At 47.9% G+C, this 70,235-nt stretch overlaps 2 protein-coding genes across 5 annotated transcripts; one reads left to right on the top strand and one right to left on the bottom strand.

Moving 5' to 3' along the window:
* Positions 1-34,158: 34,158 nt before the first annotated feature.
* PPP2R2D (protein phosphatase 2 regulatory subunit Bdelta) lies at positions 34,159-60,046 on the top strand. 3 transcript variants are annotated; one of them, XM_042818050.1, is made up of 10 exons: positions 34,159-34,247; positions 34,415-34,501; positions 46,119-46,216; positions 48,897-49,062; positions 50,447-50,559; positions 53,004-53,181; positions 54,063-54,227; positions 55,652-55,821; positions 55,905-55,996; positions 57,899-60,046. In XM_042818050.1, exons 1-10 carry the CDS (start codon positions 34,241-34,243, stop codon positions 58,176-58,178), a joined length of 1,356 nt encoding a protein of 451 aa, XP_042673984.1. In that variant the 5' UTR covers positions 34,159-34,240; the 3' UTR covers positions 58,179-60,046. The 3 variants fall into 3 exon arrangements, with proteins under 3 accessions (XP_042673984.1, XP_042673986.1, XP_042673985.1); XM_042818052.1 differs by lacking the exons at positions 34,159-34,247; positions 46,119-46,216; positions 48,897-49,062; positions 50,447-50,559 and having other exon boundaries at positions 34,478-34,501; XM_042818051.1 differs by lacking the exons at positions 34,159-34,247; positions 34,415-34,501; positions 46,119-46,216; positions 50,447-50,559 and having other exon boundaries at positions 48,944-49,062.
* A 2,266-nt stretch (positions 60,047-62,312) lies between these two features.
* Positions 62,313-67,756, bottom strand: BNIP3 (BCL2 interacting protein 3). Of its 2 annotated transcripts, none has more exons than XM_042818905.1 (6): positions 67,680-67,756; positions 66,605-66,788; positions 65,513-65,597; positions 64,264-64,370; positions 63,981-64,130; positions 62,313-63,248 (listed from the first exon to the last, which is right to left on the bottom strand). In XM_042818905.1, the coding sequence occupies exons 1-6, from the start codon at positions 67,714-67,716 to the stop codon at positions 63,197-63,199; spliced, it is 615 nt and encodes a 204-aa protein (XP_042674839.1). In that variant the 5' UTR covers positions 67,717-67,756; the 3' UTR covers positions 62,313-63,196. The 2 variants fall into 2 exon arrangements, with proteins under 2 accessions (XP_042674839.1, XP_042674840.1); XM_042818906.1 differs by lacking the exon at positions 62,313-63,248 and adding an exon at positions 63,255-63,309.
* Positions 67,757-70,235: the final 2,479 nt, after the last annotated feature.

Below are 70,235 nucleotides of genomic sequence, written 5' to 3'. Positions count from 1 at the left end.
CTACAGCAAAATGGAAGGGGAAGCCTCCAGGATGATACCAAAGCTCAGGGTAACACATCTCACATGCACTTACATTAAACAGAACGCTTTAAAAGAAAAACAAGTTACTTCTCAACAGGCTGGACATAAGGAAGGGGAACATTCTGCCAGGAAGGCAGAACATCTCTGCACTAAAACCTACTAGCGAAGCCATCACAAGAGAAGCTGCAGCATTGAGATGAGCAGCGTAATAAAATGCGACTTCAGCTTATGACATGTTCAATCGCTATTTGAGTTGATTAAGATACCTTCACTTGAATTTCATACTGTTTTCTATATTACCCTTTTCTTCAGAAATCTATTGAGACAGGCAAACCACACATTTACCAAGGTATTAAGTAAATAGCATTAGATCAACAACACCCAGGATCCCAAAATGCAGGTCATTTCCATGTATATTGATTTTATTTCCATTTGCTGCAATAAAAGTTTTGTCTCCAAGCAAGCAAATAAAGAAAAGCTATTTTATCAAACCGTTTTGGGTTTAGTTTTTGAAACAACGTCGCTCTGCAGTCACCACACAAAGCAAACTTGCCCTAAGTGCTTTCCAAAAGACGTGCCTCTAAGAGCTGAGCAAGCTTCATTATGTACAAAGTAAGGCCTGAGAGGATGCTGCCCAGGGGACAGCAGGAAAGGAGGGAAGCCATAGAAGCAGCAAAGCAACATCAATGAGGTACTGCTCTTAGTGCTCAGCCACATGCAGAACATCCTCTGAGTTACACCAAAGCTTTGTAGGCACCCTGCAGCGATGCAAAGGCACTTCTCTGCACTCTGGGCTGCCAGCACAGACAGGGATCTCTGCTTTCTCCCAGTACCTGTGCCTTAGGCAGGGATGCCAGGAAGGCTCTGCCCACCACTCCCTCCCAGAAGCTCCAGGATGGAGCGAGCTCACAGTCCTTCCCTTCCCCATGCAGTGCCATCCCCTTTGCACGCTGTTTCCTCATTAATACACATCCCAAACTCTAATTTGCCCATTAGCACCTACAGTTCAACGGGTATCCATTAGTAATTCCAATTGGAATGATCTTGGATGAAAACTACTTAAAAGTGCTCCTTGTGGAAGCATTTGAATTAATTGTTCTCCCTTTGCCAGCAAAATAAAGAACTGCTCCCTTTTCCAATCCATAGTAATCATTTTTGTTTCAGCTACGCTAAGCTAAAATTTAATTGCTATACAGCCTAAGCCAGTCCACAGAATCTACGTTATTCAATATTTCCCAGAAACTCTACATAATTACACCCATCTGTTTTCTTTATCTCAGTTTTATAAACTGATAGCTCACACTTACATCATTATAATACGGACAGCAACCAAAGGAGGCTACGCAGCCGCTGCCTCAGAGCACCATCAGATGGTCTGCTGTTTAATCAACACGAAGATGTGCAGTGAGGCTGCTGGCCAAATCACAGCCCCTCAGCACAGCACAGCTCCCTGACGTGCTCTTGAAGATCGTGCATTACCACCAACAGCTTGAATCCACTCAGAAGTTTCCCTTGCACAGACCAAACGAACACAAGGGAAGGAAAGAAAATTCCGCAGAGGTGCCTGGGGCTGTTTGGTGCTCAGGCACAGCCTCACCTTCCCTTGACCTCCTTGTGGTATGAATAAGATGTTGCCTCAGAAACGGACAAGGAGGAATGGTTTTAATCTGAGACAGGGAAGTTTAGGTTGGATGTGAGGAGGAAGTTTTTCAGCCAGATGGTGGTGAGGCACTGGCACAGGTTGCCCAAGGAGGCTGTGGATGCCCCATCCCTGCAGGCATTCAAGGCCAGGCTGGATGTGGCTCTGGGCAGCCTGGGCTGCTGGTTGGCGACCTGCACACAGCAGGGGGTTGGAACTGGATGAGCACTGTGCTCCTTTGCAAACCAGGCCATTCTGTGGTTCTATGAAATGGCCACAGTTTTGTCGACTTCTGGATCCTCGGTGTTAATACAGTCAGAGAGTGAAGAACATTCTTGATGCAGAATAGCTGAGCTGCTACCATTGGCTCGAACCAAGACATGCTCAGCAATGCTGGTCAGGCTCTGAGGCCAGCTGGACACCTGTGCCACAAAAGGATTGAATGGGAATACTTTCTTTCTATTTGATTTGCCATCTGAAAAGCCACACAGACGTGTTCTTTTATGTTATCCATAGGCACATCTCCCAGCACAGGATCACACTGCACCAAGCTGCGATTCCACTGCTCCCATTTCAACCTCTGTCTCCAAAAACCACTGAAACAGAGAGAAACAGACTTCAAGGCAAAAACACCTAAAAGGTAGATGGGAGATAACATGACACTGCTGTGCTTTGGAATAACCAAGGCCTTGCTGCATACAGAGAGTGCCAGAATCTTTCAGATAGTCTGACTCAGAAGGTCGATCATTTATCTGCCCAAGACAAAAAGGAATCAATTTGTAGATAAACGGCCTGAAACTCAAAACCCCTTCTTTGAAGGAGGCTCCAGAAGCTGAGCACCAAATCTTCAGCTGTTTCAGCACAGCTTCACATCAACCAGCCCTGAGAAACGGGCCACCAGTGCTCATTCCTGTGTGCAAAACTTCACATTTTAATTACCTTCTGCTTCAGCTAACACCGTTGCTTAAGAGCAGTGTTGCTGCTCTCGCTTCAGTCTTCTCATCAGCCCTGAAACTGAGCAATTCTTGCACCCAGCTCTATGTCAGCATATGCTTCCAGTCTGAGCAGAGGAGCAATGCCTTCCAGCCCCCGCACCAGCACAGCCACTGGGCACACCAGTGATGGGATGGAATGGGGGGTGGTTGCCTTTTCTTCCTTAACAACAGTTAGTACTGCTGACAGAGTGCAGCAGAACCTGCCAAGCCCTTCCTCTTCCTCCCAGCAGAAGACATATTAAGAGATTACTGCAGGAAGAATTATTCTGTTGACTTCACTGAGCCTTAACAGAAACAAGCAGAGTGGGTTAGAAGTCGCTGGAAGATTCAGCATGGGTCACAAAGCAAACATCCAGCAAGATTTCCCATTAACCAAGACACATTACGTGCAAAGGCCCAGCAGCAAGCAGAGCAGACCGTGCTGTGCCCCAAGCCATGATTTGCAGCCACTGCCTGGTAATCACATCACAATGAACAACCTGCTCATTGGGAAGTCAGGGCAGACAAAATCATATACAGGGCCCTTATCTGTATTCTGAGTATCAACAAGTTACCAAAAATAAAGTATTTATTCAGCCAAAAACTATCCTTCTATCTCTAAAAGCCACGTTTAGAAAGAAAGCCAATTATAACATGAAGCCTAGCTGCGTGTTCCTGCTTTGCACAGCACAAAACTTCTACCAGCCCAACACACAGCTATGGATGATACACATTGACCACCAGCACCAGGCATCCTGCTGTCCCCGGTGCTCAGGTGGTGCTGTGGTTGAGCACCATGGGCTGAGCAGCCCCAGGATGGAGCCAAGCACTGAACCCACAGCCCCTCAAGCACTGTTGGCAGAGGACAAGCAGAGTTAGCTGAGGTAAACGTGCTGCCAAGCTCACAACAAGGGAAACGACTGCAGGTTTGGTGCAGAACCTCAGGGTGCTCTTAGACACTTATGTCCTACTGAGAGACATATGAAATGCTAACAGTAACAAGGAAAAGCCTTTATTGAAATAGATTTTGTTGTGTTGGAAATCTGCTGCCCATACATCCATATTCTTAACTGCATTAAGCATTTTGGAAGTTACCAGCCCAGCAACAAACAAGCAGAGCAGCTCAAACAGTTCTTAACCCTCAGCAGCAATGCTTAATCAGTAGTAAAAAGTCTCAGATTGGGTGACGAGGATGAAGGGCTGTGACCAAGGCTTACCTGCTCCTGCATGCTGAGCACTGACAAAGCAAACAGCTTCAGCTCCATCTTGTTCAAGACTTCATACAGAATAAAACCTGCAGTACTCTGCCAAACACACCCCTCTGAACCTCACCATACCAACCCCAATCTGTGAGCCACCTGCCCACGGCCCTCCCTCACCCCTACTCTGCACCCACACCTCCATCTCTCAGCCCACCTGTTTGCAATGAGGTCTCCTTGCAGCACTGCTCCATCTCTCCATGCTCAGCCTGCTCTAAGGCACTGCAGCTGGGGCAGGTTCTGGGGCCTGAGGAATGCACCAGTTTTACCAGGTCTGGCTTTGTGGTGGGCATGGTAGCTGCAGTGCAAACGAGGAGTGTATCAAGGAATTATTGACTTGTTATTAGTTTATAGGCCATAAAAATCATACATCCAAAGTGACAGATTGACAACAATCATTTAATTAAAAAAAAAATAATAATAAAGAAGAAAGAAATGTATCTTCAGGATGAGGGGAGTGGCTTTCTGGCTGCCCATGGCACAGCACTGGGCTCTGCATCACCTGCTGGACCCCCAGCCAAAAAGTGGGGAATGCAGCAGCAGAGGTTCTCTGTGAGCTGTAGGAAAAGTCCAGCACGGCTCACAGCCCCAAAGCCATGGGGCACTGGGTGGGGAGGGGGCAGTGAGTGGGGGGGAGGCAGCGTTTTCTGACGTGGACACCAACATCGGAGCGCAGCTCCCCCAGGAAAGATCAGCACAAGGATAAAGGAGGTCTTTGCATTTGTTGGAAATGTATCTTTATCCATAAAGTCTTCCATTAGTGATACTGTGTCTGTGGTAGGGAATAAAACACCAAATTAAGTCCCAAATAACTGAGTGCAGTCTGCCACTAATCCGCAGGGCCACTTCCACAAAGTGACCCCATGTAACGAATTCTTATTTTAATACAATGAAATTAATCTCCCAATAACATCAGATCACTGCATCGCACGTGTCGCAGACCCGCCGGGTGCTGTTGTGCCTTTGATGCATTTACTACTGTCAGTTTGCTTCTAATCCATACAGAATGGACTCGTAGGTTGGCTGATTGGTGAACCGGAGGAGGCAAGGATGGAGGAAATTCAATCAGAAAACCTATTTTGTCCCTTTTACAGAAACTTAGAAAAAAACTCGCACAGGAACAGAAGATTAACTGAATGGAGGTCCCTTACCTCACGTGTATCCAGTGACATGAAGGGCTCAGCGGGATCTCAGAGGCTGTCACACACGTATGGCTCTCAAGCTGTGTGCTCTGTCAGCAAATAGATGACAGCACGTAATGAGGGCTCTTTGGGGACAAACGGCGGATTGCAGCCCAACGCTGCTGCAGCCTTTTTTGCAACCAGGGCTGTGCTGTGCTAACCACAGAGTTTTACTTCGTTTCAGATGAAGAAGCTTTGCATGAGCTGTGCTTTACAAATTCCCTCCATCACGACCGCTGACTGTTGGAGCATGTCCAATTATTGCAGTGAGTTCAGCAGTTTCGGAGGTAGTTTAGATGTACGTGTGCTGATCCTTTTGCCTTGCTTACTTTACTAAGAGCTGTAGAATCATAGAATCGAGATGGAAGGGCCCACCAGGGGGCACCGAGTCCAGCCCCTGTCCCACACAGCAACACCCAACCCCGGACCCTATGGCTGAGCACGGCACGGCACAGCACTCACTGAGCTCTGGCAGCTCAGGGCCATGCCCACTGCCCACTCCTAACCCCACAGTCTTGTTCAAGGGCTCGATCTGAAGTTACCATGGTGTCTCTTTCATCAACTCGGAGATTGGCCAGGGCAGTTTTTAGAGCCTCTGCAGGAGTGTGAGCACTTCCAATGGAGATGGCTGCACTCTGCACTCCTGCACTGAGTGCTGGCGTTGGCACTCACAGCTGCACTGATCCGATTGCACTGCCTGCAATGGTGATGTGACATCACCTCCTTTCTATACCAATTAACCTTTCACAGCAGCTGTTATGGGGAGTGAGCCTGTAACAGAGCTGCATTAACAGATTCTGCTCTGCTGAGCTTCCAAATCAAACCACGGGCACACACTTGTGCATGGGCATCTCTTCCACCAGCTTTCTTCTTCCTTACTCACAGCTCTATGGGAAAGTGCAAGAAATGGATGCTGAGCATCAGCTGAGGAAATCCGTGCATCACAAAAAGTGGAAGAAAGCACTAGGTGGAGTGGACAGAGAGTTTTGCTCAGTCTGCTCTTCCACCAGGGCTGCACAAAGCAGAAACACACAGCACAGCACTCAGCAAAGTGGTGAGGGTGGCAATGCTGCTCAGCTCAGACCTTCAGGAACTGCAAAGTGCTTCTCCTGCAGTTTTGGGGGGTTTCCTTACACATTTCATCTTCCCATCAGCCAGCCAAATCTGTATAAGAGATGCTCAGCACAGCTGCTGCCTTTCTCCAGGTGCTGCAGAACTCTGGGGCATACCTCAAACCTGTTCCCTGTAAGACATTTAGCAGAATAATTCCCTTTGTATTGTTTTACTGTTATTTTCATCATTATCATCATCATCATTTCACCATCATTCTCAGGTATGGCTCAAGCACCGAGGGGAGATGGTTGTTCCTGGGGCAGCCATTCCAGAAAGGCATAAAGCACCAATTTACCTCATGTGCTTTCAAGAATGGAAGCCAAATAAAACAAGCAGTTAAAGCTGAGAGGATGTCTGCAAAACTGAAGTCTTAAGAATGTAACATTTGCAACTGTTATTGGTGTGTTATTGTCACGACCAAAAAATACTCCTTATACCAATCTCCCAAGACTGTACTTCAGAGGATACCCCACTAGCAGCAGTGCTGCCTGCTTTCTGGGCTCTTCTGTATGTTTTCTTTTGCTACCATTCACAAGAAATTATCCTCTGCTTGCTGTAAGCTTTGTTTGCTCCTTCCTGTTGTGTTCATTTACTCCTCTGTTTGGGAGGAGGATGAAGGCCCTTCCTGGGTAGTGAGTGAGAGACTGGTCTGCAGAGGTAGGAGAAGGAAAATAGATGTGAGTGGTTGTAGGGAAAAGCAGAGCAGTCAGCCCTGTGTGCTCTGAGCATTTGATCTGCTGTGCCTGCGTCCCCGTCTGTGCAGCAGGAATGGCAGCCTGGTGAGGTTGTCCCATATCTCCATTAGTTAAGACTGACATGACTTAAGGATCTTTTCATCTCAGATCAGGTTTAATTACTAACCATATAGCAAAAATGAGGAGAAACTTGTCAGATATCAGTAGGACAAGGGATAAAAGGGACTTCCACCCCCAAAACCCCATACCCACACTGGGGTTGATCTGTGTTTCCCAGCCCAGGCACAGCAGGCAGTGACACAGAGCTGCAGCCTCATGGGCAACATGTGCCAGTGCCCAAGTGCCTTAAATATGGCAGAAAACATGTGTTAATAACTTCAGAATCCTCCTTCTCAGGAATGTCAGTCTATCTGAGTTTGCCCTGCCCTGAGTGGACGTGGGCAGCGGCGCAGCGCTTTGCTCTGTGCCATTTGCTTCTACATAATCAAAGGCTTCTCGTGTCTCTTCTTGGAATTCTGGCCTCCAGACTGAGCAACGCCACCGCTTCAGCTTTTCCTCATTAGCATGTACCAGCATTTTCTTGGGAGCTGTCTGGAATAATCCTACTCTTCTGCATCGCTGCCCGCGTTATTAAGGAGAGTGTGAACAGGAGAGTTATTCTCCGAGCACTGCACAAAGTCCTGCAGGGTTAAGCCTTCCCCAGGGCCAACAGCCCTGTGGGATGCAGAGTAAATACTGGGAGGATTAGGCTCAAAATGTTTCTCAACTTTGAAAACTAACATTAGTCCAAATCAGACACCGCCACGCTTGGCTTGGCTCAGTCTCCGGGTTTAAACAAATGCTTTCACATAGGAAATGATTTCTAGGAATTAATTTTTGTCCAAATGTTCACTGCTGATGAGTTTAACATCTGAATAAACAGAGTCGGTCCCTCTCGGGTTGTGCTGTTATTGTTGGTGTACCTGAGAGAGGGGAGCTCACGAAGCATTGGGGCTGAATCTGCACAAGGGCTGCGTGCACACCGGGGAGATCCCAGAGCAGGGACGTGTGGATGTGCCTTCACAAAGGCCCTACGTCTGTGACATCTCTACACTTACCGTGTTTCCCTTTGGTTTTTCAAAGACACGAGCATTAAATCCATAACAGCCTCGGGACACGCAGTGCTGAACAGTGAGAAAGCAGCAACTGCGCTTGGATGTCAGATCACAGATTAATATGGCTGTGTTCCTTAGCTGGAAATTGCCCTTCTGACAAATCTTCTATGGCCATTTCTCCCTGCTGCGCTGTCTTTCTCTGCAGATATAAGAGTCTCCCCTCATTATTTTTGGAACTCTTATAATATATTGGGCTGGAGAGAGCACGAGGAAGACCTGACTGGAATGAATGCCTGTTCTCCTGGGAGCAGCAGAGAGAAGGCTTTGTCACACAAGATACTGGAGAATAAAGACAATATTCAATTCTGATCTAATGCATCTTGCTAGAAGGGTGCTCAGTCTATCTCCTTCCACAGAGCCATCCTTAGTTTTCTTTCAAAATTAGTTGTAGAATGCCAAAGAAGTGAACATTTGGCCATCTTTAAAAGTAAATGACGTTAGGATAATCACTGGCACCGTGCGTGCATTCACACAATTATTATATTGTGTAGAAAAATGTCTAACCAGCCAAACTTGTGTAAACCAGAGGAAAAAACCTGAGTGAAGAGGGAAAGGTCACTGCATGGTGGCATGAAGGACTTTCTTCCAGACTGCAGATCCAGCAGGAGGCCCAAGGCACAAAAATTCCATTGATGTCCTTACACGTAAATGGCGGAGGAAACTCCTCTGTTGTTGTAAAAAAACTACATATTTTCAACACTTTGATAGCATTTCTGTTCATAATGTGTGTTTTCTGGATTTCCAGTCAAGCCATTTGATTTTATTCATCAGTTCCCAGGCTGACACTGGGAATTTTCTTCCAAAGGAATTGTCTGAGAGATGCAACCGTCTCTCTTTGCAGCGACGCTCGAGTTGATGCTACCATCAGAGCCACGTGTGACAGCATGCATCCCAGCTCTGCCTTGGCAGCAGTGCCCTGCAGCCCTGTGCTACACAACCCAGGAGATGTTCCCTCCTGTTGCACCGTAAGGACTCATTTTCCTCCTCCCTGAACACAATGAGGACCAATAGTTCCTGTTCTACTCTGACAAATGTCGCTAATAGGATTGCAGTTTGTCATAAGAAAGTGACTCATCTGAAGCTGCCGACTGAAAACATACAGAAGACAGAAATCCCACCTCCTTAAAAGCACATCCCCTGCCCAGCAGCTCAGCACCAGCACTCTGCAGGAGAGTGTGGGTAGAGGAGAACGGAAACCTTAAAATTCCCTTTTCAGTCCTATTATCCAGACTTGGGTTTCCAACTTGAAGCACAAGTTTTTCCCTTTGAAGCCTTGCACCTCATTCGTTCTTATTACTGTATTACTAATTTCTCTGTGGCTGAACAGTTTTATTGCCCACCCCGCTGCTGAAGCGTGCTGAAGTCTGACATGGGATCTGATGCTTGAGTGAACACCATTCACATCTCACTCTACAGAAGGGACTGTTCCTTATCAAGCAATGCCTTCCTTCTTTGCTTTGTTTACTTTCAGGGGAAAAAAAAAAGGTGGGGGGGGGGCAAAAAAACCCCAAACTTGCCAGATAAGTGCAAACCTATTAAAAACTGCCAAAACAGCGCTGGTGTGTGTGTGCATCAGCCCAAATCTCCAGGCAGCTGATGGAGTGCCAGGCCAGCCCAGCACTGGGCACACCATGCAGACCTTCAGCCTCACAGCCCCACTGCTCCAAGCTGCTTTGCAGCCACCTGGGCTCCCATTTTGATGCAACCACAGCTGAAAGACCATCTGGGTAGCAAGATGCTGGCGAGGAGAGCTGCAGTCAGCTACTGTGACAGCAAATTTGCAGCACTCCTCCAACAGACCACCAAGTGCTGCCTACTGTTAGGATCACTTGCTGTGAGGCTCCCCAGCCCTGTGCTGATGGGGGGGTCGACTGATTTGGGGTCAGGTGCCAGATTACAAGGTGAATCACAGAACCATAGAACAGCCTGGGTTGCAAAGGAGCACAGAGCTCATCCAGCTCCAACCCCCTGCTGTGTGCAGGTCACCAACCAGCAGCCCAGGCTGCCCAGAGCCACCTCCAGCCTGGCCTTGAATGCCTGCAGGGATGGGGCATCCGCAGCCTCCTTGGGCAACCTGTGCCAGTGCCTCACCACCCTCTGGGGGAAAATCAGCTTTATAACCAAGGGACAGTTTGGGCTCTTAGAGAAACGCTCTGCCTCCACCAGCAGAGGGGCAGGCGGGAGTGGGGCAGTGCCCTGGGGTGCTCAGTGCTGGGCACATCTCCCTCATGGAAGCAGCTGGGATGTGTGCTTCTTAAGTTGTACTTCTAATGCTGGAAGTTTGGTATTTTGGAAGGAAAGAAGAAAAACCACAAAGGGCTGGAAACAGAGGAAACGTTCCCATTTTAATTAACCAAAAATAGGGCAGTCGCACTCCCACTGCCGCTCTTTTTTAGGTCTTTTATCAGCAAGAGGTTCTCAGCTATTTTTACCATCAGGATGTAAAAGCAGCTCCGGAGGTGCAAACTGGATGGGCAGGGAGGCATCATTTATGCACAGAAAAGATAAAAGTTTGTGCTCAAACCAAGGCAGAAAATGTGCTGTGCTCCTCTTGCAATCGCCTTCTTGCTTTTCCTCCTCCATGTGATAGAGGTCTCTGTGTCTTCTCTAATCAGCAGAGGATGGGGAAGGAGCAGGATGGAGCTGTCATCTGCATGGCACTGCTGAGCAGGGGCTGCAGAGGAGAGCTCTGTGCAGGGAGAGCAGTCACGGCGAGGTGCAGCCTGCATTTGGGAGAAACTCTTTTTTGCTTGGATGGGAAAAAAAGATCGGGCAAGAGAGGCCAAACCAGAAGTGCTGGGACTTTTCTGCCTGTTAAGTTGATGGAAAAGGGGCCAAGCTGGCCTGGGCTGACAGCAGACTCTGAAAGCTCTCAGGACGATGATGGATGAACACTACAGTGGGGCTGTGCCACCTCTTACCAGCTCACCAGCACCTCACAGCCCAGAGTTTGCCCAGATCTGCACTGAGGCAGGGCTGTCCACGCTCCACGTTCCTTGCACACTGTTCAGCATCACTATAGGCTCCCAGTTCCAGCTGCACACAGCTCCCATTCTTTCTTTGCCGCTCAGCAATGCCCAGCAGTCTGAGATGCAGAAACACTGCTGGGATCCTGCACAGACACAGCTGTGGGACCACAGCATGCACAGCTCTGTTCTGGTGCTGGCCCAGAGAAACTGCTGGTGCTATGGAACTGGCAGCAGGAGGTGGTGAACCTTCCTCACGGAGGTGGGAGGGAGCAGCTGAGCACCACAGTGCCACAGTGCTGCCTTCTCCATCAGAAATGCTCCCATGTCTTCCCTGCTTGGAGAAGACTCCAGGGAGACCTCATTGTGGCCTTCCAGTATTTGGAGGAAGTGTATGAACAGGAGGGGGAACGGCTGTTTGTGAGGGTGGATGGTGATGGGACAAGGGGGAATGGTTTTAAACTGAGACAGGGGAGGTTGAGGTTGGATATGAGGAGGAAGCTTTTAAGCCAGGTGGTGGTGAGGCACTGGCACAGGCTGCCCAAGGAGGCTGTGGATGCCCCATCCCTGCAGGCATTCAAGGCCAGGCTGGATGTGGCTCTGGGCAGCCTGGGCTGCTGGTTAGAAAAAAACACCCCAGCCCCTCAGAAAACACCAGCACTGCTGCCATGGCTTCCCTTCACCTCGCCTGCCAAGCCTCACACCCAATGCTAAAACACCAAACACAAAACGCTCGCAGATGAAATTGATTTGGGGGGTTATAAATTACACGAAGCGTGGTTTTTAATTGGATGTGCAAGAGAACATCCACAATAACAACCGAAATAAATAGTTTTTAAAAATAACTTTCCTATAAAGCCAATTTCTTTGGAGCCAACACTCTGAACGCAATAACACAGAAGTTGTGCTTATTTCTTGATTTCTCTGTACCACCTCTGCTTGAAGAAAGAGTGGAAAAGAGAGAAAAGAGGACAAAAGAGTGGGGGAAAAAAGGGAGAACAAGGAAGCCAGCAAGGAAAGGAGAGGATTTAAGGCTTCACCCGGAGCTGACGGCCATCCAGGCTGCCCATACAAAGCACCAAGGATGGAAGCAGTGCCTAGAAGTTGGTTTCTCCATTCCACACACTCCCCTACTTCTCTTAGTTTTTCATGACACTTCCAATCAGTTTTACCTTGCATGCATTTATGCCTTTCTCTCCTTTTTAAGAGTTAAGAGAGCTCCACACAACACTGCGTGACAAGAGGCTATCCCAGAAGCTCGAGGTACGTTGGGCCCCTGGGCTGCGAGTGTTACCACTTTAAAATCAAAGAACTGCTCATGATAGAAGAGAAAGATCTACCTGGACATAACATATCCATCACACACCACAGTCAGACTCTGCTCAAATAATACAGACTGGTTGGCAGAGGAGATGTTTTCTTCTAAACCCAAACAAACAGGAGAAGCCTTGGGAGGACCAGATCTGCCACTTCTGAAGTCAGAAGGAAACTCTGGGTGACATCAGCAGAGTTGGATCAAACTCGGCGTGTGCATCTTTCTGTTTTCATGAGTCGTGTAGGCTCCATCTGCTTCCCATCCCTGTGGGGAAATGCCATCTTTCTGTTTGCATTATTCAGTTTGCTCTCTCTGTTGTAGTTTGCACTCAACTCTACAGCTTTACAAAGCACAGTGTTTTCTGGAGCAGCTCTCAGCTCTCGCAGAGTTTTACTTCCCGGGCCACGGCTGGCAGAAAATGCTTTTAATTGGAAGGGAAGCATCAGAGCCACCGCTGCTCTCTTTGCTCCTCTGGAGAACAGCCAGCCTCCCATGGCTTTACAGCACAGCGTTGAGCTCTTGACATTTTCATTTCATGCATGCCCAAGTCCTTAATGGACATCACTGTCAGGTCAAGCTGAAGCCGTGAGTCCCCTACACACAGTGCCACCGTCCCTCCAACACCAACAGAGACCCTCAGCTGATGGTTTCAGTGCTGTTGGCTTCAGAGCTCGTTGCATCTTTCTGTTCTAACCTGCACCCATGGGCTTTGCCACAGGTGCACACACGTAGAGATGGTGGCCAAGTAAAAAGCTGAGACCAAAAACAGAGATAGAGCATCACAGCCTGCTGACTCTGCCTGTGTCATCAGAGCTTCTCTGAAAATAATCCCCCTTTGGTTATGTGGTTCTCCACCTTCCCCTGGACAGAGTGCAGCCCGCTGAAGCCCACAGAGGTGCCAACGAGCAGCAATGAGGGCATCAGCCAATACACAACCTATTGCTGCCCACTGTGTGTGACAGCATTCAAACTGAGGCACGGAGAGAAGGGGATGCATTACTCCAGAGGAGAGGGAAGACATCAGGAGCAGATCGTTTCCATCCATGTCTGCACTGCCTTTACATCCCCCATCCCACCATGCCTACGTGGCCGTGTGGTCAGCAGGGAGGGCAGCTCACGGGGATTCTGGCCCCAGCCTCGTGCCAGGTGTTTCATCTCTTCCTTCCTTTGCCATTAATATATACTGAAAGAGGTTTATTTCTGTTTGGTTATTGATGCCTTTTTAGTAGCATAAAGCTTGTTGAGAAGTCACATTAGTGTACTTTAGCTCTAACAAATGCAATTCATAAAGATTTTTCTTCTCAAAATACTGAAAGATCTGTGTTAAGAAGGAAACTGACTTCCCAAGCAAACGAAATAATACATGCTGGTACAAATATACAGCAAAGAATGCCTCAGCAGACCTCCCATAAGGCAGTGACCCCCAGCAGCACCCGGCCCACAGCCAGCACGTGGCCAACGCTGGTATTTGTGCACCCAAAGGACATGAAATCAGGCTTGAAGAGACAAACATCACCAGAAGGCACTTACATCCTTTCTCTTGTTCAGTAGAAGCCATCATCTGAAGAGAAAAGAGAAAATACAGGAAAAAATTGCTTTGCAAAAACTTTTAAACAGCGTTCTGCAAGACTTACATATGCTGAGGCCGTGAAGCTGAACAGAAACACAACTGTGAATAGATTTGTCTTCGACTCACTAAACATGTACACAATTGAGTAAGAAATTGCAGTGCTTGCTGATACGAGAGCTGGAAACCCAGTTTACATACAAATACACCTCGGATGCTGCTGTACTACACTGATGGAACTCCAAGCAGCCCTGTGAACAGGCAAGCACAGGACCTGGGGCCTGCTGTGCCAGCTGCCCAAAGCCAGGCACTGCACCATCATGGAGCAGCACGATGCTAAATCCTGATCGTTATTAATTAGAATAAAGGTGCTGTGGGCTGAGTGCCATGGGAGGAATAGATGGGTGGCACTCCTGCTCCCAAAACATCATCAGCTTATGTCTTCTTCTGACTTCTATCTTACACCTCGCAGGTTACTTACTGTGGTATTTATGCATAGTTTTTACTGAAAGAGTGCACAAATATCATAGAATCAGAGTCATTAAGGCTGGAAAAGCCCAGCCCAGCCCCATGCCCACCGACACGTCCCACAGTGCCAGATCTACCATCTCATCTCTCAAAAGGAAAAGGCAAAAAAAAACCAACATACGGCTATGACTCTCCAACCCATCAATACGCCTCAATGGGGAATATCAAACCTACGGCCGTGGGACACCCAGCCCTGGGCAGAGGGTGGGAGTAGGTGGTCCATAGGGCCCCTTCCAGCCCAACCTTTCCACGGTCAGTTTTGTGATGAGCTGTGACATCGACGGGGTTTCTCTGTTTATCAGATGTGTTCCTGCATGATGGAGCAGCTCCTGGAAAGCACCGGTGTTTGTATTGCAGTTTATCAGGACAGAGCAGCTTAATGTTCTGGTAGAAGACACAAGTGAGCATCTCTTCAGCGACGAAGGAAAATAAGCTTAGAGCAAAGGCAAATAGAAAATATTGATCTATCTCCAGGTACTGCAACTGAAAGCGCTTTGTGAAATGTATCATCCCCAATCCCTGCTGATCAATGCCCTTTGTCTCTTACCAGCTAATTCTGTGTAGTGGAAGGTTTAACCTTGAGCTTGCACCAACAAAACCATATTTGAGCATCAGAGAGATGTGCATGCTGCAGCAGCAGCAGGATGCTCTCGGCTCCCACTTACTCCCCTTGTCTACCAGTGCCCCTGAGCAAGGTATCAGCTCCACATCACACCAGCACTCAAAATGCATCCTGTTTGTTACAGCATTCTGATCTGAGGGGGGATTTTTCAGGCCGCTTTGTGCCTCCTCTCTTTCACTAACAACAGACCTGTGCCTTAGTATGATCTTTCGTGCTCCCAGCCCGCCAGCAGCACATCCATCATTCCTCATAATTGTATCTAACAAATATTGATTTTGTCTCGGAAAAAAGTAAGCAGAAACATTCATGTGCTTCTTCAGAAGGCACGAACACAGCGTGAGCACACAGAGAGCAGAGCGAGGAGCACAGCACAGCACAGAGAGCCAGGAGACAGCAGCACCAGCGCGCTCTGCTCCACTCTCACGGCTGGAAATGGACGTGGGGACGTCCTCTCTAGGCTGTGTGTGAGCAGATGTAGCACAGAATTGCCTTTTCCAGCACAGCTCAGTGCTGTGAAGCCCATCCGCAGCCTCAGGCAGTGCAGCTCTGGGGCATCACCCCGTTTGTTCACACTGCAGACAAAACTTAAACGAAATGAGAGTGGTTTCTGGAAATGTTCTGCAGTGTTGGAAGTGGATCAGAGCACAGCTTTCCAAAGGTATTGCAATGCGGGCAGGGGAAGAAATCATAGAACCACAGAATCATTCAGGCTGGAAAGGACCCTTTGCATCATCACACCCAACCTAACCCACACCCACCACTAACCCACGTCCCTAAGCACCACAGCCACACAGCTCCCAGACACCCCCAGGGATGGGGGCTCCTCCGCTCCCTATGAAGCCTCCTCCAGTGCCCACCCACTCTCTTGATGAAATTCTTCTGACATCCACCCCAAAGCTCCCCTGGTGCAGCCCGAGGCCATTCCCTCGTGTCCCCAGCGCCCCCAGTCAACCATCAGGCCTTAGGAAGCCTCCTCATAAGACAAGATCCAGGAACCTCTTCATGCTCATATCCAGAAATTGAAGGTTTCTGGCAAAACAAGAAAGCTCAACATACTGGAAAAGAGAAAAGTCAGTCTGCAAGTAAGGAAAGAAAATACAAATATTTGGAAAATGGCAGATTTCTGAATGGAGAGTAGCAGCCTTTGATTTCTTATTCCATTTCCATCAGTAAGTGAAGCTTAGAAGCACGAGGTATCGCACAGCTGTGGCCTCTTGAACAAAAGAAATCCCACATTTATCCAACTCTCTTAGATGTGATATATGGGAAGAAACACCAGAATGACCATTTGGAAAGCCAGTTCCCAGCTCCAATCCTTGAAAGACTTCGGGAAGGCGCAGCCCAGCCAAGTGCATTGAGCACTGCTCACACTGCAGGCACGTCCTGTCACACCTCAGCACCTCCTGTTGTGTTGCTGATGCTGTATGGGACTGCCCTGTTTTGCTCCGTTTTGCACACCCATCACTGCTGGCTTGCAGCGTGCTCTGCAGCTGCCAGGACAGCCTCCATCACAGTGAGGGCAAAGAAGGTTCAGATATGCCTTCCTGCAGGAGATGTTCCAGTCAGAATAAATGCTAAGTGCCCACAGAAGTGTCTGGCCAAAGCCTCACATCCCCACTGCGCCTTCACCAGGTAAAACTGAGCGCCAGCTGCATGCTGCCACTTCAGGAGAACACTGAGGATGAACGCAATAAGACGAGCTTTTCTCTAACAGCTGAGTTCAAAGGAGGAAATTCCCAACGTGAAACATTAATAAAGAAGCAACCACTGCTGCTGGAGAGACAAAAACGTCCTTCACAGACCTTATTGAGAACTGACGGTTATCTGATACAGCAGCTCCTGAGTTAGCGAAGGTCACTGAGAGAGAGCCAAGGAGGGAGACGGGAATCACATTTCTGAGCACATCCTTTCCCAGAAAGGCCACGGGCTGCAGCCTGAAGAGCACGAGTGGAAGTGAACAAGACAGCTGTCTGCACACATCCATTAGCCACAGAACCACAGAGCTGGGAGCTGACAGGAGGCTTTGAGCTGCGCTCACAGCAGCCGGACCTGGCACAGGTGAAGGCAGAGCCAGTGCCTCTTTTCTCTGTTTTCTTGCACATATACCAGCAAAATGCACGGGCAAGCTGATGAATGACAAACGGGACATGAAATACCCAAGCAAAAGAAAAATATGTGGTGCTCCCTGGTGGGACAGCCTGATGGCCACACATCACAGCACAGAGCTGGGCAGTGCCATGGGGCAGGGAGGGCCCGCCCCACCTCCTGCACCTCCCACCCCCATCAGCTTCACTGCTTTCCTCTCTCAAGCAGTGTGCAGCTGGAAATAACGAATACAAATACACTTTAAAACCTTTCCTGTGTGAATGAATCTACCGTAACAACAGACCAGATCAACCAAGCACCAAACCTCCACTTCCTCGGGGCATCTGTGGACGTTAATTTGACAGAGGGAATCCACTCTGAGTCCATGTGCCCAGCAGAGCAGTGCTCGGTGTGCTGCTCTGTGCAACAGAGGGGTGCATTTCACAGCCAATCACCCGGCAGTGCCAGGCTCTGCAGGAGCTGAGCTGAGCTGAGCCAGCTGCTTCACTGCAACGGCATCCGCTTCTGTCCAGGCTGAACAGCCCAACGTCCTCAACCTCTCCTTGAAGGAGAGAAGGCTGGAAACTAGATGAACCGTAAGAGGTTGGAAATAGATGGTCTTTAATGTCCCATCCAGCCCAAGTCGTTCCACGGGTGTATGATTCTGTGAGTCCATGAGACAGGAGGCTGAGAGGTGACCTCATTGCTCACTGCAGCTCCCTGTGGAGTGGAAGCAGAGGGAGGTGCCAGGCTCTGCTCCTGGGAGCTGATGGCAGGACCGTAGAGCCGATCACGGAACCATTCAGGCTGGAAAAACCCTCTGAGACCCCCAACCCCACCACCCACAGTCCCACAGCCCACATCCCTCAGTGCCACATCCCTGCAGCTCTGAATGCCTCCATGGACAGGGACTGCCCACCTTGGGCAGCTGTGCCAGCGCCGCTCTCCGGAGCAGAAATATTTCCTACAGACATCATGTTATCACAGAGCACGTCTGACTTCGTCACCACTGCCATCCTCACGAACACAAGTCGTGTTTCACAGGGGAAAGCACAGATACCAGCACTGAAATTTCACCCTGCCCAGTGGCAGAGCTGTGCCCACCATCGGCACAGCTGGAGGCACAACAGCCAGCACATCTGTTATTAACTTTCACAGGGTTCAATTTGCCATCGAGGAAAATCAAAGAAAAAGAGGACCGGACTCCCATCCTGCTCAGCTGCCTACCTGAAAGTTCACGTTCATTTAAACTTTCTGTGTATTATTGCTCTCTCCATAATGCAGGGCTTCTTACGCATTCGCTTCCTCATCATGAGCACTGCAGCAAGGAGCACCGGGTGCTTCGCACAGATCAGGAGATGTGTGTGTTAAGCAGTTAACACTACAGTGTTTGTCAGTGACCAGCAAAGTACATTTAACATTTACTACAGTAAATGGAAGAAATGCAGAACTCCAGATGCGCAGCCTGTGACGGCAATCACCACCCATCCTTCTTCCCTGCTCCCCACTCATAATTTGGCAGCTTTCTCTGCTGCTGCACTGGAATCTCTCCTCTGCAGAGCCAACACCACCACAGTCCTGCTGGAAGGGCTCTGCTAATTGATCTCATCTGTGCTGCCCAAGCAGCACCAGGCTCCTGAGCTGAGCAGTGCTCCTCCAGCTGCAGTGCCCTCCTCCTGCCCAAAGCTGAGCTGCCTTTAAATACAAACAAAGAAAAGAATACCAGAAAGAGAGCAAACAACTGAGGGAAAAGAAACACAAACACTTTCGGCGAGATTCCTTCCTGAAGTCTCACAGAAGACTGAAAATCACAGAACACTGATGACCTCCTCAGCTCTGCTTTCAGGGCATCGCAGTCTGGTGTTGTTGGAGTTCACACAGCCAGACACCAAAACCCAGAGCTGGAGGCTCATCCTCGCTCAGGTTGCTGGGGAAATCTAATTGAATCATAGCATCATATAGAATGGCCTGGGTTGCAAAGGAGCACAGTGCTCATCCAGCTCCAACCCCCTGCTGTGTGCAGGTCACCAACCAGCAGCCCAGGCTGCCCAGAGCCACATCCAGCCTGGCCTTGAATGCCTGCAGGGATGGGGCATCCACAGCCTTCTTGGGCAACCTGTGCCAGTGCCTCACCACCCTCTGCATGAAAAACTTCCTCCTCATATCCAACCTCAACCTCCTCTGTCTCAGTTTAAACCCATTCCCCCTTGTCCCATCACCATCCACCCTCCTGTTTATACTCCCTTCAAGTACTGGAAGGCCACACTGAGGTCTCTCTGAAGCCTTCTCTCCCTCAAGCTAATTGCTTGGGTTTATTTTCCCATCCCTCTCAGAGGCGTACTAATTAATGGTTAACTATGATGTGGCAAAAATGTGAGCACAGTCATGGGTTGCCACTGTGCCAGACACCGAAACGCCCTGATTTGCCCCATGGATGCTCCAATGCAGATTGCACTGGGGCAAGCCGTGCTGCTGTTCTCCTTCCGACACAGATCCCTGTGACAAAGCTCTCCCAGTAATGGCAGTAGGACACAAACACCTCTGCAGGATCTGCAGACAGGCTCCCAGCACTGCTTGCTGCTCGGCAGCCTTACCTGGCGCGGAGAAGCTGAAGAGGCAAAGCCAGGGTTAAGAGTTCCACCTGTCTGCGAATCCCAGGGATGACTCTCATCTGCCTCTGTGCTAAAAATGAAGCAGTAATAATAAAGTGGAGGCAATGTATCATTTTTCTATGTAGAACACAGGGGATGAAGTTTTCCCAGTCTGAGCCCATTTCCTCGGTGTTGGACCCCTGCTCCACCTCACCCAACGCCCTGCGCTCTCTCCTTCAATTCGCCTTTTGCATTTCCTCTCCCTCTCTGTCCCTGAGCCTTTCCAGTTCCTGCTGTAAATGCAGACCAAAGAATGGGCAGAGAGCAGCCGTGGCAGCAGAAAGCCGGGCTCTGATCTGCTCCTACAGATGGGAGCCGTTTCCAGTTCTAAAACGTTAAATGGGAAGAAAAAAAGAAAAAAAAAAAAAATGCTGCTGTAAAAATCTATATTAAAGCTTTTATCAAATTAATATTTCATTACGGATGCATGGGAGAGACTAATCAGCCCTCGGCTGCTCCGCTCTAAAAGCCAGAACCAGTTTGTAGAGGTTTAAAATTCCACTTTTTAATAAGAAATATCTTTGTAAATTGCTAATGAGAAAAATAATTTAAGGAAATGGCCGTTTTTCCTCGATTGGATCGCTGCTCTCATTGCTTTTTTACGGCCTCACGAACTACTGTTACAAACACTCTCCTCGGCAGGATGCTCAGCAGCGGAGCGCAGCCCTCGGGGCAGCCCGGAGCCGAGCAGCCCGACTCCGCACAGCCGCCCGGAGCCGCGCTTCCAAGTCTGGAGCAGAGGTGACGGATCGCCGAGTTCCCTTACGGGACGCGGAACGCACAGCCCCTCCTCAAAGGTTTTCCCGTTTGTGCCCGCGGAGCCGCAGCGCGGTGCTACGGAGGCGCCCCGGGCGGATCAGGGACCGCAGCCGCCGGAGCCCCGCGCTGTCCCGGCGCTTCCCGGAGCTGCTCGGCCCGCAGCCCCACCGCCCCCTTCCCGCTGCCAGCAACGGGGGCTGCGGGTCGCGGCTGCACGCGGTGCTTTCTGCAAAGCGGCGCCTCCGAGGGACAAACGGGAGAGATCCGCAACTGCCCTATCCGGGCTGCGTGCCTGGATCCGGGTTAACGAGACGCCGAGCTCCAGGCACGGGAAGGTCTTCCAACCGTGCTACAAACGGGGAGACCCGATCACAGCCTGAGAGGAGTCATGGTATAGAATGGTTTGAGTCGGAAGGGACCTGTAAGGGCCACCCGGTTTGAGTTGGAAGGGACATCCAAAGGCCACCCGGTGCCACCCCCTGCAGGGACACCCACAGCTCCATCAGTGCTCAGAGCCCATCCCTGCCCTGGGCTGTCTGCAGGGACCCCTCTGGGCAGCCCATGCAGTGCCATTCCAGCCAGGGGACACAGGGCGATTTCATTTTTCATTTCTTTTTAAACTGAAGAATATAGCCATGCGCTGAACAAGATGCACAGTGGGAACGTGGACACCTCTGAACACTGCTGTAAGAGGAGCTGGGTACATTTTTCTCAACTACGCAAAATCACAGAAGTAAAAAATTACTGCAAATATACCCTGCTAGAAAGTTACTCTGTTAAAAGACGCTGCCAGCAGGGAAGACTTGAGACAGCCCCTGTGTGTTCAGTTATTCTGCAGGGCAGTATGCTGAGGCCCATGTAGAAGTCATAGAATCCTAGAACGGCCTGGGTTGCACAGGAGCACAGTGCTCATCCAGCTCCAACCCCTGCTGTGTGCAGGTCACCAACCAGCAGCCCAGGCTGCCCAGAGCCACATCCAGCCTGGCCTTGAATGCATCTCAACAGAAAGGTGGCAAATGGAGCAGAAGGCACCTGGGCACAGCTGCTGGGCGCTGCAGTGGGGCCTGCTGCTTCCAGCTGCAATGTGAGTGCGTTATCCAGGTACAGTTCTGCACACAGCATGCAGAAGGCTCTGCAGCATCCTGGTGCTGACTGAACAAACACCTTTTATGAGCTGCTCACAGCCAATTGGTTCCCGAGGTCAATACGTGCAGCTGAGGGGTCAATCACAGTGCACAGCCGCTCTCATGTGAGCATTAGCCCAGTGCTAACCTCATCATTCAGCTTCACGGGGAGCAACAGGTGCTGCGTATCTCTGAGGATCAGGCACTTCCCATTCAATACTTAATTACCAGAGCAAGCGCCCATCAAGTCCAGCTCGCCTGGAAAAGTAATGCTGAATTGGTGCAGTGTAAGTAAGATTAAAGTGGGGTTGCTACGATTTTCCATGCGGGTGCAGCGCAGTGAGGCAGCAGGCGGTGCATTTCATCAGTGCAACAGTGCTCACATCCATAGGTGCAGATCTGTACGAGCACAGCAAGCAGCTCCGTTCATCGCAGCTGAAAATGCTCAGCTGATGGTGACGGCTGCGTTGAAAAGCAGCGTTTTGTGGCTGAGAATTCGCTCTGTCAAATCGCGTTGTTGCGCTCTTTGCTTCCGGTGTAGTTCCCGTGGAAATCAATAGGAGGCATTACTTTCGGAGAGACCCGTGTATTTGTACCAGCCGTGCCATCCACCTTCTCTACCGCGCCTTTTGGGCTCGTAGTTATCAATCCACCACTCGTTGTTCTGAATTACAGACAGTAATCACGCGTCCATCCCTGCAGAGGATAACGAGGGATGCTCAACCTTCCCCTCGTAACGCAACGTCCCCGCGCAGAACGCCTCCCCCGTCTGCATTCTGCCCACAAACTCCGTGCAAATGCTTGGAAAAGGATTCAGATGCACCTGCCTGTGTCGCGCACGTTTTTCGCTTTACAGAAAGATGAAGAACCCCGACCCGGAGGAGCGGCCCTCCTTAACGGCAAACCCCGCCGCGCCGCGCCGCGCTCGCTCAAATCAGCCCCGCGCGCTCCCGCGCCGCGCGCCGCCGAGCCCCGCTGGGGAGGTGCAATGGCGCCCCCCTGCGGCCGCCCGCCGCTCCGCGCTTCCCTTCGCTCCCAGCGAGCGCCGTTCGCTGCTTCGATTCTTAAGCGCAAGGTTGAAAATCAAAAAGCTGGAAACGACTTCCCCATTTTAAGCGTTTCCCGTTGGCTTCTACAAAGGAAATTCACTGAACGCCAAGGATTTGCGCGTTTCAGGATGTAAACGTTTTAGACCTCCAAGAACAAAAACACCGCAGAAGCAAAAGAAAACCAAAGCAAAGCTCCGTGCTGCAGCCCTGCGGCTCCAGCACCGCTCTGCAGGGCCGGACGGCGCTCCGACGAGCTGCAGGGCCGCCAGGAGGCCTTTCCTCAGCCCGCTCTGCTATGGAATGAACCGCAGAGCCTCGCCGCTCCTTGCACCTTTGCCCTTCCACATAACTGCATGCAAACAACAAAATCCACTGCTTCATGAGTTCCAAGCAAGTTCTTTATTTGAGAAGGCCATTTGTTTTCTTGGTCCTCGGTCCTGTGCTTTGGTGGGAGCTGCAGAAGAGTTCCTGCTCCAGATTTCAGTGACAGAGCCGATCGAGTTCCCTTGTCTCCACTTGATCCTGTGATGAGGCTGCAAATATCAGCATGCAGAAGTCAAAGCAAAGTGTAACCATGAGTGGCAGGGTGACAGCACAGAGCTCTGCCCTCTATCCCCCTCTGTAATGCCCTATATCCCCCAGGTGTTGGGGAACAGGGCAGACAGGAGCCATTTCCACATCCAGCTGTCCCACACAGCTGCTGCAGCTTTGCTGGGAAAACCCCATTCCATTCCTTCTCTCTGCCAAGTGAGGCAAAATCATTTCAGAAGCAAATTTTAGTCCCTAAAAACTTTCCACATCTCATGGATGGTGCAACTGTCCTCACCTGCAAGCAGAATGCCATGAAAACTGAAGCATTTAAGCACACAGTGCTACTGCTTCAGCAGTGAACATGATGCGCTTCTCTGTTACCCACAAACTACCTCCAAGTCCAGGAAATGCACTCAGACTCTCACCTACCTCTGCAAAATGGAACACCACCTCACACCCAAGCAGAGACACAGAGACGAAGCACGAACCACTCTGAATTGCAAAGCATTTATTTTGCTCTTTGGAACAACGTGAGATTCGCTGACGGTCAGCATCTCAGAGGAGGAGTAGGAAATGAGCAGCAGAGCAGGCAGAGCCTCGAGCCCAGCGGCACAGAAGGATCGCTCCCCAGGGTTGCATTTCCCTGCTGCAGTTCCACCCGTAGGACAGCAGAGGGCACCATTACACGCAGAAAGCAACACGAGGAGCGCCGCGTACCCTGAGTACAGAAGTTACATCGCAAACGGGTTTCTCCTACGAGCAAAAGAGCAAATTAAACGCAATAGTTCAGCGCCAGTGTCAGGTAAACCACGTCAAAGAAAAAAAGAAATTGCTATGCAGAAAAAGATGCTACTTTAACAACGTGGTATTTCAATATCTAATAATCCAAGGTCTAAATCTGACTGCAAAGTCTTACTCTTACAAAAATCCTTTTTAACGCTGTATGCGTCTGACGGATTACAGCGTATTTGTATTCTCCACTGCAGCCCACCAGCAAGCTGAAATGAAATCAAAATATAGCACTTATAGCCTCCATCAATATTTGAAACTCTACGGTCACAGCTGCGGATAAAACCCTGTGCTACCTTTCAGATCTCCACAGTGCTCAGCCAAATTTCCCTTATCAGTGTAAATATACAACCCATGAACCACGCAGTCATTCCAGCTGGCAATGTTCTCATCACTGGGTACTGAGAGATAACATTCTGGAACACACAGTTGGTAATTTATTTAGATTAAACAGTGTCAAATTGATACAAACGACCCAAACGGTGCTCAGTGAGGAATGCATTAGCATGACACCCTGATTGCCAGCAGCCAGCTTCATTTTCTGTCCGGCTGCACAGGTGTCAGGGTGCAGCATCCATCCACGTCGCTGCCAGGATACACAGCACTCCGAGCACACTTAGCACAGCCTGAATTCTGAACACAAGGACAAACATAAATCTCCATCAGCATCACTGGAAGGGCTAGGATAAAAGCTCGGTGTCCATGGCAGAACAGGTAAGGCACAAAGGCAAGGTCACCGCTCTGAACAAAAAACAAGGAGTCCACATCATCTCAGCTCTAAGAACAATGATGATGAGCAAACCTAAACCAACCAACCACCTCCTCCCCATCCCAGGCCCTGGGCTACACTCGGGCTGTTCCAGGCACTGGGATAATTCTGCACAGCCCCCTACAGATGGGATTTCTCAGCCCTCGGGTCCATCCATCCCAGCCCCAGGCAATCCCTCAGGCGGCTTCCAGCTGCTGGTGTGTGTGTTGTTCCGTGCTCTGCCCTCTCCACATCTCAGCAACATCTGCTGATGCTCAGCAGAACGGCCACAGAGTGGAGGGGAATGCAGAGTCGGCAGAAAGCGACCGCCTCCATGGAAGCTGCAATGCCATTTTCAGGCAGGGATCTTCTGAAGGGTTGAACTTGACCTCAGGTGTATTTCCCAACATCCTGTGACTCTGCGACAGAGAATCTTGCCCCGTTCCTCAGAAGCAACCAGCTTTTCACAGCCTCACTGGGAGGTGGCAGCTTCCTCAGCCCTACCAGTTTGCTCCTCTTGCAGGACCAAGAATTCTCCTTTCATTCCACAGGCAGGAGAGCACTGAAACCTGCCTCGTTGCCATGGCTCTTTCCACACACATCCACACAAGCACCTTCTTCCCCAGTTCAGAGCCTATTCTGAATGCAGCACGTGGCTCTGCGCTTCAAAGTAAATTTTGCTCCTCTGAATTCTAAGCAGCTCAAATTCCAGGAAAAAAAAAAAAAAAAGGCTTCCATAAAGAGAATTTCCAGTAACTCCAGAGCAAGCCCAGCTCTCCCTGCTGCTTCCCACATCTTCAGCACCTCCAAAGAGAAGAGACTGCTTTGATTAGAGGAGAAACGCCTCCTTCTTCAGCTCCTGTCAGATTGCCTGAAGCCTGGCTCTGGATGTGGGATAGGGACCCAGTATCTGGAAGGCAAATAACTGCAAGGTTTATATCAGATTGAGAACAGAGCAACCCTGAGCAAGGCTGGCCTGGCAGCCAGGACTCAGCGTGCTGCTCGGGGCAGTGCATCCCAATCTGAAATGGAAACAAGTTTCTCTGTGAGCTCAGAAAGAGACAGAGGAATTACTCGGGCTGTAACTGCTTCTTCTGGTGTGGGGAGGCTGAAGAGATGCTGCCATGAGGGCCCTGGGGTCATTCTTGGGACTGCGGCGCTCGAGAGGGATTTGGGGTTTCCCTGGAACTCTTCAACAGCGGGTATTTATTGTACACACAAGGTGACATCAGGCTTTGACATGCAGGATTTGTACAGCAAGGACAACAGCAGCTGCTGATGTGCTGGAAGCAGGAGGACCACTGACGAGCTTGGGCAACGCTGATTGGAATTGACATCAGCAGCAAGATGGTGATCATCTGAACAAACATGCAGCTGGGAGCACCACCACCAAGGAGAACAGCACAGCTAGAATACTCCATCTCCATCAGTAAACTTCAGGAAGTGGCAGTAAACTTTTTATTAGCTTGTGGTAAGAATACAGGGTAGTTAAATAATTGAAATAAGCATGATGCCTGTGTTGCTTTTCTCCAGCCCACTGTTTGCCATGGCTCCTTCCCAAGGTAAACCCATGCTTAGCAGCAGTGCTTCATTCAGCACTGGAGGATGGAAGGCAAAGGTTCTTCCTTTCAGTATCAGAATGAGAAGGAAGATTGAGCCGTGGGTAGAGCCCCAGCCCTGCCTAAAGGCTTGGAAATCAATTCCCTGCCAAGTTTTAGAGATCAAACGGTAACGATCATAAATAATCAATGGCGTTTCTTTGCTCTTCTTTGACAGAAATGTGTTTTACCATTCTGGAGGACCTCAAACGTGTGTAAATTTCATAACGTTTTGGTCAGTGAGGACTTTGAAGGAGCACACCAGCACACACAGGCATGGCCCCATCCTCCCCAGCACCAGTGGGAGCGCCATACAGCTCTGCAGGCCTGCAACCATCTCCTGCATTGCCAGCAGCACTGGGTGCTCACCCAGCTCCCAGCAGAGAGACTCACAGAGCTCTGATGAGGCCAGGCTGGATGTGGCTCTGGGCAGCCTGGGCTGCTGGTTGGTGACCCTGCACACAGCAGGGGTTGGAGCTGGATGAGCACTGTGCTCCTGTGCAACCCAGGCCGTGCTGTGATTCTGTGATGATACTTAAAATTGCAGCAGATAGAGCCTGTATGATGACATGCGTTCTGTCAGCACCATCCACTGCCATCTCAAGCACGCTTTCTGAGCCTTCCAACCAGCCGTGGCTCTAGCACCATCAGCCTCATTTATTTCAACACCGCATTTGTTCCACTGTGTCACCACGGCTTAAACATTCTTACGTTGGTTTCGGTACAGTTTTAATTCTTACTGTCAAACATCTTAAAAGGATGATTAGTCTGGAAGCCAACCAACCTCAACATCGCTCCACTGGACAAAGAGCAGGCAGCGTGCTTGTCTACCCATGAAAGGATTTCAACACTTCGTCTAGTCCCAACTCTTAAAAAAATAATGAAAAGGTCAAACATTTATGAGTTTCACTTCACACTTTCCCCTAATCAAAGGCTGGAGAGCAGGCAGACCACACCATGCTGCCACAGCACGCATGTCCTGCAGCAGACATCAATGGAAGTGGAAGGGCTCCTTCATCTTGTTTATAATTCAGACACCAACTTGCTCCATGCAGCCCTTTGGTCTTTTGCCCCTCCGGAAATCCTCCCCAGCAATCAGCAGAGGAAAAAGGAAAAAAAGCCATTGTCTTCATTCTGGTCTTCTTCACCTTAATATAGAAAAGCTGCAGCAAGAAAAAAATGCTGTTTCCTTCATTCATCATTATGTATCAGTCCTTGAAGTCCTGCTTTTGGTTGGATGTTGCTGTGCTCAAATAAAAAAGGCGTTCCTCTGACTGAAGTGTTTACGGGAGATTCAAACACTGTTTTCTTCAAACAAAAGTGTTTCTCCTCTCTTCACCTCCGCCCCATGAGGCAGCCACAGGAGCTTGATGCAGGAGGGAATATTTTGAGGTTGAATAAATCCTCTATCACACTGAACATGCCCTGCTGTTGGAAGGCAGGCAATGACTTCTCAGTCTCAAAGCGAAGGCTCGGAGTCGTGCAGCCACACCTGCCTGAAGCAGTGACTCACGGCTCACCTGTGACAGCTTTATAACTTTCCTTCTCCTCTGGAAAATGCACAAGTTGCAATTAAAACCTGGGTGAGGCCGGGCAAACCCAGAGATGTCTGAAGGTGTTCTGAAGCCTTAATAGCGTTTGCACAGAATGAAGCAGCTGCAGCTGGGTGGGAATGTGACGCTGACATTTAGCAAAGTGTCACAGAACTGAAGTCTCACTCTCACAGAGATGAGTGATTCACTTCTGTGTCTGACATCCGTCTTCTCAGAGCTGTGAAATCGAGATCCTTTCTATTTCAATCTGAGAGCAGAGATGAGGCAGGACAAAAGGGAATGGTTTTAAACTGAGACAGGGGAGGTTGAGGTTGGATATGAGGAGGAAGTTTTTCCCCCAGAGGGTGGTGAGGCACTGGAACAGGTTGCCCAAGGAGGCTGTGGATGCCCCATCCCTGCAGGCATTCAAGGCCAGGCTGGATGTGGCTCTGGGCAGCCTGGGCTGCTGGTTGGTGACCTGCACACAGCAGGGGGTTGGAGCTGGATGAGCACTGTGCTCCTTTGCAAGCCAGGCCATTCTGTGGTTCTATGATTCTATTCTATGAGCAATTCCACTCAAACCAAATGATAAGTTCACATCAAAATATCAGGAAGGTGCTCATCTCTGGACAGCTGGCATGTCACAGGTAAGTGGCACCCACTGCCCCCAAAACAAAGCCTTACCTGAGCAAGAGAGAGATCGCCGTGTGCTCCTCTAACCCACCAACAGAAAACAAAATTGGAGAATACAGCCAGTGACAACAGAGAGGTTTATTTGTTCCTCATTACATGAACAAAGTTGCAAATATTTGGCTTAAATGCAGAAATTGCATGTTGCAGAAATGCAACAAGACGCTCAGTTCCCCCCGCTGGGACAGGGCAGCACCTCTGCAATGCTGAGCGACTGGAAGTGCAGCCTGGGGGCAATGGGCAGCACAGAGCTTCTGTCAGAGGGAGCCACAGCCTCAAAGAGAACCGAGAGGAATCACATGTGCAGCAAGACTGGAGTTGATGCAAATAACCCACACACAACGCAGGTAACAAGGACAGCTGTGCATGGAGGGGGCACGTAGGAAAGGACTTCTGAGGACACCGAAGCCGGCTGCAGGTGGGGCCAACACACCCAGGGAACAACACTGAGGGCTTGTTGGCACTCTTCTACCTTGATTGAAGATAACTGAAACACGGAAACAGATTTACATCTTCACAGAACATACTATCTGAACTCAAAATTAAGGGTGGCTCTGATCCAAGCTGTCACAATCTAGATATATTCAAAAAGCCTGAGTCCACAGCCATTCCTTCTGTTCTCCAGGCATTTCACCCCTTATGTCCTTCATGCTTTAAAGTTATTTCTCTGAGCCAAGTGAGGCAGAAGAAAGAATGCAAACAGATGCAAAAACACAGAGTTGCTGCAAGAGATTTTTTATTTTTTTTTTTGCTACAAGTGCAAAGATTCACAGTTGAGGAAGTAACCTACCTCCAAGTAGAACTGCAAGCCAATATTACCATTGGCTAATTACCATTAGCCATTACCACCAACATTCCTTCCACCACTGGTACCACTGACAGAAGACAGGAAGGAGGATCCAGAGGAAGGACTTTATGTCTGAAGAACAAAGCTGAGCATCGTGGCTCCCATGAGTGCTGGCCGAAGGGCACCCAGCACCCAGCAGAGCGGTGACTGCGGCCAATGGGCAGCGTTTGCACACCTGCTGCCAGGGGCACCTGGAGAGAGTGGGGCACTGGGCTCTCAAACAACAGTGTGAACTCTTTAGATGCCATCAGAGACTTTGAGGAATGGTCCAAGTCCAGAAGGAAAAACATACAGCAAAGACAGATTAGGCCGTGGACGTGGACTGACATGACAAGACATGAAGGTAATGGCATGGTCAAAATTGCTGCCATTCTGCCAGGCAGACACACTGTGCTATGCCAAAGGCTATCCAAGAGGGGAAAAGGGCAGGCAAAACAAAGCTAAGGACATTTTCCCAATCTATACAGACTGGGCCATAAAGAACAAAATAGGAGATAATCTCCAAACTTGATATTGGCTACTGCCAACCACTGTTTTGTGGGACAGCAAGGTGATGCTCAAAGCGAGATGACATCCCTGCCTTGCTCCTGAGTAACATCCAAGTTATCCAACTTTTACAGCTGAAAGAGCTGTGTGCAGTAACAACTCTAACACTGCTTAGTTTCCCTACAAGCAAAGATTTAAAATATATTAAAAGCTGTGATCAGCTTGAGAAAGACCAACTAAAGAAAACAAGGAAGCTTGTTATACGTAGACTGTAAGGCAACTAAGATAATTAAATCCTTACAGATGGCATGGAGGCTATTGGCTCCATCCAGAGCATCTTCAGCCCACTGCCACCATCTCTTAAAGGGGCCTGGAGAGAGGCAGGAGTGCTGGTACAGGACACAGCAAAGACAAGGCAGTATCTTCAGACTGCTCATGCAAAATCCCAATTAAGACAATAAGAATTGACCAAATCCCTGAGGAATAAACACAAAATGCACTAAGGCAGGCCAAAAAGGAAAGGGAGTGAGGAAGCAGAGGCAGTGCAATTATAATTTATAGCACAGCAAATACTGCCATCCTTTCTTCCAGCACTAACAACCTGTTAGCATGGCTATGCTCACAGACCCAGCTCTCAGTGACGCCTGCGAGGAAGAATGCTTGGCATTGCTCACATTCACAGGCAGGAGCTGATCCATGCAGGGAGGGAAAATAAGACAACATCTCTTATGCAGAACAACTGTCAAATCTGCACTGATGTAATTTAGTGGGAAATTCTTGTTCCTCCTGGACCAGGCTGCAAAGCAACCAAGACACCCTCCATTAAGCAATGGTTCTGGCATTACTAAAGCAATGCTTTGTACAGAAGCGCTCACGCAGTGCTGAGAAGCTGCCTGAAGTTTTGGTTGAGCTCAAGTTCCTTTCTTACAGTGCCAGAGAGCAATCACTGGATCACAGCATGACAAACACAATAGCAGAGTTTCTTCTCTCAGGGCTGATTTAGCTATCAGAGAGTATCTTTTTTTTTTCTATTTGAGGAGAAAATCTCTGCTTTTAGCTGTGTGCAGTTCCCATCCCAGCTGCCCCTGCACCACAGGCACACACCACACGTGCCATTCTCCCCTTCTGTTCCTTCTTTACGTGAGGTTCAGTCGAGGTCAGGCTCACTGAGGGGGGGTGCGGGACCAGAAGCTGTGACCAACCAGGGCCTTTGCAGGTGTAAACAGAGAGCAAACCGTGTGCCATCACTCCTTCCGCTCCCTCATACAGAAGCTATCCATAACACAGAAAGGAAACACGCAGCAGCAGCCAAGCGAGAGCCAAGAGGAAAGGTCAGGCTGCTGCTTCCTGGAAGAGCTGCCCCTGGCATGGCAGGGTCCTGCAGGGCACACAGGTTGGTGGCAGCAAGGGGACACGATGCACTGCCCTCAGCACGGCCCTTAGGGAACAGAAGTTGAGCAAAGTCATAAGGGTGTAAGGAAGCATGAGGACTGAACTTCAGCATATGTTTCTGTGCCATATTGACAACCAGAGGGTAAGAAATGCAGGCAGTAAAGCTAAAAGGATCACTGTACGGTAACTTTGCAGCTTCTGAACCACAGGTTCCCTCTGGAGTTTGGAAGACAGACAAAAGTCTCATGGGGAAAATCTGTTGCTCTTCTCACCTACAATTAATCAGATGTTATTATGTCAATTAGCATATAACATACATCTATTACTGAAAACTGATTCCATGCCAATTAGTTGCATATCCCTCTACAATAAATGCCATTTCTGTGGCTCACACTGCATTTTTTTTAATACAAACACACTTTGAGCATAACTCGCACTGCGTACGTCAGGGGGCACGGAGCAGCTGCCTGGGCAGGGTGCTATTTTGGGAGAACATTTGGAAACATCGCCGTCAGGAGCTTTCCTTGCAAAGTGTGGCAAGAGCAAAGCGTCACTCTCTTCCCAGTGCAGCTCAAACACATGGCACTGAGCCTTTAAACTGGAAGCAGCTGCTGCAGACAGGCTGTGCCTTGATTCTGAGAAGCACACAGCAGGGTGAGAGTGCCTGCCCCGCAGCTTGTGCAGCACTGCTATCCTGTGGGACAGTGCGTAGCACTGGGACCGTCCTGGTGCCCAGCACAAGTGACAGGCACTAGAACTCTGCGCTCTGGAAAGGCTCCCAGCGTGACGCAGCCCCACCTCACTACAAAACACGTTTGGCTTTAACACTGAAAGCTTCCAAGTGAACAGAGAAATGGTTTGAGAAAAGCAGGAGGAAGTTCTTTCCTATGAGAGTGGTGAGGTGCTGGAACAGCTGCCCAGAGAGGCTGTGATGCCCCGTCCATCCCTGGAGGTGTTCGAGGCCAGGTTGGATGGGGCCCTGGGCAGCCTGGGCTGCTGTGAAATGTGGAGGTTGGTGGCCCTGCATGTGGCAGGGGGTTGGAGCTTCATGATCCTTGAGGTCCCTCCCAACCCAGGCCATTCTGTCATCCTGTGATAAGCCCATGCAAGTGTACAACAGCTTTAAGCAGGTTTATTGGCTGCAAAACAAACATCACAGCAAATAGATCACAGCTGTCTGGATCTCCTTCTGTCAACACACTCTTATGAATTTGAGCTCAAAACTTTAGAGAGGTTATAAACAGTAATTAGTTCCTTGATTTTAATTAAACAGCTCTTTGAATGTAATGGGGAACAAGCAGACATTGGAGCAGACATTGCTCCGATACCCAATCTGACCCTCCCTGGTGCAACGTGAGGCCATGACCTCTCATCCTACTGCTGTTACCTGGGGCAGAGGCTGACTCCTTGCTCATTAGGAAATGAACAGACACACACACCTGTTTCAGAAGGCTAACTGAATTATTAGCTATTGTGATTTCAATTTACCCAAATTACATACACCCATTGATTTATAGCGTATAAAGGCATCTAATTCATCCCAAAAGCACATCCATGCACAAAAAAGAAAGGAGAAAAAAAAAAAAAAGAGAGAGAAAAAAAACAGCCACACACCAATTTCTCTACTAGTCCCTAAAATGAAGTTGCAGCAGGTCAGCCTCTACCCCAGGTAATGGCAATAGAGTGAGATGGATGGCCTCATGGTGCACCGGGGGGGGTCAGCTGGGGGCTGCAGCACCAGCCATCGTCTTCCTCACAGAATCACAGAATCACCAAGGTTGGAAAAGACTGACAAGATCACCCAGCCCAGCCATCCACTCATCACCAATAGCTCTCACTAAACCACGTCCCTCAACACAAAATCCAAACGTTCCTTGAACACCCCCAGGGTCGGTGACTCCCCACCTCCCTCTGCAGCCCATTCCAGCACCTGGCCACTCTTTCAGAGAAGTGGTATTTCCTAACACCCAGCCTGAACCTCCCCAGTGCATTTGGAGGCCATTCCCTCTAGTTCTATCACTGTTACACGAGAGAAGAAGCCGACCCCCAGCTCACCACAACCTCCCTTCAGAAGTTATAGAGAGTAATGAGGTCTCCCCTGAGCCTCCTCTTCTCCACACTGAACAATCCCAGCTCCCTCAGCTGCTCCTCCTAAGGCCTGTGCTCCTGACCCCTCACCGGCTTTGTTGCCCTTCTTTGAACATGTTCTAGAGCTTCAACGTCTTTCTCGCGGTGAGGGGCCCAAAACTGAACACAGTACCCAAGATGCAGCCTCACCAGAGCTGAGCACAGGGTACAATCACTGCCCTGTTCCTGCTGGCAGCATTGTTCCTCACAGAAGCCAGGATGCCATTGGCCATCTTGGCCACACTGCTGGCTCATGTTCAGCCGAGCATCAATCAACACCCCCAGGTCCATTTCCTCTACGCAGTCCTCCAGCCACTCCGCACCAAGCCTGCAGTGTTGCCGGGGGTTGTTGTGGCCAAAGTGCAGGACCCGGCATTTGGCCTTGTTGAACCTCACCCCACTGGCTTCAGCCCAGACATCCAGCCTGTCCAGATCCCTCTGCAGGGCCTCGCTGCCCCCAGGCAGATCCACACTTCCAGCCTACTTGGTGTCATCCACAAACTTACTGAGATCGCGCTCAATGCCCTCATCTGGGTCAGCACTAAAGATACTGAAGGATATGGATATGGATGAGGATGAGGATATGGATAAGGATATGGATATCCTCCCCCTCCCCGCCCTCCGCTCCTCCTCCCGCCGCTCCTCCCCGAGGCCAGCCGGCTGCTGACGTCACCGGCTGAGGCCGACCGGCAATGGGCGCCATTTTGAAACCCCGAGCCCTCCCGCGGCGGCAGCTCGCTGTGGCGGTTCGTTCCCGCCCGCTCCCGGACGGCGCCTCCCCCGCCGCCACCGCGCGACATGGCAGGTGAGGCGGATCCCGGGCGGGCTCCGTGCCGCGGGCCGGGCCGGGCTCCGGGGGCGGCGGGGGGGGCAGCGCTCCGGCGCCGAGGGGGGCGGCGCGGGGCGAGGCCCGGTGCCGGTGCCGGGCGGGCCGCCGCTGTCTCCTCACGGCGCGCTCCGTTCCCTCCGCAGGGGTGGCAGGAGGCGGCGGTAACGGCAACGACTTCCAGTGGTGCTTCTCGCAGGTGAAGGGAGCCGTGGACGAGGACGTGGCGGAAGGTGAGGAAGCGGCGGGGCGGCCGGCGGAGCGCTCCGTGCTGCGGAACGGCGCGGCATGGCGGGGCGGGCGGGGCGGCGTCCGCTGTGCGTCGGGGAACGGGAGAACCGGGGCGGGCGGAACCGCAGGTGGGGCCGGGAGGAGCGGCGGGCCGTGCGGCTCTGCGCTCACAGCGGGATCGTCGAGCGGAGCTGCTGCTCCCTGCCGCCTGCGGCCGTGTCTCTGCCCGCCAGGCAGCCCCAGCACAGGTGGAAAGGAGAGGAAAAGAGAGGAGGAGAGGAAGAGAAGAGAGGAAAGGAGAGGAAAGGACCCGGCCTGGTGGCTCCCAGACCTGTGCAAAGCGTGGCTGGTGACGAGGAAGAAATAAAAAGCCTTCTGTGCTCAAGGAGCGTTGTGTGGAAATGACGTGAGGTGTTGCTGAGGTTCAGTGGGAAAGTGTTGGTTGTTGTTTCTTTGGTTTCCTTTTTTCCCCCCTAAATTTTCTCTGTTGGAACTGCTGTGGTTGGAGACGCTCCCTTTTCTGAAAAGGGTGTGTAAGGTGCGTGAAACATCATTCTGGGCTGTTATTATGACTGTTACTGCGTGCATTGAAATGTCTGTATTAAGTGGAAAGCTTGCAGTCCCAAAGTGTTGTCTTCTTTGGCTTCGGAGTCTTCCGAGTGCAGTAAATGTTTTCTCTTACTGTCTGCTACAGGGCAATAAAGCAGACAATGTTTTTGTTATCATGCCACTTGTTTGGGCATTCCATTCAAATAGCAGCTCTGGGAGGGATAGGCTTAAGCTGCTCAAGGAGCTCACGGTCAGCTCAGGCAGTTGTTTTTGTTGTACTAAGCCTACTTTCACCCTGTAGTATCACTCTAAAGTTCCCTGAGTTCTTTTCAAAATGTACTCTGAGTGGCTTTTACAAACTTCCCGAATGGGTCTCGATTTTCTTAGCATCAATCTGTGCAACTAAAAGTCACTTCTTCCTGTTGAGTGAAGCAGCTCTGAGCACCTTGCTTCCCAGCCTGCAACTGAGCAGCTCGAGTTTGTGCAGAGCTGGAGAGCTCTGGGTTTTGAAATACCAGGATGCCTTAAACCCAGTTAATTATTTAAATGCATAACAGGATTCTTCAAAGAGGAACTGAACGTTAGCGATGAGACATCTCACCAAGGCTGAGCTCTTCATAAGAAGAGAGAGCTCTGTTTTGAGTGACTGGAAATGCAGAGAGCAAGTAGGGATGCTAATGCTCATCTGTTTTTATCAGAATTGGTGTCGGTTCTGTTTTCCAGCTGGAATATGAGAACTACATAAAGATTTTGTGGCTTAAAGTCCATATTTTGTTTTGTGCTCTGGTTTAGTTTCGTGTTGGATTTTGTCCTGAAATTGGAATTAAGTGCAGCGTGCAGTTTATTCGTTAATAATTGCTTGAATTTGACTGAAGACAATTGAGTTTGAGAATTGAATTCAATTGCTGAATAGTTCATCACAGCTATAGGAATACCTATTAATTACTCATTTTTTTCTAGCGTCTTTTACCAAACTCACATCTGAATGCATTGGGTGTGCTCTGGCTGACCTGGGATAGCCTCACTGCAAGTACTGCACGTAACCACTGTGAGTTCTGTGGAAGTGTTTGTGATGGGGAAACTGAACTTCTTTTGTCATTCTGCCCCGTTTTGTGGAAAGTTATCTCTGTGAAGGAGATCTGAAGGTAACAGCATGAAGCAGCTGTCTGATGCAGTAAATGCAGGCTTCTTTGCAAGCTGTTCTTGCAAACAGCTCATTCAGTAGTAGAAATTCAGGTGCCTGATAGTCAAGCAACTTAACTAGAATCTTGCTTCGTTCTGAAGTGCAATTCTAGAATACATTTTATACTCAAGAGTTGTCTCAAATGTATTGCCTTAATGAAAGTACTGGGATGGCACTTTGCTGTGCTGTGCCATCTCCATTCACAAGATTTTTTTTCTAAGTCATTAGTGTAGAAAATCATTCTCCTATGCCTTCTGTGTATGGAAGCAGTTTCTTTAGTGAGTGATCTCTGAAATCTGTGCAGTGCTCTGCGTAAATGCAGTAGGAGAGCAGTGTTTGAAATGGTCAGATAGGGCACATGGAGAGATCAGGAAAACATACTGGGTTTGGAAATATGAATTTTCTAAAGTAGGATGGTTTGATTTGATTCTGGAAGGAGGGTTGGATCAAAAGCAGATTCTGAAGTGAGGGGTTGGTGCTGGGGGTGGCCACGCAGTCTTTCTGGGGAAGAGAAGTGAGAGTCTAAAGCTGCGTTTGTAATCTGGCTGTTAGTGTAACAACACGTGGCTGTAAAGCCATACTGACTGCCTGTGGGACTTTGTCATCTTGGGTTACCTCTTGTGGTAGAAATCAGCTTTCTTAATGTAGGCTTCAGGTATTTACTTTATGCTGGTCAAGGCCTAATTGGTTTTGGGATGTCAGGGTGTAATTTGTTCTGCATGCTCAGGAATATTGTGGGTGGATTTGGGGGCTTAGGTTGGTTTTTTGCTTTTTTTTGTTAAGCAAAATATGAAATGATTATTTAAACAATGCTCAGATATTCCCAAATTCCATTGGGACAGATGTGCAGCATATAAGTAGTGGCTGCTTCTGGATGTAATTAGCAGAGTATATATATATATGTATACACATATATTTATAGTGTCACTGTAAGTCTTCCTAATTGACCTGTGCTGGTGAGAGGCTGCAAGCACTTGAAGTGACTGTGACAGAATGGGAACCTGTGTGCTGTGGAGGCCTTGGGTTTCCTGTTATCGACACTGGGATTTCTTGGAGTTTTGCTTTCAGCTCCTGCCCCTCTTCATCCCCCCGGATCAGTCTGTATGGTTTTCTGGGTTGTGAGGAGCTCTCTCCTTCTATAAATGCCACTTTAGTTTGGGGCCAGTAAGATGTGTGTGTATTCCTGCTTTTTGGTGTAGGCAGCACTGAGGTGCAGCTGCTCACAGGGAGCAGTGCTCATGCTTCCTGTTGGAGCCTCATTAGCTGAAGTCTTCATCTGTTCAGTTCTACTGGAAATCTCATTGGAAGGAGCTGAGCATAGCACTGAGTTGTGCAGATAACTGCTGTACGCAGTGCCCTTTTGTAATGGTCTGTTATTAACCTGGGGATGAACCTTTACAGGGTATTTCACATGAGCAGAACTCCAGTTCTTCCGAAAAACAAAAGTTGTCGTTTGACCTAAGAATCACCATTGACTTCCAGTACAACAGAATAACGTATGCCAGGATTTTCTGCTCACTGAAAACTTTCATATCTGCATGTAAAGATCAAATTAAAACGCTGGTTTGAAATGACCCAGGTAGCAACTGACGTTGCTTTTTACCCTGCCTTCAGCACATGCTGTGCTTCTCCTGAGCCTCGTTGCAGAGCTCAGGCACAGCTCTCGAGTCCTGATGGGAGTGTTCTCACAACAGTCTTGGTCTTCAGTTGTCTTCGCAGATGATGCTTTTAAAATGTCCAGGAGTTTAACTGGCCTGCTGTTGATGTTTGTAAAGCTAACTCCAATGATTTTGCACTTTATTTTTTATATATTCCAGAAGAGCTTCATCTGATTGACATCTGAATAAAATTGTACAGAATAAATGACAGATTTGGTTATTATCTCTAAGGCCCATTTTCTGTAAGAACTGGAAAATCCAATAGGGAGTTGTCATTAAGCCATCTGTATTGTTTCCTTTAATCCTAAATAATTGCTTCTGCCGGAGGAGGTCACTTACTGCTGGAATGGGGCAGGAAGTTGGCGCTGTTTCAGCTGTTTGTGTGTTGTTAGGTTGTTTTTTTTTTCCTTGAAAAGATGTTTTGCCATGAGGTGCAGAGGCAGCTTCCCATGCCTGCTCTTCTGCTCTGCCCAGGGCATTAAGCACTTCTGCCTGGTTAGCACTGGCACGCAGTAGTGCTCTTGCCTTGATCCTCTCTGCTTTGCTGTGTGTCTGCTCCCAGAAGCACTGCACAGAGCACTGTGGACACCAAAGGTTTTGTCCTTTCCCCCTTGCTGCGTTGTGCAGGGTGCTCTGTATGCAGTTACCTGAAATCAGCTTTGGGAAGTGCTTTGGTGGTGGGTTGTTTGTTTATTTTCTCTGTCCACGCTCAACACTTTTGTTGCCAGTTCTGACCTGAGCCCTTACAATAGAGCAGTTTCTTCTGGAGAAGGCAGTCTGAGCGTGTCGGGTGGAACACTTCTGTCTCGTGTTCTTTCCTACAGCCCAGGAATCAAGAATTTATCTTCTCTCTTTATTCCACAATACGCTGTTCCTTAAAAATGTTGTTATCAGACAGTACTATTTAATAATAAGCACTCTTTTGAATTCCAGCTCTATCAGCCAACCATAAACACGAGGCATTAAGCCACCAGAAAGTCAGTTGCACTGTCTTGTTGTGTAAGTAATGAACGCGCTGAGGTGTTGTGTGAGAAGCGGCACGTCACAGAACTTCTGGAGGCTCCCACTTACCTGAATCATTCACTTCTCTCTCACAGGCTTTGCAGTGTGACTGCTTGTAGTGAGGGTGCCTAGATTTGCAAGTGACTAACGATATTGAAGAAATAAAAATAATGGAAAAAATAAGTTCCGTTCAATCTTCAGTCTTCATTAAAGTGATCTCGTCAAGTAATGTTTTGTGTGTGTGTGGAGAGAATCTGTCCTGCCAACTAAAGTGTTTAACGATGAATCTGACTCTTATCTTTACTGTGTTATCAAAATTTGTTTCATGCTGCAGGCATATACGTGTGTCTGCGTGAGCTTTCATTCCCTTGTAAGAAAAGGCACAGTAGGCCTTGGCAAGCACAAGGGTGAAGTTCACTTCCATCGTACTGAACTTCAGCTTTACTCCAGCTTGATCGTGCTGCTGCTTCACCCTTGCTTTGTGCTCTCTTGGAGGCGACCACACACACCGTAACCCAGCTCTGACCCGCAGTGTCCATTGGCAGCCAGGTTCACTGACAAGAAGCTACAGACTGCTTGCTGCCAAGCCACTGCAGCAGCCTGGGTGCCCTGCTCATGCTCTTGATCATCCGTTCAATGATGTAAATTAGTTCAGAAAGGAGACTGCCTGTGAACTAAGTGAAATTCTGCTTGCTATGTAAGGGCAATTCAAGCCATTTTGCAAGTTGCTAATTACCAAAAAAAAGTGGTTAAGCCTGGTGGGCACAGGAGGATGGCACAAAGTAAGCTGGAAGAAACTCGGTGTGAGCAAAATGGTGCCAGCCCTGTGGTGTTGTGCTGACCCCAGTGCATCTCACTTGTGTGCTCTCAAATCAATCGCAGAAGTGGAAGTTTGAACACAGAGCCTAAAAACAGCATCTTCTGAAACATGGGTTATTTTTAGTAGCTCCGTGTATTTCAAATGAGTGTCGATAGCTGCAAGGCTTGGCTTTCCTTCCCATGTAATTCAGAGAGAGAGATCTGATTTCTATCAAATCCTAAACTAAGGAACAACGCTGGGAAACATGTTATGAGAACTCAGGCATTACAATAACAGCTGTACCAGTCCTGGGCCATCCTAACTGCTCAGTGATAGCAGTCTTTTTCACTGACTTTTCTTACAGCCTTAGCATGGAGGATTTCTATGCAGCCAGAAGCAAATCAGTTAAAGGTACAGGCAGAAAGAGGTGATGCTGAGGGTAGAAGCCAGTGACCAGAAACCTGCAGCGGCCAAAGCTCTGCTGGCGCTTGGCTGCCTCAGCAGATGGAGGACAGGCTGGTTAGAGCCTTGCTGGCAGATCTGTGCTTTTCCTTTGGGATACCTGTAACCATCTGAAGGTGAAAAACTGGTTATCCTTACGCTTGTAAGGCACTGTGCACCTGTAACTTGTTAAGTTCGGATGGAATTTTGTTTTCTAACTATTTTTTCTAACAGTTTAACGAGCACTAGTGTCTACATTCACTCTTTTTTTTTCCCATTTAATTATTGTTCCCTCTGGTGCATCTCCGTGCGTTTTGTTTCCTGTGCTGATCTGCTTAATTCTTCGTGCAGCTGCTCTCAGCCTAGCCCTGGCTGGCTGTATCTTTCAGCAGTTATATCTCGGTGTGTTGTCGCTGCCTGTTGCAAAAGAAATTCCTGCTCTTTCTGCTCCTTTTACAGTTCAGCACATCACTGGGACATCCCACCTTCTGATTCCAAGTTGTTTAGAAGCACGTAGCCTGTACTTATCCCCTTCTGTGCTCTCCATTTCATTCCCATCAGCTGTGAGAGGCCATGTGATGTCTCCAGCAACTCCCTTCAGCTGTTGCACTGAAGGCTCTCTGGAATAATGGGCCCAGGGGCAGCAGCAGGTTTGTCACCTTGGTCTTGATTTCAAGCACAGAAGTGTTCTGCCTATGTTTCGTTTCCTCCTACAATCTCCTTTATGGTTCATGCCAGCTGTCTGGCTTTGGTCCAGGTCCAGTCACTTCCTCTCAGAGCCTGAGCCTTTTCAGTGTTGCAGTCCCTTACAACAGTTGATTCTTTGGATCTCAGAACAGATCGTGGACAAGGATTTGTAGTATAACATTTTTCAGGAGGAGGAGGACAGGATGCAGATCTGCTGCCATTTCTGTCACTCTCTTAGTTGAATTTGAAGCTGTGTTACTTAAATTTTCCCAAAAAATAATGATTAAGATCCCTTAGAAAGTGAATCAGCCTCCTTTTTAGGTGATGACTGAAAATAGAACTGTTTCACTTCCTTCTGAGGCCCTATCTGAAGTACTTTTCCAAGCCTTTGGTACAGGAGGGATGTGGAGCTGTTGGAGCAGGACCAGAGAAGGACCACGAAGATGATCAGAGGGCTGCAGCATCTCTCCTATGAAGAAAGGTTGAGGGAACTGGGATTGTTTAGCTTGGAGAAGAGAAGGCACTGGTGAGACCTCATTGTGGCCTTGACGGGAGCATATAAACAAGAGGGAGAGGGACTTTTTCCATGATCTGATAGTGGCAGGACACAGGTGGCTTTAACAGGTTGCCCAGAGAAGTTGTGGGTGCCCCATCCTGGAGGCAATCAGGCCAGGCTGGATGTGGCTCTGGGAGCCTGGTGCAGTGGCTGGCAGCCCTGCCATGGCCGGGGGTTGGAAGTGGGTGACTCTAAGGTCCTCTCCAGCCTACACCACACTATGATTCTGTGATTGTCCTTTAAGTGCCAGGAGCAGGATTTTGCCAAGAGTCTTTGAATAGCTTTTAAGAATGGGAGAAGTTGATGCTGCTTGTGCCTCACTAGTGTTAGTGCCAAGCAAGGTCTCCTGCTGTACAGCCGTCCATATACCACAGGCTGTAACCTATCTGTCTTGGTTTTCAGTTTTAGGAGCAGTAGAAGTTTTGTTTTTAACAGGAGCAGCACTGTGCAGCCAGCTTAGAGAAGTTCAGGGTGGCTAATTTTAGACATCCAGTTTAGATGTCTGAACAGCCCAGGCGTTGGTATCGGTGTCGGAAATGCACAGTGTGATTCCTTTGTAGGATTAAATTAGTTTGTGAGCCCAAGCTTGCTCTCCTCTCAGAAGTGTAACAAAAGCTGCCCTCTGACATCCCATCCACCTTCTCTCCCTGTGTAGCAGCCCAAGATTTGGAGGCCTAATTTTATAGAACTACGGCAGACTTAAGGCAGGGGGTTGTGATAGAGGTCAATTTTAAGCAGTGAAGGTAAAAGGCGTGGAGCATTTATACTGAAGTTTGGAACTTCTGTTAAGGCCTGTGATGCAGTCACCTGATCCACTGAGAATGGTTCCCACTGTGTTATTATAGACGGGTATTTTTAGCCTTCCAGCATGTTTGGAGGTCGTGCAGCGCCCATGGAAGTGCTCAGTGCTTTTAGATGTGAGGATTTGACAGAATCAGACTGCAGTTGCCAGCAGTTCTCACCCCACACTCCTTTTAACGTCCCGGCTTTGGAAACAACTGGGAGTTTCCTGCTCTGCAGACCGTAGCTAAGTTAGAACTTCTTCCCAGAAGTGAAAGCAAATGTTAGTTTTTCATGGTGTGAGGAAGTTTTGCTGGACAGATGTCCCGGTAAAGCTGCACATCTTGCTTTTCTTCGTGGCTCACAGGAGTACAGCTTTGCTCCTCCCCTTGTGTTTGTCAAGCATCTTTGCAGTAGATTTGTTCCGTACTGTTTCAGTGAGGATTTAAGGTTTCAGACTAATTTCCCAGTTTGCCATAATGTGGCATTCTGCACTGGCATTGTCCTTCTCTGAGCTGTCTGGTTTACCCTCTTCTCCTTGTCCTTTACCAAAAGCCACACTGTTCCAGTTTGTTTCATCGTGTTTCCACAGTGCTTAATGTAAAGGAACTCAAGGTTACATTGGGATAGGTAACACATCAAGCAAATAATTGCTGTCAGACTAATTTTGTTGACTTGTTATGCATGTTATAGTAAAAAAATAGTGCACAGTGTATTTTGAGCAAGCAGCTTAGAATGCCCCTTGATAGTATACATGGGAGAAGCTAATGGTAGTTTATTTCGTTTCCGAAACCATAAAGAAAAGTGTTTTGCACAAATTTGAAGTAATTGGATGTGTTAAGGAGTGCTTGGAACAGGATGCCCAAGGAGGCTGTGGATGCCCCATCCCTGCAGGCATTCAAGGCCAGGCTGGATGTGGCTCTGGGCAGCCTGGGCTGCTGGTGGGCGACCTGCACACAGCAGGGGGTTGGAGCTGGATGAGCACTGTGCTCCTTTGCAGCCCAGGCCGTTCTGTGATTTGTTTCTGCTAGGGTAGATGTCTGAAAGGGTAAAAGCAATCTGTGCTAGAATGGCTTTCAGGTGCTGTAGTAGTGCAGTGTTACTTTAGGGCTACTTTAGAGCGCTGAAAATGCCATGGCATTGCTGTTCTGCACTGCTGTCAGTCTTGGTGTAGAGTTTAGGACTGCGCTTGCAGCTGGTTCAGCACGTGCTGGCTTTGCCATCTTAGCGCAGAGCTCTTTGCTGTGTTGTGATAGTTGGTATTTGTAACTAGAAAGCCTCACAGCCAACCAGCCTGTAATAGCTTGTAATTTATACATTCAGACAATCAAACATCCATTGGGTGCAAAGCAAACATGTAATTGTGGAAATAATTAACATGGATCAGCATTAGTGGCCAATGGTAATATTAGCAACGTATGCGAAGAGGAGTCTTTTGTTTGTGGGTTTTTGTTGGTTTGGGGTTTGTTTGATTGTGAATTTTGAGTTGGTTGTTGGTTTTTTTGTTTTTTTGGGGTTTTTTTTTGACGTTGAATCAGCATCTTTGTGCCCATCATTTCCCCCCAGTTTTCGTGCAGGAAGAATAGGTTGACTTCAAAATATTTTCATAATTGCCATGTGCATCCATGATGCACGTCGTTATGGAAGGGCCTTGCTTAAGGTTGTTTTCTTCTCAAGAAAGAGAGAAGTTCCAAATGACCAGAGAGCTGAGCGTGGCCCAGCTGTGTGCAGCCTGCTGCGCTACGTGGTGCATCTGAAAAGGTGGCAAGCTTTGGGAAAGGAAAGTGGTGCATCAGGCTGTCAGCATGGCCTTGTTGGAGTGGTGACAAAGTGAATTAAAGAATTACAGTGACACAAGGTAACGTGTGCATTATGGTGACTAACTGGAGCCGGGGCTGGCGGGGAGGTGTGCAGTGCAGGGAGGGCAGGGCCAGCAGACTGGCAAGGCTCTGGGTGCCCATAGTGCGTCCTCTTCCCTTCAAGGGGAGGAACAGAGAGAGACTGTGTGTGTGTGAATTGACAGATTCTGTTTGATTGTTTGAATTCCAGGTGTTTCAGTCCCTGTTTTAGTGCTGAGAAGTGCATGTGAATTGTTACTGCTGTGCCCAGCGTGTGGGTATGGTATGGCAGAGTACATCTTTATGATGCACTTTACAGCAATAAGTCACTTTTGAGTTGAACGTATTGTGCTACTAAATAAGGTCTAAGCTGTGCATATGTGTGTATTGCACGTGTATTCACTGGTGCGTGTGCATATCTTGAGTGTTTATCAATAGGTGCTACTAGGAGCTTGCAATCGTGAGGCAGCTTCTGAGGTAAGGTCAGGCAGTGCTAATAAACCTTTAGCTGTATGCTGTTTTCTGAAATGATTTATTGCTCTAAATTCAGGGGACAGATTGTTTAAGGCTTCATTTCAGTGCAGTCTGGTAGGAAGGCAAATGGCCACGTACCAGGGATTGGCCATCGGTGCAGGGCCAGGTTAGCAAAGAGTCTGGCTGCTCTGCAGGCTCGTTAGTGACCGCCAGCTCACATCCAGGCCGCACACGGCAGGTGAGGATCCCGAGTGGAGAAGTTGTTATGGGGAGACTGCTCAGAAATAGCTTTATAATCAGTTTTATCAAGGGTAGCAAGATGAATTGAGGGAAACTGGGGGGTGAAGTATGGCTGTGTGGGGTTTGTTCTCTTGTTTTGGGGCCGAGGACATGGCACTAGCCACCATACAGGCTCTAACCAAAATCAAATCTTTATGTTTTAAAGGTGAATATAGGAAAGTAGGCATATCTGGAGCAAGGTAGTAGAGTGATTTTTTTGAAGGCTGGAATAAATCTGTAGAAAGATTATGTCTTGCTGTTTTCAAAGCAAGTAAACAAAGATCTCTGTGCACTAGAAAAACAACCTGTCTCTAGGATCTGTTAATTAAAGCAGAAATATGAATGATAAGCTGAGAAAACTGATCAGATTTCCTAGTCACCTTCCTCATAAGGGTGGGCATTATTCTAAGGAACTTAAAAGTTGGCACACCAGAATCAATGCAGGGATGTGGTTTCCATCAGTCTCCGAGTGCAACTCTGAACTGATTGGCGGCAGGTATTTCAAGTCTTACTGTTTTTTGTACCTGCATAATGCTACAGAGCTCTTACATGGCTGGTGAGCACCAGCACGGCTCCGGTGCTCCTGTACTGTCCTTACGGTGAGCAGCTTTTGTTGCTGTTCCTGTATGCCTAAAACCTGTGGCAGATGTCTGTAGGTCCATGAGAGGTCCTTTAATGGCAGTTATTCATTTACTGCCTCCTTCAGAGGTTGTGGCCTGAAGTGGTAAATACTGCTTGCTTTCTCAGGTTTGGTTCTAAGGGAGCTTAAGGCACTCTCACCTAGAGATCCTGCAGTCCTTTCTTTTGCTGTCTGTTCCTTCAGCTGCTGTCATCTTTGCCTCTTGTTTGTTGTATAAATGCTGATGTTGGTTCAGTAGGGTTAATTGGCAGAGGTTTTTTTTTTTGTTATATTTTTCCTTTGGCTCCTGAACAAAGTGCATCAGTGGTGAGCTCGGGGAAGGGCATGGCTTTGACCAGTGTAAGCTGCAGTGCTGCTCTGAACTGACGCTGCAGCTGGACCACTTTGGGCACAGGTCTCACTTTGGGAAGCTCTGTGCAGGCACAGCTCCCTTATGTGTGCCTGTGCTGACTGGAGATGGGTCGAATACAGCCTGGGTTCTTAAAAGCTGCCTCTCTTGTGATTGAAGGCTCTCAAGCTCAGAACATGGAGAAATGAGAGAATGTTTTAAACAGTAAATGAATGTTTAAGATTTTGATGGGGTTTGAAACAATTTCTGGATGCTAATGATGTAAATAAATTATTTGGGCTGTTGCGTTAATGCAAATTGTAATTTTGTTTTGTTTTCGAGTCTTGAAACATCTTGATTTGCTTTGCACATTACAGTGCTATTTTATTTCTGTTCTGTTTACAGCTGATATTATTTCAACAGTTGAATTTAATTACTCTGGTGATCTTCTTGCAACAGGAGACAAAGGTGGCAGAGTGGTTATATTTCAAAGGGAACAAGAGGTCAGTGACATGAAAAACAAAAGTGCTGTTACTACACTGCTCTTGTGTTGCACATCTCACTTCATCTGCTCATGCTGCAAGGGTTATGTGACTGGATGGGTTGCTCAGGAAACCCAATGTCAGCCATCTATCTGTCTGTCTACCCTGTGCTGAATTTGGGAGGTCAGCTTGGTGGTGGTTTCAGCCCCTCACTGCTTTGAAAAAAAAAAACCACCCCAGAAATACAGTGAATTCCTTATATGTAACTGTTATTCTCTGCTGTAAATGTTGAGTTGCCATTGGGCATTCTCCTGAGCCTTACATGTAGGTTGATCTAAGATGCATTCTGTTTCTTTTGAGATTAATATAAGAAAATGAGCTAGTAAGGAAAAAGTGCATGTTAAGCTGCAAGGACGTCAGGATGTGAGAGTTCAAATTTAAAGAATTAAGCATCTGGTGTCAGTGGGAAGATGTGGGCATTTCTGGTCCTGAGGTTGGAAGAGCCCTCCCTCCTGGCTGCACGTCTTCAGACAGCGGTGCAGCGCTGCTCGCTGGTGTGCTGATGCTGTGCTCTGACCATTCACCAGTGCAGGTATTTACCAGGCTATTCACATCCTGCAAAAAGGCTTGCACTGGAAATGTGTGCTGGATCCTGACAAATGAAGCCTTTGCTGCCAAACAGCTTTCATGCCCTGTCGTGTCTCATAGAAATCTTACATCGGCATTCCACCACCAAGCAGTGTGTTTATCCCCTGCTTGGGAGAGCTGATGAGAATTTGAGCCTTTTCCTGCTTCAGAAATGCTGGAATTGATTGTGGAGTTTTGATTCAGTTTGTGCACAAAGTGTACTGACCTCGAGGTGCTTCCACTTTTCATTGTATGATTTGAATAATGCTTAATTAATGAACGGTCCATATTTCATGTTTCATCCTGACTGTGATACTGTTCATAAAGCATTGTATCAAGGATAGTTCGTCAGTTTGACTGTAGGGTTTTGAGAGGTGGTGAAATGAAAATCCTATTGCTGAAAAAGCTGCTGAAATGTTACACTGCTACACCTGGATGGCTCATTGCTCATCTATCATTTAGTCTGCTGGATAGACTTAAGTAAGGCACAGAGACCAAGGTCAAGGAGTGGCCACCTGCTCAGGATCTCTATCTTTTTGACACTTGTTTGGAGGGGAACTGTTGTTGGTTTTGTGCTCAGTTGTTCTGTAAGTCAGAACCCAGCTGTCACATCGTTTCCTCTTAGCATTACACCAGGCACACTTCTCACACAGCAACGTTGGGGAGAACGTGGGCTGCAGGGAGGAGATGGCCATGACACTCCATTCGTTCTCTTGCCAGTAGAAGGCTGCACAATTCCTGGAGAGGAGGAGGGCAGATCTAAACCAAATAAGTATATAATGCTGCAAACTTAATGCAATTTCACAACTGTTTTTTTAAACCATGTAATTTTTTTGCCTGTGTAATAACAACTGAAGATAGTTGTGAGATTTCACATAGGCCTCATGTTGGGAATGCAGGCTGAAATGTTGGGCATTGTGCCCTGAACTCACAGGGCGTTACATCAGCTCCAAGAAACTGATGTTACTCACACACTTGGTTGATGTTACACATAGTGAGACCAGTGCCTTGTAGCAGACAGGACAGCCTGACTAAGACATGGGTGGTTGGGTAAGTAATGGAGATAACTAAAAGTAGAGAGGATCGTATCTAACATGCATGAAAGTTAAATGACAGGGAGAAAAATCGGGTCTCAGAATTAACTAACTTCATACTTGTTAGATGTTGAGGGGGAGGGAGAAAAAAAACAACTGAAAACCTTCTGAAAGTTGCACGGTGGAGCATGGAAATGGAAGGGAGCATCAGACCACGAAGGTTGCCTTGCAGACTTCTCCTGGGCAGTTGATTTCTTAGCTGCCTTTGGGAACAAGTGAGTTGCTTCCTCTAACGTGAGTGATTTCTCTTTGTGTTTTGGGAGTTTGTATTGTCAGAAGTTCGGGGCTCTGCAGCTCTTCAAGTGAAATCCAAACAGGAATCTCTATCTGATGCTGACTTATTTAAAGAGCCCCACAACAGCTTCTCAAATCTGATAGGATGTACCCACAGATACTCGTGACTTTGGTCTCTGTTCCTTGGTACTGCACCTACAAATGAGGATGGTGCAGAGTTGTCCCCTGGCTCTGTGAGGGGAAGAGATTTCTGAGCGCTTACAACTCTGTGCTGAGTTGTGATGTGCAGCAGGAGAAGCCTGAGGTGAAAATACTGACATTTCAGCCTGTGGATTTTTATAATGAAAAATGTTGTCAAAGCTTAATGATAAGCCTTGATGGCACTCCTGGATACAGTGCATCTTAAAATGAGCCACAGAGGAGCTGGATCTAACGCTTATGTGACAGAGTAACTTTGTGTAGTCATGTTTGTACAAAATCATACCTAATTACACCATGCACTGCATCCTCCAACATTTCTTTGCCAGTCTGAAAACCCTGCACCATGTCCATATTTGTTAATTAGGGGAACGAGTTTGGTGAGGTGCAGAAAATAAACGCCTGGCTTTTGTGGCTTAGGATGTAGGATGCAAGACCACTGTAACAAGGTTACTTTCTAATTGACAGTTTGTAGTGCTTACTCTGTATGTACAACTCCTGATGAACTGGGTAACATCAGCTTCAAGAAATATTATGTTTCCTTACAGAACAAAAGCCGTCCTCATTCTAGGGGAGAATATAATGTTTACAGTACCTTCCAGAGTCATGAACCTGAGTTTGACTACTTGAAAAGTCTAGAAATCGAGGAAAAAATTAATAAAATTAGGTGGTTACCACAACAGAATGCTGCTCATTTCCTGCTGTCTACGAATGGTAAGAACACTTTATTTTTGCAAAAAGTCCTTACTGCTGTCAGTTGAACACTGTCTCACCAATGATCCACTTGTGGGGTTTTTCTGGAGTGTTTTGGGGTGGTTCTCTTCTCCAGTTGTGTGCAGCACTGTTTTGCTTATAATACCCTGTCAATTAGTGATTTACAAACTGAGGTAACCTAGCAGCAACAGAGCAGACGTCATTGCACAGCTGTGTTCTGGGCTGTGCTGCCCATGCCATCAGTCTGCACACCCTGCTGCTCTGCTTTTTAGTATGGGTTCTCTATAATGGGGCTGCCAGTATGCAGAACCATAGCAAAAGTCTGAATTTGTCTTAACCTGATCATCCTAATTTTGAAATTCAATTTTTGATGATGCCAGATCAACTTTGAATAATAGAAATTGAAATTGAAACGCTGTGGTTTCAATACTCTTCTTGCCTCTCTGATTCCAAAACATCACGTGTGCTTTTGAGCAGCTGATGGCTTAAATGTCAGCAGTCACTGAGCAGCACGTTTGTACAATTTTCATTCCCTTTATTTTTTTCTTCCATTATTTGCTTAGTGCTTACACGTGTTACTGAGATGATCAGTGCCACGATCATTAGGATGTTTCATTCTGATGCATTTGTGGAGCAAGTTGTAAATCGAGTGCAGAGCTGGGCATGAAGAAACCACACCTGGCTTTTGTTGACACATGCACCTGTTCCTGAGGTTTTGGATCTCCTTTAGCCTCGTTCTTAAATGCTCTTACATAGTGCTGCCATACAAAACTTCAAAGCAGGAACGACTTCTGTCTACTGGACTGGGAAATTAAGTTAATCTGCTTTGATCTAAGTCTTGCTAGACTCAAAGCAGCCTTTCAACTGTGTCATCTGAAATGACTGTTTTCTTTCCTTAGCGTTTGTCTGCTTAAAATCACTTAGGTAGCCGTGCGGGGCTCACTGCGAGTTGTGGTGATCAGCATGTCCCTTGCAGAGGGGCATGGCTGGATGCTAAGCTGTCTGCTGGTTGGTCAGGCAGAGACCTGTGGGTTTTGTTAAACTGAATGTTACATTAGAGTTAAAATGAAACCTGCTGATCCTTTCCCTTCTTCTTACTGGTACTTTGGTGTATTTCCCATTCACGCCCCATAAGTGCATGCTTCTTTTTTTTTAATGCACTAATTCTGCTAACTAATGTAGCCAAAGGCAGAGCTCTTCACATCTGTGCTGAGAGCTCTGTATTTTGTGTTACGCTGTTTGAAGGACTCCAGTGGGGTCCTTTCTGTTGCAAGCAGTAGAAATGTAGAGAGCTGGGTAACATGCTCTGCTCAGCCCCAGTCTTGGGGATTTAATTTTGGAATTTGATTCGTTCTCAAGGATGTGAATTTTTGTTGATTTTTAGATAAAACTATTAAATTATGGAAAATAAGTGAAAGGGATAAAAGAGCCGAAGGTTATAATTTAAAAGATGAAGATGGAAGACTTAGGGATCCTTTCAAAATCACAGCACTACGGGTATGTTTCTGCTCTTTGACTTCAAATATCTTTTTGCATGTACTTCTTTGCCTTTATATTTCCAAGGTTGTCAACTGAAATGTGAAGATAGAAATGTTTTGGTCCATAACTACAATGTTTCCTTGCAGTAGGTTGATTCTTGTTTTGTTTTTCTTCCTGTTTTGGAAACTTACTGTACTTTACATAGACTTGAAATCAAAAATCCTCAAATTAAAATATCATCTTGGAGACGGCAATTATCCAACTCAGGGTAATTCAAGTGTAGAAAAAGAGATTTATTGGCAGTTCCCTGTGAAACTGGCAGGTGAGGCTCTTCTGTTTGGCTTAAGGCGTGTGCCACTGTGAATTTAGGAAGGGCGCCTTTGTGTTGATAACTTAATGTTTATATTGTGCTCATATTCATAATGGTTTTTTCTTTCAAGAGCAGGACTGATATATTTAAGCAGGGTGCTGGGTAGTGTGCAGGAGGTGTTTTAGCTAGAGGTCAGTTTGGGGCAGTTGGAAAGCCTCATGAATGCTTCTGCAGCCTTGGTGTTGTTCCAGTTTCATGGCGATGTGATGGCAAGGCTGGTGCTCCAGATGTGAGGCCATTTAAAGCAGGAGCTCCAGAAAAGCAGTTGTACCAGGGGCAGGGATTTTCGATCTCTTGTTGCTAGAAGTAGGAATTGAGCCAAGGCTCTCTACTGCCTCTCTTGACACCTTTAGGATCCATTTTGTGTTGTTTTTTTGTTTTTCTTTTCTTAAACTGACGAAGTGAATATGCAGGTATTCACCAGTGTAACTGGTTGTCATGCTGGGAAGGATTACCCACTCCTTTTGGGAAGTATCTTTTAGCCTGTTTGGGTCACTGTGATGGAGTGTTTCAACTAAGATGTCTAAAGCCAGGGAAACCAAGTATAAAATGCCTTGGCTGGAAGTAAGTAGAGGTGAAATTTGGGCTTCTCCAGCCCTGCATTTATGTAGGAGTAGACAACCTATGTAGGAGCACAGAAAGTCCAGAGCACAGCTGGGGCAGTTCTGTTGGCTGCATTGCTCAATGAGTACATTGGTGTCTGTTTTAAATGCACAGTGTATTTAGGACTCATCAGGCTGAATGAGGGAGAGCAAGAAAAAGCAAGAACCTCTCCTTTAAAAGTTATCTTCCTAGTTCTGTTGCCTTTTTGGGAGAGGAAGGCAGCAAACCAGACATTTGGCATCTCAAAAGAAAACGTGATGGAATGAACGATGTGAGAAGAGATGGTCTGAAGGAGGAAAGCCTCCCAGAGAGCTACAGCTCCGTGTTGGAATGACCAGCTTGGAGATCTGGAGCGTGCGTACCTTGGCCTCTTAGAGGGATTGTTTCCATACCTCATTACAGAAGCACCTCCGTGTGTTGCTAATGAGGTGCACCAGTAGGAGAGGCAGCACTTAGGAGCTGCATCCTGTGTGCAGATGCAGTCATTTCTAACGCAGGTCCTGCTGATTCACAGTAAAGCATTCTTGGTTTCACAACTGAAGGGCCAGGACACTCGTGGTCAGTTAGAATGATTGCCTAGTGAGCAGCAAGGAATTAATTTTGATAACGACCATTTATGATCTAAGCAGACTGAGATACAGATATAGTGAAAACAACTACAGCACTTTTGGTTTGATTGGTTTTTTGTTGAAGGAAGAGAAATTACCTGAACCAGTGCCGTAACTTCTTCCTTGGTTGAGTGATGTAAGGTAATGTTCCAGTACTCACAGTCCAGCAAAAGCACAGGGCAGCCCCAGGCAGCCTTAACCTGTTTGCATGCTGATCAGTGGCAGAGCAGGCTGCTGAAGGAGCCAGAGAGAAGCTCGATCCCCTTACCTGTGATAAACTTATGTTTTATATCAACTAGTTGTGGCAACAGAGCGTTTCTGATCCTGAAGTGGCACTGGCTGCTCAATGAACACCTTGGGCATTTCCTTTGTAAGCTTCTGTTCCCAAGCACCTGAGTAGTCCTTAAGATGCAGTGGTCACTTTTAAGCACTTGTTTCAGTGATGGCCTTCATTATAAACATGCACCACTGCCCTGATGGCTGAAGTACAGAGCTCCTGTTTGTGCCAGGTAACTTCTGTGGAAGGCAGAGGGACAGGTCTGCATTCATGGCCTGTTTTAGTACAATTCTTGTTCCACAGACTGAAAGGTGTTTAGAACTTAATTGATTTTTACAAAACAGGAAATCTAAGTTCTGCTCCTGGTGTTTGTCGTTAGTGTTCTGTTGCACATCTCACAGCCCACGGGGCTGCAACCCCAGGTCGTTAACTTCACAGTATGGGGTGGGTGTAGGAATTTACTGTAGGAATTGATATTCCTACTGGAGAACCAGGGGGAGGATGTCAGTAAATTAAAACAGGAATAGGTGGGGTGCAAGTAATTAACATATTTTGAATCAGAAATCAATGTTGTGCCCAAGTTGACTGTTCTTTTATGTTTCAGGTGCCAATACTGAAACCCATGGACCTAATGGTAGAAGCAAGTCCCAGAAGGATATTTGCAAATGCACATACTTACCATATAAACTCTATTTCAGTAAATAGTGATCATGAAACGTACCTTTCAGCAGATGACCTAAGAATTAACCTATGGCATTTAGAAATCACAGATAGAAGTTTTAGTATCCTTTTTTAAAATCTTCTGTGAACACTTGTGCACACGTAAGTTGCTGAAGAGAATTATCTGAATTTTACTAATTGTAGTAGAGTTTGAATCCAAGGATTAAAGTACAGGATTTAAAAACGTGGAGGTTTCATGTAGTGCAAGCAGCTTGCAGAATGGCCTCAGTCATCTTCAAGTGCAAGCATTCTTTCATTGGAAAACTGCCAGCAGGAATTCCATAGATGGTTTGAATTTTGGAAGCACCCTTTATTTATTGAGTTTAGCCTATACTTCAAATATGAGCAAAAAGACTTGAGAAGTAGATACTTCTTTCCAAAGCTTAGGGTCTCTAAACTGTCTAAAATAACATTTCTCTTGAAAACAGTTACTTTTCCATACCAAATGGTATTGCTAACTGTAGAAATAATTTCTGGATCTTTTAGCAGGCTGGACCAAAACTGCAATAGTACGTCCCCTATTGGCAAATCTGCAACAAAACTGATGTTACAGAGATGTTATGTATTAAAAAAATGATAGACAAGTTTTCTAATGCTTTGTTTGAGTAATTAAAGTACAGTGTTCAATGAGATGTGTTGAAAAGGAAGTTTGAGAGGAAGCTGAAACTTCCATCTGTGAGCTTCATTTAGTCTGTGTGAGTTCAAGTCGTCTTGGGTGCTGATGCTGGGGGGTGGAGGCTAGTTTCGTTGTTGGGCAGCCTCTTATTCCTCTTCCTTTTAAAAATTGTTATGTAAATAAAAAGCCACTCTGTAGGTTGCTGACAGTAGCTGCAGTGTATTTGCCCCAGTTGTCTCTGCTGCATCTTTAACATCTTTTAAGATGCTACGTATTAGAAATGATTCAGGTGTGAGACGTTGCATGCCTTTACCAAAACCTCCCCAGATATTGTAGATATTAAGCCTGCCAACATGGAGGAGCTGACTGAGGTGATCACGGCTGCAGAGTTCCACCCCCACCACTGCCACGTGTTTGTGTACAGCAGCAGCAAAGGCACCATTCGGCTCTGCGACATGCGCTCCTCAGCCCTCTGCGACAGGCATTCCAAATGTAAGCAGCTCTGCTCTTCCCTTCGGGGTTTCTTGCTCAGATAGAAGGTGTAGGTGGGCCCTTAGACGTAATCTAACCGAGTTCGGCCTGTCAGCAAAGACCACAGGAGGTAAGGAGTGGTAGTTTTGTAGAATGGAACGTTTTAATTGTCTTGTTCTAGGCCATCAGCAAGCTGAAGTGGAGCATGAGCCAATTGACCATCTGACTCTGCTCCCGTTTACCCATTTTGCATCATAAACTGATGGGAACGAGTGCGTTTGGCACCAGTGAGACCTGTCTTCTGTCCAGACTCAGTCTTGGTGCTTCTCAAAGGTATCTGCTTATTGAATGCCAGTTCAGGGCAGCTTATTCACCTTTGTAACTGGGCTGCTGCTGCTGATCCATTCACTTTGTGACCATTTGCAGCATATAGGGTAGAAGATATTAAAAATATGCACTGAGTTTGAAGGTGAGTTTCCAAGGATGACAGGTGAATGGTTTTTAGTTTGCTGACACATGTAAGCCTGGCAGGTGAGGAAGGCTTTTCTGTTGAGGTCAGAATGAGCAGTGTTGGTGCTTAGCTCCCAGCCCCTTGCTTCTGCTTCAGTACTGTAGCAGGGGGAGTTTATTAGCATTGGTTATTACCACTGTCTGTTAGCATTGCTTTTCATGGGGTGTCCTACCTTACTGATCCTTGCAGGTAAGCTTTCTGCAGTGAAGATAAGGATTTACTAGGGAAAGGAAATAGTTCTGCAGTATGCCATGTAGAATGCTATGCCAAATCATCTGTTTGCCTTAGTGCTGCATTAAAACATGCTAGCACTTTTTTTTTTTTTTTTTTTAACTGAACAATATCCTGTTAAAATGATCTATTCAAAAATGGAAAAAATAATGCTGGATAGCTTGTGTCCTGAATCATAGACTTCAATATTGACTTGAAGTTTAAGTCACATTTCTTTCGTTGCTTCCTGAAACCTGCTGCATTTTGAGTGTAGATACCATTATTTCCTCTCAGTAGTTGTACAATTCAGATTTAGATAAAAGCTTGTTGTATAACAGCCCAGAACACTTGGGTCATGCATGCAGGTCTGTTCTTCAGCAGGGCTTGTAGCTCAGTTGCAGTATTTTTACTGCACCACAGCTGTGTTTCAGTTGGTTTTGTGAGGTTTTTCTGTTGTTTTGCTTTTAACTTTTTTTCTGGATTCATCCCGGAGTCCTGGGAGTCTGGGCTGCTGATGCTGGGCTCCAGTTGGGAATGCTGGAGATGGTCATCAGGCAGGTGCCAGACATTGTAACGTTATTTCAAAGAGACCATTTAGAAAGTAACTTAACAGTAACATGTGATAAAAGAAGCTAGTTCCTTGGCTTGTTGTTGAAGTTCTGGGAAATGCTGGAAGCTGTAGAACTTGGTGTTGGTTTCATTTGTAATTGTCTTCTGTCTGCAGTTTTTGAAGAACCTGAAGATCCTAGCAGCAGATCATTTTTTTCAGAAATAATATCATCAATATCTGATGTAAAATTCAGCCACAGCGGGCGCTACATGATGACAAGGGACTACCTGTCTGTCAAAGTCTGGGATCTCAATATGGAGAACAGGCCTGTAGAGACATATCAAGTATGATGTTCAACTTTTCTTAAATATCACCTCTTGTTTTTCCTTCTTTAAATCTCTAACATCAACCTAAATATTTCAAAAAGGTTCATGAGTACCTTCGAAGCAAGCTTTGTTCCCTGTATGAAAATGACTGCATCTTTGACAAATTTGAGTGCTGCTGGAACGGTTCTGATGGGTGAGTTGTCCTGATTTGGGTTGCTTTTCTCTCAGCTTAGAAATGTAGTTTTGTCCTCAGACCAGTGAGTGGTGCTCAGCTGTAGGGATCAGTGAGTGACATTCAGGTCAGCCCTTGGTGGGGAAGGGTGACGGTGTGTCTTTTGCAGTGGGGTTGGTTTTTGGTTGCTTTTTCTGATTGCTTTTGGTGGTGGTTGTGGTGGTGGTTTTGTATTTCCCCCGAGGACTTCAATCTTTCATCCTCCAGTTGCAGGAATAAGTTTGTGTTTGTCAGTACAGTCAGAACTGGTCAGTTCAAGCCTTGCTTTATTTTCCAAGCATTTACAAGAACATCCACGCATTATTTTCCAAATTAAAACATCTTTCAGTATTTTCTGTAGGCTAAAGAAGATCAAACTGTTAGGTAATGATTTCCATTTGTTGCAGAGAGCAGGAATGCTTATCTTGCCTGCAAATTGTGGAAGCATTGTCATCAAATACCAGAGCACTTTCTTGTGCATGCTTCCTGTCACTGGCTACGTTCTCAAATGCTTTCAGTAGCCATGGGTAGGAGCATGGCAAATCTGGATGCTTTTTGTTGGCTCGCCTTTGGGATTCTTCTTTTTATTGCAAGATTGTGTGTTTCTGAAAGGCCTCTAATGGTGATTTGTCTGCTAAGAAACATTGGCAGCAGATGAGCTTTTTATGTTCCTACCAACCTGTGTCCTTCTCTGAAGTGCTTTCAAGCTGCTCAGTGAGAAGGTGTACCTGTTTAGGTTTGGTGATAACAGGAGCCGTGCTTGGAAGCAAGCTTGGGCCTAATACTGAAACATCCACCATGTAATTTCTGAGGGAGCAGTGGCCACAGAAGTCAAACTTGGTGCTCTGTGTGTATGGGCATCAGTGAAGGAAGTAAAACCAACCTACATTGCTATTGGAGTCCTGTAGAGAGTGCATGGAATGCTGCACACCACTTAGGAATTAATTTTCTAAGTAAATAGAACATTAGAACATTGAACATTGAATAGATTGAATAGAACATTGCTGTCAATATCCACTTGCAAGTGGCTTTGAGTTATTCAGGGGGAGAGAAAAATACATCAAATGGCCTACCAAAAAAATCCTGCATTTCCAATATTCAGTGGAAAATGCATAGAAGAAATGGTGTTTCTCACTGAACTAAAATGCCAAGAACCTAATGCTTGTTCCTGCATTTTTCAAGTAATTTCACCCAGTCTCTGCTTGCCTCCCATTGAAAAAGGAAAAACCCTCTTTGCATTCCTTCATGCAGTCTGATGTATTTTCTGTTAATAGCATCTCATCCTGCTCTTACTCGTTGATTTTGGAATACCATGAAGACAGTTGTGTTGATAAATAAGCGGACAGTGTTATGCTAAGGTGACTGAGATCTTAACATGAGGGACTGCAGGCAGCTTTTCCATGTGGGGTGGCAGCTTTTCCTATTTCAAGTGCTAGAGATTAGTGTTTAACATAGGAAAAAAAATGAGCTGCTTACCTTCAGTTTCAAGCGTGTTTCTTGAGACTACAAGCAAGCTGGTAATTGAAAGTTAGGTGTTTTTAAAAACGAATTCAATATTTTATGCAAAGAGTTCCTGAAGAGCTGCATCAGAGACGCACATGAGGGGTTAATGCTGTTGCTTCAGAATAACTTTTGGTAATTAATAGTGAACATGAGCGCAGTGCAGAGGAAGGCTCTTGTTTGTGACAGTCTGAAATTAAGTAGCTTGCAGTGCATGTGCTTCCTCTGTCGCCCCTGGTGCTGAAGGGTGGAGGGATGCAGTAGGAATAGGAAGAGCTGCTTTGCTTCCATTACGATGAACAAGGGCCAGGGCTGCCTTGGAGAGGAAGGCAGGGAGCGAACTCCCCTGCTGGGAGCCTGACGTTTCCTGTCTGTTCTCGGCAGCGCTATCATGACCGGGTCGTACAACAACTTCTTCAGGATGTTCGACCGCAGCACGCGGCGGGACGTCACCTTGGAGGCGTCCAGGGAGAGCAGCAAGCCTCGTGCCATCCTAAAGCCACGCAAAGTGTGCACGGGTGGTAAAAGGAAGAAAGATGAGATAAATGTTGACAGTCTGGACTTCAACAAGAAGATTCTTCATACAGCATGGCACCCCATGGAGAACATCATCGCTGTAGCTGCCACCAATAATTTGTATATATTCCAGGACAAAATTAACTAAAGGTGACTGACCTGAGGACAGAATTGTCTTCTTGCATAGTTAAGCTCAGTTGTTTATCTGTAAAAGAGAAGGCCTTGTTGTCCTACCAGTGAAGAACATTGATGCACTTACTTCCCTTTAGGTAAAGGAGAGGATCTGGCCTGGTTTTTGCTTTCACGGTGCGGTTCTGCCTTCGCCGAGGGTAGGGAGCGTCAGTTGCAGTTTTCTGAGGGAAACCCTCTGGAGGCAGAGCTGATGGACAGTGCTCAATCGGGCCAATACTCAAAACAAATGTATTTATTGAAGTCTGAGCCTTCCTTTCCAGTTTATAGACCAAAAATTTAACACCCAAGAAGAAAACAAAAAAGTCATAGAAACGTAATTTCTATCTTCTGCGCTCTTTCTCTGCTGTAATATTTGGGCCTTTCAAGACATATATTGTGCTTAATGCCTGTAAACATTCCTCCTCTGGCCTGTATCTAGGCTTAGGTGTTTTTACCTTGGAGCACTTAGGTAGGTCTTGAGTTGGGTTGCTAGACAGGTTTCCATGGGTATTTACTCACCAGTTGTATCTATTGCCACACCTTCTGGTGTAAACCACTTAATAAAATAACAAACTAAAACAAGTGTTTTTAAATCTGAAGGTATGTATTCAGTCTTTTTTATTTTCTTTTTTTATTGCATGTACTGAGATTGTCAGGTCTGCCCATCAGGATGGCTTTTTCACAACGTTTGTCCCAACACACTGATTTCTAGCAGACTAATACAAACTTTTTTGTGTAGTATTTCGAATTCTAGATTTCGAGTTTCCTTGGAAGTGTCATTTAGTTTAAGTTGCACTGGTTTTCTTGTAAAACAGCTTTTGTATACAGAGTAGGAGATGGAAGAGGTCAGCGTAAAGAAGTCCGCAGCCTTAATAGAAAGCGACCACCTTGCACAGAAGGGAAAACAAATTTTCTTCTTTGAAGATAAAAAAAATGAAATCTAAGTTTATCTGATGCCTCTCAATGTTAGGTAGAGACATACCTTATGTGCATTATGTTTTTTAACCTTTTTAGTACTTGTCATGAAGATACACTTTATTTTAAATGTTTGGCATAATATCTTGTATTCCACATTGCAGTCGAAACCAGCAATAAAAAGTTTCTTGATTATGCCAAGCAGCAACACAGCTTAATACATTTTAGTACGTTCTGACATCGGGCTGTCAGAAAATACTGAGGCTGCTAGCTGGTGTTACTATGTTATAACTGTTCTTGCTAGTTGTTTTGGTTTTTAAAGCCTTAGGTACTTTTTTTTGTTCCAAAGGGGCCTAAAATGCATCAACCTCTTCTTCACCCTGAGCTAACGTGGGTGAGACATTGCTCCCGAAGCTGGTCAGCACGTCTGGTAGTGCCAGGCGGCTGGGCGTCGCGCTCTGGGAAAGGTGCCTGCAAGTTCGATGTTCTCAGAGATCCCTTCAGCTTCCCAGAGCAAACACAAGAAGTGTGGTTTACACTCCACTTGTATTGGAATGAAGGTGTGTTATGATTACTAAATCAGATCCGCGTATGCAAACGTGAGAGTGTCTGTTCTTACCCTCAATTATTGTCCATAGAGTGCCACTCTTGTTCACGGTAAGCTAGTAAGTACGGCTAACTTTGAGGTTCTGCAAATAAAGTTTAAATTAAAACAGAAAAAAAAAGAAAAAAAAAAAAAGAAAAAACCTTCTACTGTATATTGGTTGTGACACTATTTGCAAATCTTGAACTATGGAACTGCTGGGTCATGAAAGGGTTCAATTTGACCTTGTTCCTGAAATGCGTAATAGAGCTAATACAATGGGATTGTACATACTTGTTCAATTATTTTGACCAAAAAGTTTAATAAATTTTAAATGTTTACCTGGATGTGCTCTGTGTATTTCAACAGCTTTTTCTTCCTTTTGTGAGCTGGTTGGCTGTGCTAACCAACTGAGCCCTGTGCTGTGTGGGACCTGCAGGCTGGGCCTGTGGCTGGCCGTCTGCGCACAGTGAATACTTTTCTGCTGTCTATTTCTGATCTGTTTTTTCAGCAGCTGTAAGTGGAATGTCAGTATAAAGAGGATATGATGAAGTCTTATTTCGTACCTCTGTCAGTTAAATGGCCTCTGATGATTCATCTGCTTAAAAACGAGGCTGCTGCCTTGGCGTTGTGTGCAGAGAGTTTGAGGCTGGTGTGTGAAAGGTCCCAGCACACACAGGCAGCTTCAAGCGATGTATGAATCCACAGCTTTGCAGATGTGTCCTGAAATGAAATAACTTCTGTCCTCGGTTGGTTCTGGGGGGAGAAACGGAACAAGAGAAATGGGCTGTGCGTGAATTGTGGGTCAGATTATTGAAGGCTGCTGTAAACAACTGCTCGTTTCGACACGGTGAATCCTTGGTGCTCTGTTACTTAGGGCCTGGGTGAAAAGGGCTTAACAAAAACAGCACTGGTAGCTGTGGGATGTGGCAGGAGCTGCGCTGGGAGCCCCTGCACAGAGCCCGGCCCAAAGCTGCGCCCTGAGCTCTGCGCGGCTGAGTGCTGCTGCCTTTGTGCACGCTGTGCTCTGTGACCCCTCCTGGGCACGGCTGCCACACAGAGCCTTTCTGCTTTGTGTCTTATGTGCCACAATGTTTCTTGAGTCTCCAGAGCTGAGGGTGGTCCTACCGGCTCCAGGGGCACTGTGGGCTGGAAGGTGTGCCCTGCTTCAGCAGCAGGAGGTAAGGAGTTGTATTCAGCTCCAGGAGCAAGAAGAGGTAAGGACAGATGTTGATTTCCTTTTCAATAGGGTAAGCTTATTGCTTATCAGGAACGGGGATATCTTTCAGTTCCTGTCCCTACCTCTAAAGCCTTAAGGGCTGCGTGTGTCTCACCACAGAAGGTTGCCATGTCCTGTCGTTCCAGGAAGCTCTGTTGGTAGGCTCAGGAGTCAGAGAAGTGGTTTCTGCCCAGCTTTCACCAGAGGTTCTCCTCCGAAGGCCGTGTCTCCGAACAGTGACCTCTCTGCTGCCCAGCGAGCACTTCAAGACTCCCGTGCAACTTCCCTGTCCTGGCCTTTCTGAGCAGGGTAAGCAGTGTTTTCCTGCGTCTGAGATTATTTCTGCATCACCAAATGCCACCTGGGGTAGGTTTGGGCTTTCCTCACTTTGCTCTGCAGGCTGTGAGTGGGCACAGGCTGAGGGCAGGGATGGATGGGGAACGCAGGGGCCGCACTGCTGGAATGCTGAGGTGTCATTAGCAGCTTCCACGAATCCTTTCTGAAATGCCAGTAGTTATTGGAGCACAGGAAGCTTCCAATGCAGCGTATCTTTACTTCTCATGGCATTCTACTTGTCTACTACGAATGTGCCAGGAGCCCTGGTGGAATAAGGCATGAATGCACAAGGTGTGCTGGGGCTGCAGAACGCCCCGCTCCACTTGCTGCCATGTAAAGGTCCTTGTGAATGTGAGGAACTGTTGCATGCGTGTTTAGGCTTGGTTTTTTTTGTTTTTTCTTTTTGTATTTATAAGAAAACCTGAAATTCAGATACAGCAGTATTAAACCATCTTTTTTTCCAAAGGGAGGAAGTGGTTGTTCTGATGATGGCTCTGCTATCACTGCTTTTATTATTGTTGAGGAGGAACCCTGAGGTTCAGCTCAGACTGTAGTCAGATTTCTTAAAAAGCTCAATTTCATGAGAATTATTATTCAGAAACTGATGATGTATTTTTTTTCACTGCAGATGGACATACACTCAGCCAACAAGCAGAGCCTGCTCCTCCAGCAGACATCCTGAGCAAACCCTGCAAGTGGGGATTTCCAGTGGCCTCAGCAGGATCAGCCCATGGAAAATGAATTGTGCCTTGCTTGGATTGGGGCCCACAGGCAGCGCTGCTCTGCCCTGAGAGATTCAGCACAGAAGGAATCAGTGCTGCTAAATAAGGACAAAAAGTAGAAAGCTAATTTGTTTCTAAATGACCGCGGTAGAACAGAAAGCGTCTCTGCAAGCTCAGTGAGTTTCTGTTCATTAAGTGACTTCCAAAGACAGTTTACCCGTATTCAGATTCAAGAACCAATGATTAAATTATTTTCTATATAAACCTCTTGTTGATTTGTCAATTACGCACTTTAAGTATGAAACAATGATTAAGCATGAAGACAAAGAAGCAATCTGTGAGGAACTGTTTTATTGAAATATACAAAACAATTTGGCAAACATCTGCTTTTTTCTCATTAAATAAGATAAAATTACTGTAGGTAAAGGCATTCCGTTAGTACAAGCAAGCAAGCAGATCTTGAAGTTTGTATGTGGATGAGGCAAATAGAAGATGCAAATTTATTGTACAGGTAAAAAAGACTGAGAAGCGACAGTCTGAGATACAGCAGAAGGAGATCCAATTAGCTGGGGAATTCAATTGCCTTTGCAGAAGAAATTATTAGGCACTAGAGTCCAAATTTCATTTCAGGCTGTTGCGTGTCACACTGAAGTAGTAAAAACTGATGGAAGTTTCACCAATAGAGCAATTTCTTCCAGGTGCCCGTTTCACCATCTCACACAAAAGTGAAGGAGAGCTGAGCAAAGTCTAAAAGGAAACAGCTTCAAGCGAGGTGACAGCTTACTGAGAATCCTGCCTATGATCCATAAGGCCACACGTCGTTTTGGGCTAATCCCTCATCGTCACCACTGCAGAGCAGTGACAAACATCCACATCTACGAAGTGTAAGGAAGCAGCACTTTAATGTTGCAACCGTGACTCAGCGAGATACTCAAAGCTAAGCTTCTGTTTTTAAACACCCATTTATGTGAGTTCTCAGAGATACTTCACTACAAAGCAAGGCAGCGGCTGCCAGAGCATGATTCAGATGCATTATGCATTGCTCCAGAAGACGACACGAGACATTAGCTTTAGTGTCTTTTCCCACTCTTACTAAACTAGGAACACAGCGTTCACAGAACGAGTGCACGCTGATGGCGCAGGCGCTGCTGGGACAGGTGCTGCAGGTCACCTCCTGTATTCCCACACCAATGTTTGCTTTGAAACCACGCCGGGTGCCTTCAGAAAGAACTGCTGGAAGCTGTGGTTGTGAGGCGCCTTCCAATGTAAATCCTGAGGATCAAGAACATGGGGTCAGTAAGCATTTGGCTTCAGCTCAGGAGGGACGTACAGCCTGCGAAAGAAAGTGTTTTTCATTATCAGGTTACAAGTTATTTAAGTTACAGCCAGGGCAGCAGCACCAGCTATAGCAGTGCCCACTGCGGCTCTCGGCCTTTGGTTGTTTGTGCAAACCCTTCTCTGACAACTGCTTCCCAAACTGTGAGTAATTCTCTGAGCAAGCTGCTCAGTTTCAGGAATGCAGGAGTGAGAGATAAGCACGGGGTCAGCAACAATGCAGCACTTCGGGACCTTCCTGAAGTCTAACATTCTGACTGTGCTTTTTCTTTCACCTGGTGTTTGTAAGCCATTGGTTTTACTGTCATCCTTGTGGACTCGTGTTTCTGTAGCCACCATTTCCCACCTTGCTGTGCTTTCACAGCTGCCCTACATTTTTACCTTTTGAGATTAAAGCTCACACCTCCCATGGAACTGAGAAGTACGTACATACAATCTTAATTTCACTGCTCTTTAATTCTTTGGAAGAATTCTGAGCTGGTAAGAAAAGCATTACAGTTAACTGGGTGCATTCAGCAGTACCACAGGCAAATAGGAAACCCTGAACAACCAACTGCCATCCTTGCGTGGTGAAGAGCACACAGCTCAGCTGCAGACAAAGAGGAAGTCGGTCAGACCTGAGAAAACAGGTAAAGAAAAAAAGCCACTCAAAAAAAAAAATAAACTTACCCCAGTCCAATGGCAAGCAAATGAGAAAGAAGCAGAGATGGGAGGAAAACCTTCAAAAATTCTGCTGAAAATATCCCCCCTTTCTTCATGACACTGGTGTTCCTCATGCTGAGCGTGGCTGTGCGCCTGGGGTGTTTGAACAGGAACTCCCTAATTTTGAGGAAGAGAGCAGTCAGAACATTCACACACACACCAAATGCAGTCAGAACACTAACGCACACGTTTCTGCTGGTGGCAATAACAGCTGTGTCAGAGCTCTTCCAGAAGCCCTGAGGGCACTCACTTTGGGGGGATGTTCTCCGGCCTGCTGGACCAATCCCATATCCAGTCTGCATTTTTCTTCAGCAGCCTTTCTACCTCTTTCCTCCTCTCAAGGAAGTCCTCTTCGGACTGAAACACAGAGCCACGACCAAACAGAACACGTGACTGCCAGAGGTAGCGATCGGTCCTCTAAAGCACATCTGTGCTGCACCCAAGGCTGCACCTGCAGCTCACTTCTCCCACCTCCCCCTGCTGTGTACCGTCCTCATCACCCCAAGCATTCGCATCCTGGAGAGACGTGGGCAGAGGGGACGGCCTCAGCGCAGGACGGGAATGGAAAGGGGTCGCATCCCACATTCGTATTTCTTATTTGTGTAAGTAAAGACTGACCTGGAAATGAAATGCCAGGCGCCCTGTATTCCATCCTCACGTGTGATCTGAAAATATCCCACCTTCACAAATCTAAAGACACTCGGCAGAACGCACTTCTCAAGTCTGCCTGTGTTCAGATCTGGCTGGATGTTACATCCACCTGCAGAACCTTAATCCAGCCAACACGCACCAAGTGAAACCAGTTCAGTTTAGAAAAGCTACACGACTTTTGGAACAGTGTTGGCAGCAGGAGGGGTGATCCCAGGTCTTGTTTTCTGCTGCACAGATGTGTGCACACAAGCAAAAGAGCAGCTTTGCTACACGGGAATACAATTTCCTGCTGCTTTCATACGCACTGAATGAAGCAGAGGTCGTGCAATAAGAGCAGGATCTGATTATAGAAGTTAAGCAGCTGCACACACACTTAACAATGAAATAAGATTGCCCAGGCAGCTATTTCTGATGGTATTCTAACTTGAGATTATTGGATCTCAAAATCTAAACAAACATCTTCAAGCACATGAAAGGTTTTCTGGAAACGTGATCTAAGAACAATTAATTTGCAGTAATGTATTTAATTAACCCAAGGTGGGCAATTCCTTCAGACAGATTCCTGAAGGAGTTGTAGAGCCAGTGAGTTTGGGATAAAGGGAGGGCCTACAGGACACAGCACGTTTTATGCCATCTTGAGAACCAATTAAAGCCACATTGGTAAAACCTGGGCTGTCAGTTCTGGACAAGAGGAGGCTGAGAGAATCTGCTATGCTGAGCGATTCTGCTGCCATTATCCTAAGAGCAATTTGCTGAAGTCCCTACACAGAAGGTGAAGCTGCTGGTTTCCTACTGCCGGGTGTCAAACAGTGACAAATTTGCTCTCCAAAGCAAAATGAGACTTTTACCTGAAAGCTGTTTTTTTCCCCACTGCTATGGCTCTCTATTTCCAGAGCTCTGTGGCTGTCCAGAGGTGTCTGGGAACGAGGAGGGCTTGAACAAAGAGAAGAACAAGTGACAAGGAGCTCAGTCAGTCCTTTATGACATCATTTTTGGGACCAAAAAGTAACAAACAAAGCCTGTATGCACGGCTGTCCTGAAGAGCTGCAGCGCCCGCAACCGAAGAGATCCATCTGTCCCCAGGTGATACACAGCTGCCACCTCCCCCAGTCCACCTCTGGTGCTCAACAACCAGCCAGGCACAGCGCTGTGCTGAGATCCTTTCAGCAGCCGTGAGGCTGCGCTGCTGGGCTCCCACTGCCCACTAAACAACCTGGGCAGCAGTGATGGCTGGGGGGTTCAACTCTAGCAAGGCAGGTGAGACAAGGAGGTTCTGCATCCTGCTGTTTTAAGTCCCTCAGTTTCTTTTGCTAGATAAACTTCAGGCTGCAGACTTTGCAATCCATCCAAATCAAATGCATGAATTGACAAAATTGGCCATCTGTCTCAAATGTATTTTTCTATTTTATTATTACATACCTAGAAATCTGTATGTTTTGTAAACTAGATACAGAACAATTCCTTTCAGCAGTTGCCTGAGCACTCTTGACTGTTTTAGCCCATGACAAAGCACACACTGCTTGTTATCACCTTTCTCTGACATCGCTGCTGTGTGGTACCTTCACCAGAACAAGAGTGCTGCCTGTGCACAAGCAGGAACACTGTGCATAAACATGGCTTTGTGCAAGAGTGAGCTCTGCTTTACTTCATAGAATCACAGCATGGCCTGGCTTGCAAAGGAGCACAGTGCTCATCCAGCTCCAACCCCCTGCTGTGTGCAGGTCACCAACCAGCAGCCCAGGCTGCCCAGAGCCACATCCAGCCTGGCCTTGAATGCCTGCAGGGATGGGGCATCCACAGCCTCCTTGGGCAACCTGTGCCAGTGCCTCACCACCCTCTGGCTGAAAAACTTCCTCCTCATATCCAACCTCAACCTCCCCTGTCTCAGTGTAAAACCATTCCCCATAGTAGCCATACTTACAGTAAAGCATTTTGTTTACCTGTCACAATGGGAACTTTCTCTGGAACTGCTTCTTCCAGACTCATGCTGTGCATCAAGGAGTATTTTCTCCATGTCACCATTGTGAATGGAGATAGAAGCTGGTACTTGTTCTTGGCTGGTCGCTGCCGTGCTGTTTCCATTGCCATTTCCATTGCTGCTGAAGTGAAGTTCAACCCAGGAACCTGTCGGGCACAATGGAAAACACGACCAGAATAAGGCCGGCTGCTCTGCACAAAGGCATGCAGAACATGAGACTGCTGATCCTCCCCATGACACGGCAGGACAGGCTTTAGTGCCAGCATCTGCAGCTCGGCGAGCACCGCACAGTGCCAAAACACGGGGGTGTGCTGCAAGAGCTGCAGCCCCAGGGAGCCGAGCAGAAGCCAGGCGGTACATTGTGTCTCCTTCTGCAAACGAGGGCTTTTATTTTCGTTCAGAGCCGCACGTCGTTCGTATTGCTCAACGCAGGCAACGTCCAAAAAGAGCCCAACACAACAACAACAACCTCTAAGACTTCCTGCGCCAGTTTGTTTACTGATTACCGAAAGCGTTCCAGGCTGCAGCCCGCGCGGCGCTTTTCGCCGAGCAGCAGGCACGCAGCAATGCCCCATCACGTGCGGCCGCCCGCGGCGTTGTTTCATGCGGGAGGTCACACGCGGCTCTGCTGTTTCGAAGAGGGCTCCGAGCTGCAGCCCTGCGCTAGTGGCAACCAACACACGGCAGGACCCGGAGCCAACCTGTCGCTTACAAAGCAGCTCACGGGGCAGACAGCGCTGAGCCACGCGACCGCCGGGGGATTCAGGCTGTCCACCGCGCTGACACAACAGCGGGAGCAGACTGCCGAGTTCTGCCCGTCGCGGCGCAGTGACGGGATGCGCCGCAAGGAAAAACGTGCGGGGCAAAACCTGCCGGGTTTCCGTGGGCGCAGCAAAGCCGGAGCAGCGGAGATGCGGTGCCGGAGGCACAGCGAAGGAGGAGCGCGGCGGCAAGGGCGAGCGGACGGGGAGAAGCGAAGGCGGAGATGGAGGGAAACCGCGCGGCTCCCACCGCCCCGCCCCGCGGCCCTTACTTACCCTGCAGGTTCTCCTCCGGCGGGCTGAGCCGCGACATGGCGGCGCGGAGCTGGGGACGCGCAGTGCCCGGCGCTCGGTGCGGCTCAGCGCTGCCGTCACGGCCGCCCCGCTCCCATTGGGCGCCGCCGCGCTCCCGCCCTCCGCGAATGGCCGTGGGGGGGAGGGCAGGGGGAGGCGGAGCGCCGCCATGACGGCGCGGTGGGGGCGGTAGGGGGCGCTGTTTCTCCGCCCGCTTCGCCCCCCCGGGCGGCGCCGCCGTGGGCGCTGCGAGCGGCTCCGCGCTGCTGTTGGGAGCAGGAAGGGACGGCGCGGTTCCTCACGGCGCGGTGCGGGGCGAGCGGCTGGCATTTCTAAGGGAAACGTTTCTGACCGCAGAAGGGCGGGGGCTGGTATCAGAACCGACCCTGGCAGCTCCCAGACCGGCGGCACTGAGCCTACAGGTGGCGATTAATTAATGACGGGCATGAATTCCTTCTTTTTGAGGGGTGCCTGAGGCGTGGCACCATCCGAGCAGACAGCGGGGCCATCGAACAGAAGAGCGGCCGCTGCACGCGGCGCCGCTGAGGCGTCGCGTCCGATGGCTGCGCGCAGCTCTGCCGCTGCTCTGCGGAGCGGAACGCCGGCAGCCCGAGCGCGGAGCTGCGGAGGAGGAGGCAGCTGCCATCTCCGTGCTGCCGCCGCTCACGGCCACTGCAAATCTGCAGGACGGGGGTTGCCAGCCTCTGTAGCGCTCTGCTCTGGAAGCAGCGGCAGCCCCGCGGCTCTCAGCACGGCTGTGAGCACGGGCCGAGGGCCGTTCTGCTCCTGCAGAGCTCGGCGCCGTTCCGCCCGGCCTGGGGCACAGCAGAGCGCTCCCTCCACCTCGTGGGGAACCGCAGCAACTTCATTCGGCAGCGAAGTGAGCACAGCTGTTAGAATGTTGCAAAGCTGCTTCCCGGCCAGAAGCTACGTTTAACCTCTGCACCTTTCTGATTCGCTGTGCTTCAACGGCTGGCTCAACAGGGCGGAGGAGTGCTTTGATATTAAATTCATTACAATCGGGAAAAAAATATCTCAAGTTGTGGGTTAGGTATCTTATCAAATCCTGAAGTTTAAGATCAAGCTTTGGGAAAGGCTGCTGTTCCTTTGTGTGCCAACAATTCCCTGACTTTGACAACGAATTCTGCAAACCCTGGGCCAGAGTGTGCTGTGCCTTTGGTGCTCTTAATGGACAAACAAAGGCAGTGCTACCTGTAGCAGTGTGCGTGGAGAAGAGAAGGCTGCAGGGAGCCCTCATTGCAACCTTTCAGTATTTGAATGGAGCGTACAAATAGGAGGGAGAGCAGCTGTTTGTGGGGGTGGATGGCGATAGGACAAGGAGGAATGGTTTTAAACTGAGACACAGGGGAAGTTGAGGTTGGATATGAGGAGGAAGTTTTTCATCCAGAGGGTGGTGAGGCACTGGCACAGGTTGCCCAAGGAGGCTGTGGATGCCCCATCCCTGCAGGCATTCAAGGCCAGGCTGGATGTGGCTCTGGGCAGCCTGGGCTGCTGGTTGGCGACCTGCACACAGCAGGGGGTTGGAGCTGGATGAGCACTGTGCTCCTGTGCAACCCAGGCCATTCTATGGTTCTATAATGCTGTGATATCTGTTCCTCTTGATAAAGCAGCATGCAGCAGGGTGCTCTGAGCAAACCTGTGATGGATGCAGCTGGGTGAATAGAAACAGCCAGCCAGCTGGGGGCTGAGGCAGGCTGCACCTGCCTGTCAGTGTCACATCACTGCTGGGGAACATCATGGAGCAGATCCTCCTGGAAGCTATGCTAAGGCACACAGAAGGTAGGGTTATGGTACAGGAGAACAAGCATGGCTTCACCGAGGGCAAATCCTGCCTGACCAACTTATGGCTTTCTGTGATCACATCTCTGCATCAATGGACAGGGAAAGAGCCACTGATGTCACTGATGTCTGGAGTTCAGTAAGGCCTCTGACACGGTCCCCCATAGCATCCTTTTCTCCAAAATGGAGAGAGGTGGATTTGATAGGTGTCTGTTTGATGGATGAAGCACTGGTTTGCAAGACTGTACCCAGACACTGGCGGTCAATGGCTCAGTGTCCAGATGGAGATCAGTGATGAGTGGTGTCCCCCAGGGATCACCACTGGGACCAGTGCTCTTTGATACTGGGATATAAGTGGGATCAAGTGCACCATCAGCAGTTTGTGGGTGACACCAAGCTGTGTGGTACGGCCAACATACTCAAGAGATGGGATGCCAACAGAGGCACCTAGACAGGCTTGAGCAGTAAATGAAGTTCATGAGGTTCAAGTCCAAGTGCAAGATCTGCACATGGGTCATGGCAAGCCCCACTACCAGTACAAGCTGGGAAATGTAAGGATAGAGCACAGCCCTGCTGAAAAGGACCTGGGTACTGGATGGACACGAGCCAGCAGTGTGCTTTCACAGCCCTAAAACCAGCTGTATCCTGGGCTGCATCCAAAGCAGTGCAGCCAGCAGGATGAGGGAGGTGATCCTGCCCAAATGAGCGGAGGGGTGGAACACCTCCTGAGGGGACAGG

This window comes from Centrocercus urophasianus, unplaced genomic scaffold, assembly GCF_019232065.1.
Source record: "Centrocercus urophasianus isolate 14NV4802_14NV808 unplaced genomic scaffold, USGS_Curo_1.0 seq_17, whole genome shotgun sequence".
Lineage (NCBI taxonomy): Eukaryota > Metazoa > Chordata > Aves > Galliformes > Phasianidae > Centrocercus > Centrocercus urophasianus.
Note: the sequence above shows the minus strand (reverse complement) of the source record. Positions and strands in the feature narration are given on the sequence as shown.

Bases quoted from the DNA above. Each gene is read 5' to 3' on its own strand.
- BNIP3 (XM_042818905.1), bottom strand. From the start codon at position 67,716: ATGTCGCGGCTCAGCCCGCCGGAGGAGAACCTGCAGG. The intron at 66,789-67,679 runs GTAAGTAAGGGC...TGTGCCCGACAG, and splicing joins GCCGGAGGAGAACCTGCAGG to GTTCCTGGGTTGAACTTCAC. The intron at 64,371-65,512 runs GTAAAAGTCTCA...TCTGTGTTTCAG, and splicing joins GGGAAAAAAACAGCTTTCAG to TCCGAAGAGGACTTCCTTGA.
- PPP2R2D (XM_042818050.1), top strand. The intron at 46,217-48,896 runs GTCAGTGACATG...GTTTCCTTACAG, and splicing joins TATTTCAAAGGGAACAAGAG to AACAAAAGCCGTCCTCATTC. The intron at 49,063-50,446 runs GTAAGAACACTT...GTTGATTTTTAG, and splicing joins TTTCCTGCTGTCTACGAATG to ATAAAACTATTAAATTATGG.